Source organism: Delphinapterus leucas, chromosome 4 (genome assembly GCF_059928025.1).
Source record: "Delphinapterus leucas isolate spDelLeu-1000000601 "Yukka" chromosome 4, BTC_Dleu_Yukka2, whole genome shotgun sequence".
NCBI lineage: Eukaryota > Metazoa > Chordata > Mammalia > Artiodactyla > Monodontidae > Delphinapterus > Delphinapterus leucas.
In genome coordinates, this window is record NC_143132.1 from 74,256,520 (window position 1) to 74,327,412 (window position 70,893).

Sequence of the window (70,893 nt, forward strand, 5' to 3'; positions counted from 1 at the left end):
CCATTTTACCTAAGTTGGGCCCCCCAGGTGTTACCCTGAGAAGGGGGCTGTAGCCCATGGCTTTTAAAATAAAAGCCCCAAGTGGAAGCGTCTCCCCGCTCGGCTGGCAAGTTTGTCAGTATGTCCTGCCACTTCTGCCAAGCTAATTCCAGCCCTGCTCTGGCCTCTGCCAGAAGCCCTACCTCCCCTAACCCCAGGGCTGGAAAGGACTTGTTTCCTCGTACTCATTTCCTTTTCTAAACAAATGGACTGAACTTTGACCTTGATGGGCCATGAGAGATGGGGTCAGTGACTGAGGCAGGTGGAGGATGAGGGTGTGGCTGCTCTTCCCTTGGGGCTCCAGGATGTGTTTGGGGTGGAGCCCTGAACCGGGCTGTGTGTTGAGACGATGGGATCACCCGCTTCTGGTTGAACAACCTCTTCTGTTCTTCCATCCACTCCTCCAAGCCACTCAGGTGAAACTGAGCAAACACGAGCATCAGAGCAGCCTTGAGGAAGAACATCTCTCAAACCATGCAGCCTGGGAGTTGGGAGAGGCACTTGACCTTGACTAATCATGCTGGGCAGCTGGAGGGTGGATTGTAGATGAGCCTGATATCACTTTAGAATGGAGGGAGAGAAGCCACCTCTTCCCCGAATCCAGGCACAGCTGGACACGTGGCTGATGAGGTCCTAAAGCCTCATGATAAGGTTCAGGGGGACCACCAAGCTCTATGGTTAGTTAGAGCCCTGATCTGGGTGTCTGGAATCTTCCACTGACTGTGTGAGCCCAGGCAAGTCTCCTCCTTCCTCTGGGCCCCTTAGTTTTCCCATCTACAAAATGACCAGATGGTTTGACCAGATGGGCTCTAAGGGCCTTGGCATCTCTGATGCCCTGGGCTCTAAGTGCTGCTCCTGGGAGCAGCCTCTACTGCTGGGTTCAACTTAGCACAGACCCCAGATTTCTGACAGGGATGGAGAAAGGGCCACTGAAGGAAGTATCGATAGAGGGGGCTGGACCCTGTCTATGGCCCGACCTTCAGCCTCCCCAATCCAGGGTTCAATCTCTCTGTCTTGGCAGTAAATGACATAGGTCAGGAGCATGGGGTCCCAGCTGGTCTAGGCCTCAAGTGGTGCTTCCGAGTGTGGGCTGTGGACCCCTGCATCAGAGTCACTTGGGGAGTCTGTTAAATGTGCAGGGTCCTGGGCCGTTCCCCCTACCTCCCAGACCTAGGGATCAGGAGCTCTGTGGGTGGAGCCTCCAGAGATTCTGATTTTACTCGACAAGATGAACAATAATTGTAAGTAACATTTATCAGGTACTCATTTTGGGCCAAGAACAAGCCTAAGTGCTTCACATGCATTAATTCGTGCAATCCTCATCACCGCAGTGCTGTGAGTTCGGTTCTATTAAGCGAGTTTCCCAGGCACTTCCAGGCGACATTTATGTACTGATCTGGGGAACACAGTGGTTACCCCCTTCAAGCGAGACGTGGAGGTCAGGATACAGTGAGCCTCTCCTTCAGACAGTGGCTTCAGACCCGCTGGACCGTGCAGAGAGGAGCGGCTTGATTGAGGCTGACGCCGGCTGTGTACAGGGGAGACAACACAGCCCCATGCCTGGCACCTCCCTCGGAGGACGGGGCAACGTCTCAACGCTGATGAAGCCATGTTTTGGGAGATCTCTGTGCGGGGAGGGCACAGGCCACGGAGGGAGATTTCCTGTCTGGGCTTCAGTTTCCCCGGGTGTGCTGGGAGGGGTCCTCCCTAAGGCCCCCCTCTCACCTCCCTGATCCATGAAATGGCTCTTGGCCGTGTGAAGATTCGCCAGTTAACAAGTGGGATTGCCCTGCCTGGAAAACTTTGGAAGCAAGGTGGGCCTGAAAAGATGGATGCAATGTCCTCAAGCCTCCATGTGAAGGTGGCACTGCTGGTGGTTCCACGTGACCTATAGGGGGTGGTGGGAATGGCGGGGCTTCAGGCCAAATCTCCTTTCTGTCTCTGGTAAGATATCAGAGCTGCCAAGGGCCCCTGGGAGTCTTTACAATAGGGGAAACTGAGGTCTGGAGAATTTACCTAAACTCACACTCCAACTTAGAGTTAAGACAGAGTAGCACATCCGTCTCCGAGGTTCTTTCCAAAAGCTTTGCTCCATGGCATTGAAATAAGAAGGCGTCTCCTCCGAGGGAACCTCGTGTTTCAGGGATGTGATGATGGTATTAAACCCAAAAGTCCCAACCCACCAACCAACAAAGCTCAGGGCTTCGAGGCTAATTATGTGTTTGCCCATGAGTCATAGAGGCTGTTTTTGCTAAAGAGACCAGAGCCAGAGCGCCTGGTCCAAGCGCTTCCACTCCTGGGGAGGGACCACGTCAGAGTGCCCAGGTGAGCTGTCTGTCTGTCCTTCTGTGTGTCTGTGGGCTCAGTGAATTCCCTGGGCCAGCGACAGATGCCAGGCTGCTCCCCCTCCCAAGACAGGGGCTGGACCAAGTCGCTGCAGTGACTAAGGACGCGTTTGGCTGCCTGGAGGAGGAGGGTGTAATTAGGGCAGCTCTGTGGGTCTTTAACTGTCATGGCTGCCAAGCGGCACAGGGCAGCGTGGACTATTAGTCCACTGTGTGCTGGGCTCCTGAGGGCCTCAGGCTGCCGTGGACGCCGGCCACACTTGCTGGATATCCAAGGGCCCGGCTGGTTATCCAGCCTGCTCCTGCGGCCCCTCCCTCCCCCGAGGGCTCTGCAGCTGGGTTTGGGGTAGGCTCCCTGGAGATCCTTTGCCGTAGTCAGTGCCAGCCGTGGCGGTAACAAGTGCTGGAAAGTAGGAAAGCAGCGCACGTGGTGCTGGAGTGGGCTCTGCAGACACGAGGATTTATAAAAGGGAAAATCTGCAAATTCTTGCAATATTCGTTAAGCTGAGTGTGGTTCGTTTTAAACAGCAGTGGCTCTGTTTCCATAAGGGAGCTGTTCCCATCAGGGAGTTATCTTTTTCCTCCTCTTCCCAAGACGTGAGGCACCACCCCTGGCCGTGGGCCCTTCCTGGGGCTGGCTTGATGCCCCCTCCCCAGCTGGGGAGTGCAAACTCAGAGAGGTCTGAGATGGGTCTTCAGAGGGTTCCTTGGCCCACACCCTCATTTATAGATGGGGAAACTAGACAGAGACTGCCCTGGGCTTTCCAGGTTATGGGCACTTTAATTTAGTCCCTAATACTTGGGCTACAACACCATTTTGAAGCATCCTGGGCATAGGAGTATACATAGAAATTAAGTGTTAGATGGCTCATCACCAGGAGTGATGCTTCACATTTTGTAAGTCAGTCCAGTGGGTAGATCTCTCTCACACATATATCAAGGGGATGGGCAAACACCCACAACTGTCTGCGTGGACCCCCTGGGAGCACAGGCACAATTGTCCTGGTTGATGGCTCTCATATCCTTGCCCTGGGACTCAGCCTTAGAATCCTAAAGTCTTGGTGATGGACAGCTGTCATCTAGTCCAATACTCTACCAGGTGTAGAATCTTCTCTCCAGCTTCCTTACCATGTTTCTGCTTACTTTCTGCTTGAACACTTTCAGGGATGGGGAGCTTACTGCCTTATGAGGTTGTCCATTCCGGTTCAGACAAGCTGTCTTCGGTGAAGAACTAAAATGCGTGTGACCCCATAGCTTCTGTGTACTAGTTTCGACCTCGAGAGCCACACTAAGGCTGTTTGCTTTATCCCAGGGCAGCCCTTCACGCACACTAAGAAAGTGCTTGCAGGCTCATCACATCTTCTCTTCTTTCTGCTATTCATCCACAGTTCCTTCAATGGATGCTCAGATGTTCTGGTTTCTGCATCCCCTCACCATCCTCTTACCCTTCTCTAGAAGGCCTTCAATAGACCAGTTTGTCTTTGGCCTTCTTGAAGTTCAGGGTGAAACTGAGAACAGCATTATAGGTGTGGACTGATGAGGGTGGTGTAAAGCAAGACTATCACCTCCTTTGTTCCATACTTAATACTTCTATTAATGCAGCCTAAGATCACATTAGCTTTTGTGAGCAGTCTTCTTTCTCTGCTACCATCAATAAAACGCCCTCACATCTAAGGGTGGATGTTAAGTCACTTTTTCAGTGCCTCCTTTCTAAGTTGTTCATTTTCTGCTCTCAAGTTCTGGATCCAACATTTATCTATACAAGTTCATTCTTTTAGATGTGTCCATAGCTTAATCTGGCCCCCTTCCTTTGAATCTAGACTCCATTGTCAAGTTGTTATTTTTCTTTCATTTCTCCACTGTTCTACATACTTATTTGAGTCTTGATGGAAAGTACAGCAGATCAGGGCTTGGATGGGCTGTAACTAGGGCAACAATCAAGGCCTGGGTAGGTGGGGGATGAACTTGGGTTCTGTCCTCAGAGTAAGCTTGTTGGGAGCAGGGGAGGGATGCATTGAGTTGAGGCCAGGTTGGGAAGCCTGGATTATTCTGAGTTATGGGCCAGACTCAGGACTCCATGAGTTCAGGGGAACAAAGAAAGGCCAGAGAAGTACCTTCTCCACCCAGCCAGTTTATGCCTTATAGGCCATCATTTGAAATTCCTTCTTCTGACCCAGGACTTTTGCTCATTAAAAGGACAGGCACTGCAGTAACACTCACGGTTCTCATCCAGGAATCTGGAGATGCTGGCTTTAAGCTCTGAGCCTCAGTTTCCCTGCTTCCTGCATTCCCCCAAAATGATGGGCATGCGTGATCAGCAGGTCTTAACCCTTTGGGAGTTAGAGACCCCTTTGAATCTCAGATGGAAGTTACAGATGTCCTACACATACACAGAAATCCACAGTCCCTTGACTAAGAATGCCAAGATTAAAAGCACCTTGAGGCCTTCCTGCCTCCAAGAGTCTACAAGGGCCATTGTAGGGGAGCTTGGCACTTGCTCACACGTTTGCACAGAGCACACTCTCACAGCCTTTCTTCAATTTGCTCCTCACGGCGGCCTCAGGAGGGGGCAGAGGTTATCACTGTCACTTAACAGATGACGAAGCTGAGCCTGGAGGCCTCAAGCTTCATTCGAGTCAAACAGCTAATTTGTGGTCCTTAAACATTCATGTAGGGCCCAGTTCCCATGCCCCCCATCTCCACTTTCTATTTGTATAGACCTGATCTCAAACACCAAACGTTCCATGACTTTGACTCCATTCCCAGATCAGCACCATGTCTGCGGGAGCGTCTGGGCCTACCAGCTTTCAGCTCAAAGTACATCCTAAGTTTTCTGGGACTTACTCAAGCCCACCCAATGTTTCTTCTGGAAACTGGGACTGGTACCCAGAAGGCAGACCCCAGACGTCGGCCGACCCACAGCAGCCCCTTCCGGAGAGACACGAAGTGGTGTGGATAGTTTCCTTTTATTGGGAAGGTGGTTTGGATTAAACCTAGATGAAGCCCCTGTGAAAGGGTTAACACAGGGGCAGGTTGGTGGTGGCGGTGATGGGGCAGTGCTGGCCGGTGTACGGCGGGGCCCAGGGAGACGGAAGGCTGAGCTTGCCCGCGGCCTTTTCCACCAGATCGCAGTGTGGTCCTGCTCTGTTGGCTGCTGCTGCTTCTCCCCGCAGGTGCTCATATCTGTGGCCTCAGCATCTTCCCCCAGGTTCAGGCCCTGCTATTTAATCTCGTGTCCTATCTGTTCCTCCTGAGGAAGCCACGTTCAACTAGCAGGTCCAGGTGCTCTGAGAGGCGCAGAGGTGGATAAGATACGGCTCCTGACTTAAGGAGCTCACAGGGACGGGACACGAACACCCCTGCCCTTGCAAAGCCTATTGACTAGTGGAGGAGACAGACGGGGACACAGTGAATGCCATGTGTGGCTGCTATGGCTTAGGCCATAATGGAAGTTGGGAAAATCACCTGCACGGGAGGGTAACTAAAGCTGACTCATGAAATCCTGGAAAGCTTCCTAGGGGTGACTGCCTGTGAGCTAGACTTAGACGTGTGGGGAAGATCTGGGTGAGGATGAAGAGCCCTCCAAGTGGGGCGAATGGCTTGGGCAAAGGCGTGGAAATAGGAAGGCCTGGGGGAAAACGAAGAGGCTGCAGACCAGATCGCAGGTAGCATGAGGTGGGTATGTGGTGATGGGGTTCAAAGGCAAGCCAGCGTTTGGCACCCAAGGTTGACGATGGCTTAAAAACAGCTGAAGCGTCAGTGAGGCAGTCCTGACTCGTGCCCTTTCTCTCCTTGCAGAGGCCATGCCACTGAAACATTATCTCCTTTTGCTGGTGGGCTGCCAAGCCTGGGCCAACCATGGCTGCCCTAGAGAGTGCACCTGCTCCAGGGCCTCCCAGGTGGAGTGCACGGGGGCGCGCATCGTGGTGGTACCCACCCCGCTGCCCTGGAACGCCATGAGCCTGCAGATCCTCAACACGCACATCACCGAACTCAACGAATCCCCGTTCCTCAACATCTCGGCCCTGATCGCCCTGCGGATTGAGAAGAATGAGCTGTCCCACATCGCGCCCAGTGCCTTCCGTAACCTGGGCTCGTTGCGCTACCTCAGCCTCGCCAACAACAAGCTTCAGGTTCTGCCCGTCAGCCTCTTCCAGGGCCTGGACAACCTAGAGTCGCTCCTCTTGTCCAGCAACCAGCTGGTGCAGATCCAGCCGACTCACTTCACCCACTTCAGCAACCTCAAGGAGCTGCAGCTGCACGGCAACCACCTGGAGTTTATCCCCGACGGGGCCTTCGACCACCTGGTGGGCCTCGTCAAACTGAATCTGGGCAAGAATAGCCTCACCCACCTCTCACCCAGGGTCTTCCAGCACCTGAGCAACCTCCAGGTCCTCCGGCTGTATGAGAACAGGATTTCAGACATCCCCATGGGCTGTTTTGATGGGCTTGGCAACCTCCAGGAGCTGGCCCTGCAGCAGAACCAGATTAGTATGCTGTCTCCTGGCCTCTTCCACAACAACCGTAACCTCCAGAAGCTCTATCTGTCCAACAATCACATCTCCCAGCTGCCCTCCGGCATCTTCATGCAGCTGCCCCAGCTCAACCGGCTCACGCTCTTCGGGAATTCCCTGAAGGAGCTCGCTCCGGGCATCTTTGGACCCATGCACAACCTGCGTGAGCTTTGGCTCTATGACAACCACATCGCCTCCCTCCCGGACAATGTCTTCAGCAGCCTCCGCCAGTTGCAGGTCCTGGTCCTCAGCCACAACCAGATCAGCTACATCTCTCCGGATGCCTTCAATGGGCTGGTGGAGATGCGGGAGCTGTCCCTCCACACCAATGTGCTGCAGGAGCTGGACGGGAATGTCTTCCGCACGTTGGCCAATCTGCAGAACATCTCCCTGCAGAACAACCGCCTCAGACAGCTCCCGGGCAACATCTTCGCCAACGCCAATGAACTCATGACCATCCAGCTGCAGAACAACCAGCTGGAGAACCTGCCCTTGGGCATCTTCGATCACCTGGGGAAGCTGTGTGAGCTGCGGCTCTATGACAACCCCTGGAGGTGTGACTCAGACATCCTTCCGCTCCACAGCTGGCTCCTACTCAACAAGGCCAGGCTGGGGACAGACACCCCCCCGGTGTGTTTCAGCCCAGCCAATGTCCGAGGCCAGTCCCTCATCACCATCGATGTCAATGTTGTTGTCTCCAGTGTCCAGGGTTCAGTGGTCCCCGACGTGTCCACCCACCCAGAGACACCCAGCTACTCCGACACCACCTGCATCTCCTCCACCACTGACTTCACCAGTCTGACCACCACCGAGACCACTGATAGCCGTGACACGGGGGGCATGACCCAGGCCCAGAGTGGGCTGACCGTTGCTGCCATTGTGATTGGCATCATCGCCCTGGCCTGCTCCCTGGCTGCCTGCATCTGCTGTTGCTTCTGCAAGAAGAGGAGCCATGCAGTCCTGATGCAGATGAAGGCACCCAATGAGTGTTAAGAGAGGCAGAGGCTGGAGACAGGGCTGGGGAACCGTGGGACCCCCAGAGGATCCGGGATTTCGTTGTTCCGCCTCCACCCCTGGGTCCACAGAGCCATCCCCTGCTCCCCCTCTCTCTGGTCCCCGAGAGAAAGGTGTCCCCACCTTTTCCTGACCTGCCTGGTTCTCCTATAGAAGAGGTTCTTGCAGAGCCTTCTTACCAACAGGGAGACCTAACCCACTGTGGCAAAAACCCTGCGGTGTTCCCAATTCACATCCCTGGGCTTCTCTCGAGAAAGCCCCTCCTCTAAAGCCTCACCAGCTCTCCTCCAAAAACCACCTTCCCTGCGTCTGTACCCCTGCCAACCTCTATAGACGCAATTATTACACACCTGCCACTTTGTGGCAATGGTTCTCCACCGGGACAGCCCCGCTCCCAAGTATTATGTAAGTTGATTCCCCTTCTTCGCTCCTCTTGTTTGTGACATGGCTCTACCCTGTCCCCTCAATGAAAGGTCTCCCTTCACTTCCTACTCCTGAAGGCAAGGTGACTTATCTCCTCGAAGAAGGCTTCAAACCATTTAGCTGATCTCTTAAGAACTGCCAAGTGCCCTGGCTTTCAGGATGCTATGAAAGAGAGAAGGGAAAAATGAGGCTGTTCAGGTCCTGAAGGCCGGACTACCCTCAGCATCTCTTGTGATTTTTATCTGGAAAAGGAAGAAAGGCACCGGTGCAACAAGTTTAGCCGCTTAGAGAATGATATTTCTGAACTGCGAATTTGCTTTGAAAATTTCAGTCCTTTAAGGAATAAAATCATGTAGAATTTCTCACCGCCCCCCAGAAAAACTTGAAAATCAGCTTATCGGTACTGGATGGAGAAAGCAATTTGGTGCCTGGGGGTCCTTGTGTTCACCCCCAGGATTTTTCTCTTTTAACTTTTTATGGAAGTGTAACATACATACAGAAAAGCATGATAGTGTATAGTTTGATGGATTTTCACAAAATTTACACACCTGTGTGATCAGCACCCAAATTAAGAAACGAGACATCGCCAGGATCCTCCATCCTGAGCTTTTACTGGAGAAGACTGGGGCCTGTGGAGGTGGCATGAACTTACCTGGGAACTGGCTCCCTGTGGGTCAGGATGAGCCCCTCACTGCCCTCCCCCTGCAGCCAGCCCTTGCAAAGGCCCAGCTGCCAGGGTTGGAGGAGAAGATGTAGGTACACCCTGTCCTGGATGGGAAATTGTATTAAATCCCAGACCTTGAAGCACCAGGCTTGGCCAGGTCAGAGACATCTCAACTAGAGAGTCCCATGCAACCACACACCCTACCCTGCCAACAAGCTGTCTGTTGTTCATTGGAGGCTCCTCTGCTTGGGCCTTTTATGGGCATGATATGCCTATATCTGTTTTTAATTTCCACTCTCCGTTTGGGAAAGTGAAATAGCTCAGAGATGAGATCCTTTCATTGGACAGCCAAGTGTAATGGAACCCAGCAATCCCTCTGGTTGTGGTAAAATTCTCCATCGACATTACAGTCAGCTAGACACTGAATTTCAGCATTCTTATACACAGCAGGCAACATGGGTACACAGATAGGTCACACGGGATCAGGGCCCTCTGTGGAGCCTCTCCCTGCCTGTGGTCTGGTTACAAGAGTTGAGTTGTTTGGTCCAGAGTTGCAGTCACATGAATACCTGCCCTCGCCATCCTTCCTGCTACATATATATTCACACTGGTAAAGAAAGTACACTCAGGACAGTGCATGTCTTTCTCTGGACACCTGGTATACCAGTTTAGAAGTAGACACAGTGAATTGGAGAATTTCACGTGTCTGTGTCTGCCCAGGAAAGAGCCGCATCAAACACTACAGGGACTTGGAAATCTGCTATCAATCCTGACTGGCCTTTACTAGTTCCCTCTGCCCCACGAGACAAATAAGAAATTCCCTTGGGCCTTAACAGCGTGATGCTGAAAGGTCCCAACAAAACGAGTGTGTAAGAACTTGTGCGTTTTGTAGCTTTTCACTCTCTGTCACAGGGAATGTGGGAGAGATGGGGCCTGTTAAGGCAAAAGACATAGTATCCCCAAGGTGAATCTGGGTCTCCAAAATGTTTTCAAATTATTTATAGCACCTGGCGGACATGTATCAAGGCTTGCCAGGGTCCAAAAGGACGTGAGTCCAGAACTTGGGGCATGGGCATCATTCCACTGATGGTGGCCTGCCATATTGATCCTGGGGCCCAAAGGGGAAGCTTGGCTTGCTCTCCTCCAGACAGGAAGCATGGTTTGGCACTGCATTCCTCAAGATGCTCCTTGTAACTAGGCTCCAACGTCTCCTTGTGCAAGGGTACAAGTGGGCCAGAGATGGCAGAGAGGTGAGGAAGGAGTCCTCTTCATCCAGTGTGCCCTGCCAAGCTGAACCCAGAACCCCTGGGTATTGATGGCATTGGCCATGACCTTGGAATATCTTCCTCTCTGGCCCAGGATATCACACGTGGCCTGAGGGCAGCTGTCCTCAGATGACTCCCCACAGGAGCACCCTGGGTGGGGGTGGTGGACCCTTTGCCTGACCTTCTGAGCTTGCCTGTTCCTTTCTGCCATCAGCGTGGACTGGAAGGAGCCACTGGGCCTCCTCTTCCTTGGCAGGCGTTTTGGTCTTTCTGAACCACGTTGTCTGGTCAGGGAGCTGCCAGAAAATGTGGGTGGAGTTTCCTTTCCAACAGGATGATGCATTTGCTCACTTCTTGGGGCTGGAGTGAGCTGCTTGGTCCCCCAAAAGTTGAGTTCGCTTTCCCCCTTTGCTCATTGGCTTCTAGTTCCCCTTGCCAGTGCTCCATTTGGAGTGGAGGGTCAATGTTGGAGGAAAGATAATAAAAGCCCATTAGAACCACTGTTTTTCAAAAATGCTTACTGTGCGTGGATGCCCTTCAAAGCACCTAATAGCCATTTTCTTTTTAACCCTCACAGCACCCCTGTGCATGAGTAGTACATGTGAGAGGGTCTAAAACCACTTGTCTTCTGCAACATTATTCAGTAGGCTGTGGCTTTACCTTCTCTCTTTAAGCTTTGCACAACCAAAGAAAACGGGAGTCACTGTCCTGTTGCTCCCCATACCATAGTCTTAGCCATTGGAACCTCACCTGGTACTGTGTGGATCCAACGCTTTGTGAATACAGGAAAAAATTAAACTCATCCACCCGTTAAAAGAAAACTGGCTTCTCTCAAGGGAACTGTTGGGCCGAGTGTATATCGTTCCTCCTCGTTAGAATTTAAAGGCAAAACACCCTTCTCAGAACTCTTCCTGGGAACCAATACAACTGTCACAGATGTCTGTGTAATGCAGTGATGGGAATCGTTTCCAAACTCAGGAAGCTTGTGGCGAGCAGACAGCTAGAGATAACTAGATAACTAGAGTTGCTAAAGAGACACTGGAGGTAGCCCGGCCTTTAGCTATGAATCACTCAAAGAATTCAGCCTACAGATCCCACAGTCGGAACTGAATCGGGGCTGTTGGGGAGCCGGTGGTGGTCTTGGGGATCAGGTCTTCGCTGTGGTTCAGAGAGGCATGAGGCAGACGCTCCTCCAGGCCAAACTCCTCCCAGTGTGAGCTCTCTCCTTGACCTAAGGAGAGATTGTTCTCACAAACCTGTTACCTTCGTGCTACCTTCAAAAGTAGATCAATTTTGCCTCGCTTAAAGAATCATTGCAAATAGTCCCAGGTGCTTGGTGATGCATTTAGAGCTTTCTAGGCCCCCGAGGTTTTATAGAGTGTGAGCCCTGGTGGGCAGGTTTGGGGGTCTGTCTTTCCTGGATGCTGCTTGTAACAGATTTGGTGCACAGAATCAGCAATAAACGGTATACACAAGACACGTGTGATACTGTGGGCGCCTTGGCTAGGGGATCTCACTGTTGATTTACGCTTGTCACACGAATGCAAGGCTGGCCTGGACAGCCCCCCCACAGAGACCAATTCCAGGCTAGGAAAGGTCTTTGGAAAGTGAGCGGGGACCACAATGATGTCTATAGGTCACTGTGGCCAGAAGGGGCCTTAAGAATAGGTTCAACCCATTTTATAGATGAAGAAGGTAATATTGGGACAGGAAATGTCCCAATCTTATTTCCCCTAGTCACCTAGGGAACTAGTGGCTAAGCTCGCAAGACAACCAGGCTTCCAGACTCCCAGGCTGGAGTTTCTTCTATGTCTCAGAAAGGCAGTGACGTTCACTCAGCATTCATTAAAGTGCCTGCATGCGCGCGCGCGCGCACACACACACACACACACACTCTTCACTTTGTTCTGAAGCCCCTGGATGAGCACCTTCAGGGCTGTTCACGCTGTCCTCAAGCAACTGCTTTCATCCTTGGATAATCCCAGCGGTTAAAGCTTCTCTCTCCATGTTGGGCCACAATTCACCTTCCTATACCATTTCCCCCTTTTAACTCAGGAAAGGTTTACAAACTTAAATAAGCACTAAATAAAAAAACAAACACAAAAGGACAGCAAACCCACAGCCCTCTTAGAATTTCTCCTGGCACTGAGAGCCCATGTGTGCGTGTGGCCGGCTGCCCAGCTGCGGTCAGTCTGACCTTGCACTGGAGGGGATGTGAGTGTGGAGCCCTCAGCCCAGAGCAACTTACTAGAAACTTTCTAGGGCCTAGTGGCTGCCCTTAGGGTCCTAAAGTTGCCAAGACCATAACCTTAGCTGGATTTTGGCCCCAACCTGGATCCGTCCATGGGAACAGTTCAGGGTCATTTTGTAATCTGCAGAGGCCTTGCTTAGATTCTCTTCTGCTGTCCTGTGACCCTGGTGACATTCCGGGAACGCTCAGGCCACGTGAGGGGAGGAACCACTGCCTGGAACTTTGACCAGCAGCAGCACTGCTGGGCTCAGGCTGACCACTGACCACACCAGAAGCCCTTCTGCTCCTGAGGATCAGCCAGGGCAGCTGGTCCACAACCGTGAGCCCCTCGCGGTAGGTTTCCTGGGGTCACTACAGGGCTCTGGGGTCTTTGGGATCGTGGGAGGAATCTGGCCTGGGATCCCAGCTTGGGGGCAGGAGATGGGCTGGCCACTTGTCCCAGGTTTCAGAGCATGTCCCCAACTCCATGTAGGCTGCACCTTCTGTGTCCCCTTGCCCGGGCAGGAGAAGCCCCTGAGGTACTCAGCCAGGGTGGTGCTGGGCTGGGGCTGGAGGCAGGTCACGGTGTGGGATTCTGAGATGAAGGTGACCCAGTCCCTGGGCACAGACAGCCCCTAGTGGGTGGTGGGGATAAAGCAGTGTGACCATATGTGTAGGGTTTCCCGGTCCCACCCTTGTTCATGCCTGTCATCCTGGCATAATTATCAAGAGCTCTCCTTTTATTCTCAGAAGTGTCCTGGTTTCGATGATAAAGTAGGAATAAAACATGTATGTGGCTACGTTTTAGCAAACATTTATTATTTGCCAGGCACTGCATTAAGTCCTTTATTATTTACCATCTCATTTAGCATATTTATCATCCAACTGAGTGCTAATTTTAACACTAAGGGATGGGGTAATAACCAGGTATTGGGAAACTGAGGCTTAGAGAGGGAGTGGCCTGCCCAATCCCACACAGCTAGTAGATAGCCGTGTCAGAATTTAAACCCAGGGTACAGCAATGACAGAGCCCTAATCCATGAAGCAGGATGAAGAATAAGACCCTGGATACAGGCTCACGAGAGCCACAGATACATCCTGTTCAATTCGGCACCCAGGGCCTGAGCGCCTCTCTGGCTCAGCCCTGGGCCAGGTGCTGGGGTGCATGGCCAGGTAAGAGACGCTGCGGTCACGGGACCGCCACCTCCCAGGGGCTCCTAGTCAGGTGGTGCAACCGACTAGAAGGCAGAGCAGAAGGACCCACATGTTCAACAGAAGACAAGTCCCTGCAGGGTCCAAAAGAGGTGCAGTCCAGAAAGGCTTCCCAGGGGACGTGGGACTTGTGCTGGCCTGGAGGGTAGGGAGAATGGGGACAGGTAGCAACAGGGAAAGGTCAGCAAGGGCATTCTAGTGGAGGAGGCTGCCTAAGAGAGGGCTAGAGGTGGGGCCCATGGGGAGCATTTGGAGAAAGGACAGTGCCCGCTTCACAACCTCCTATTTCAGAATGTTAGTTCCCTTCAGGAAGCTATGACAGTGGATAAAGTTTCCTTGAGCCTCTGCAATGTAATTGCAAGGAAGGAAAGGAATCAAGGAAGCCCCTATTAGGTACTTGGAACTGTGCTGTGTGTTTTACATGATCTAAAAATTTTTTTTAATTGTTTAATTTTTTTGGCTGCGCTGTGCAGCATGCGGGATCTTAGTTCCCTGACCAGGGATCTAACCTGTGCCCACTGGACTGCCTGGGAATTCCCTACATTATTTTTATAATAACTTTCAACCTTATTACAACAGTGACACCTATTTATTATTTTTAAAAGTTGAAAATACATTATTAAGCCAAAGGAAAAAATTAAAATCACCCGCAATTAATTCTGTTCTTCAGAGATAACCACTGCAAATATTTTGTGTACCGTCTAAAGCTCTCTAGGGGACCATCAAAGTCACTTCAGTGACATAAACTCAGGTGTGGGTTGAAAGGAGCTTATTACGAATAACAAAAGACGTTCCTCTTATCACTCAGGATATTCCAAGGGTTTTTGGAGCTCTGTGCCAGGAAACAGGAAGACCAAATATAAATTTATTATATCAGAGTACCATAAACCCACGGCCAGTTATTTCATTTAATTGCCACGATGACCCTAATGCGCGGTAATGCGGGTGTTATTATTATTATCATGATTATCATGATTGTTCTCAATCTACAAACGCGGAAACTGGGACTCTGAGGGATTACTTCACTGCTTGGGACACCGTGGGCAGCAGGGAGGGTGGGGAGGGCAGGCTGGCTGGGAAGGGAGCCAGCCCAGGTCCCACTGCCTCAGCCACTTGGCTTACTTCCCTGATTGAGAGGAAAGGAGACTGGGGTCCCGGAGACTTGGATGAGGCAGTCAGGGGCTCCAGATAAGCCTTGGAAGCCCCTCTTCCTGCTCGCAGATGTACTAGAGCCCGAGGGGCAAAATCCAGCCACGTTGGTGAGACAGATCCTGTTGTGGATACCCCAGGTCCAGGGACAAGTCCCCTGGGGATGTTGGGCCGGGCTCTGCGCTCCCGTCACCCTCTGGAAGGAGTGAGGGTTGGCTCTGTGGTGGCTGACAGATGGGCTTGTGGTACACACACAAATGTGCCAATCCAAAAGTAATCTGAGAAGAGGAAAGAGTCCATTCGCAGCCAGTCACCCCTCCCACCCTCCTCCACAAAAAGCCAGGCTTCCTCGGCTTGCTGAAGGCATGGAACATTTTTGTGGGCATTTGCTGGTCTCTGTGCAAATGCAGAGGTGGTTTCTTAGATGACGAGTTGGAATCTTCTGGCTGCCGCCCCACTGTCCCCTCTGCTGCCATCCTCCACAGTACCTAGGCGGGGATGCTCCCGGTCTCCAGAGCCTGTGGAGACCTGCTCTTGAGGGTGGCTCGGGGAAGAGGCCCAAGTCCAGGGCATCCTGGCCACATCAGAATCTGAGCTCCACTAAACCAAGGACAAAACAATGACCCGTTTCCCTTGGCCAGAAGAGCCAGAAAGTGCTGTAGCGAGACATCCGGCTGGCCCGTAAATGAGGTGCTTGAATGAGCTCACCAGTCTTTCCTTAGCTGACTCCTGTGACTGCTTTACAACAGAGCTGGGGCTGGCCTGGGCTGACGTAGCTGAGTGCTCTCTGTGTACACGGCTCTGGGTTTGGAGGCTTCAATGCATTTTCTCATTCACCCTTCGGAACCACCCCTTGAGGAAGGTAGTATTGAACCTTGCTGTTTTGAAGGTGAGGAAATTGAAGCATGGAGAGGTTAAGTAATTCAGCCAAAGCCACACAGCTAGTAAGGGATGGAGACAAGGTTTGAACCCAGACTCTCTGACACCACAGCACAAACTCTTAGCCATTCTAGAGTGATGTGAGAGTGAGCCTTGGGCTGGGACCGGAACATTTGGAAATGATCAATGTTCCATACCCTCACTGTGAGTACCATCTATCACTTCCTTTGCCCCAGTGGACTGGGGCAAGAGGGTCTTGCACTGAACTTTAGAGGCCCTGTTCTGGCTCCCCTCCCACCATGACACGCCCAAGGGGTGAGAAGTTTGCATGATCAAAGGGACATGCCCATCTGGAGGCTGTGTCCCCATCTCAAATCCTGATTCAGGTACCCAGGACCCAGGGCTTGTGTGGCATGCCTCCCGAGGTCCATTTCTCTAGGCTGACCCCGTCACAGAAGTGCGTTCCCTTAGGCTTGTGAGGTGCGGGGACACAGCTGTGCGTGGGATCTCTACTCACGGTACCGGAGAGAGGCCGGTGGGAAGAGAAGGGGACAGGCGGTAGACAAGGTCCCTTGTGTATGTTCACCTTGGGTCCTGAAAATGTGAGTATGGGTCTTCCTGTTCCAGAAGCCTTGTGGTGTTGCTGCAAGCACCTTGCTGACAGCTCAGGCCATCAGGACGGATCATAGCCCCACACTTCTTAGTCGTGTGCCCTTAGACCCGTTACTGTAGCTCTGGGTCCCCCAGTTTCCCTGTCCTGGAAATTTCTCGATGTGCTCTGAGAATCAAGATGTAGGTGTGAGAGCTTTGGGAGCTGGCAGGTGGGTCTCGCCCCCCAGCTCAGCCCCCCACACCAGAGAAGCTCCTCCCACCTCTCCCACCAACCACTGCCTGAGCCTAAGCTGATTTCTCTACACTTGATTTTCTGTGCCATTGATGCCATAGTTTTGACTCAAGTCCTGAATTCTCCAGTTACATCCCTTTGTTGGAAAATTCTAAAGTATATTATTTCTTTTTTTTTTCTGTATAACTACAATTTTTTATTAGTTATCTATTTTATACATATTAGTGTATATATGTAAGTCCCAATCTCCCAATTCATCCCATCACCACCCCCTGCCCCCGCTTTCCCACCTTGGTGTCCATATATTTGTTCTTTACATCTGTGTCTCAATTTCTGCCTTGCAAACCAGTTCATCTGTACCATTTTTCTAGATTCCACATATATGCGTTAATATACGATATTTGTTTTCCTCTTTCTGACTTACTTCACTCTGTATGACAGTCTCTAGGTCCATCCACGTCTCTACAAATGACCCAATTTCATTCCTTTTTATGGCTGAGTAGTATTCCATTGTATATATGTACCACATCTTCTTTATCCATTCGTCTGTTGATGGGCACTTAGGTTGCTTCCATGACCTGGCTATTGTAAATAGTGCTGCAGTGAACATTGGGGTGCATGTGTCTTTTTGAATTATGGTTTTCTCTGTGTATATGCTGGGTCATATGGTAGTTCTACTTTTAGTTTGTTTTGGTTTTTTGCGGTACGTGGGCCTCTCACTGTTGTGGCCTCTCCCGTTGCGGAGCACAGGCTCCGGACGCGCAGGTTCAGCGGCCATGGCTCACAGGCTCAGCCGCTCCGCGGCACGTGGGATCTTCCCAGACCAGGGCACGAACCCATGTCCCCTGCATCGGCAGGCGGACTCTCAACCACTGCGCCACCAGGGAAGCCCTACTTTTAGTTTTTTAAGGAACCTCCATGCTGTTGTCCATTGTGGCTGTATCAATTTATATTCCCACCAACAGTGCAAGAAGGTTTCCTTTTCTCCACACCCTCTCCAGCATTTGTTGTTTGTAGATTTTCTGATGATGCCCATTCTAACTGGTGTGAGGTGATACCTCATTGCAGTTTTGATTTGCATTTCTCTAATAATTAGTGATGTTGAGCAGCTTTTCATGTGCTGCTTGGCCATCTGTATGTCTTCTTTGGATAAATGTTTATTTCGGTCTTCTGCCCATTTTTTGATTAGGTTGTTTTTTTACTATTGAGCTGCATGAGCTGTTTATATATTTTGGAGATTAATCCTTTGTCCGTTGATTCATTTGCAAATATTTTCTTCCATTCTGAGGGTTGTCTTTTTGTCTTGTTTATAGTTTCCTTTGCTGTGCAAAAGCTTTTAAGTTTCATTAGGTCCCATTTGTTTATTTTTGTTTTTCTGTCCATTACTCTAGGAGGTGGGTCAAAGAAGATCTTGCTGTGATTTATGTCAAAGAGTGTTCTTCCTATGTTTTCCACCAAGAGTTTTATAGTGTCTGGTCTTACATTTAGGTCTTTAATCCATTTTGAGTTTATTTTTGCGTGTGCCATGTAGCTGCCCAGTTTTCCCAGCACCACTTATTGAAGAGATTGTCTTTTTTTTTTTTCCATTGTATATCCTTGCCTCCTGTGTCATAGATTAGTTGACCGTAGGTGTGTGGGTTTATCTCTGGGCTTTCTATCCTATTCCATTGATCTATATTTCTGTTTTTGTGCCAGTACCATATTGTTTTGATTACTGTAGCTTTGTAGTATAGTCTGCAGTCAGGGAGTCTGATTCCTCCAGCTCCATTTTTTTCCCTAAGGTTGCTTTGGCTATTCGGGGTCTTTTGTGTGTCCATGCAAATTTTAAGATTTTTGTTCTAGTTCTGCAAAAACTGCCATTGGTAATATGATAGGGATTGCATTGAATCTGTAGACTGCTTCTAAAGCATATTATTTCCAAGTGACATTGGGTTAGAAGTTAGAGGTACAGCAGGGGCGGGTGAGGCTCAGTGTCCCCATGAGGCTTTTCCTTTCACCTGCACCTCTTGCTTTGGTCCCAGCTCTCCCAGCAGGAGTGATCAAGGAAACCAGGAGATCTGGGTTCTAACCCAGGCCCCACTGCAGACACCTGGGGGCCTGGCCTCACCCTCTCAATGAGGCTGGCCAGATGGTCCCTAGGGTCCTCATGTCCTTTCTAGTGGGATTTCTTCTGGAAACTGCCTTTGAGAACCAAGGACCAAAGGGGTTAGCAGGAAGGGGACTGGCATGTTGATAATATTATGGCACTTTACAAATAGGATTTGCTCCTCTCTTACTCTAGGTGAGGGAAGGAGGAGGGAGGGCTCAAGGCCGTGCTCACGCCTGGCTACGGTCATTCACTCCGGGCTGGAATCATTCCAGGGAAGGGCAGCTCTGCCTCTCAAGCTGCTCATCTCAGCCATGGGCGGTTCAGTTCAACAGATCCTATCATGAATCAACACGAGCGTAGAGAGGACCACACCCACCTTCTCGCAGAAAGGACAGCTGTGAGAACCCGTCATCTGGAGGACGATGCCAGGTGCTAAGATAGAGAAACATATCAGGAGTCAGAGAAGGCTTCTGTCAGGATGCCCAGGGGTTTCGTGTAGGAGCCTAGGGACAGCCCAGGTAGCAGGTATGGGTGGGACCATGGCTACATCATCCTTCTTCAGCCAGGTCCTCTTCTTCTTATCTGTATTCTGTGCATGCAATCTCAAGAGAATAAAGTCCCACGCTAAAGCTGAACTCTGTAGAGCTGGTCTATGGGATGGCAGGACCAGGAGGCTTGTCCTTTTCCTTAGTGTGTCCTGAGTGGCAGCAAGCACCATCGCTGTTAGAGACCTTCCCAACCATGGTGTTTAATCCACCTCCTGTGGCTTACCTATGTGGCCATCAGAGGAGCCTCAAGGGAGCGGCAGCGCTTTTTCAGGGAGAAATTGTTCCTTCTCTATTGATTAGGCAGAAAAATTCCTGGAAAAACTGAGAGTTATTGAGTGTCTGAATGGGAAGAGGGTACAGGGGGCTTTTTGTAAGCACTGTGCTTGCATGTGGAGCCTTTTGGCTGAAGCTGAATCTTGCGATGGAGGAAGCAGCCAGCAGAGGGCAGCAGAGAGGCAGGCAGCAAAGGGTGCTTGGGGCCAAGATTCCCCAACAGGGAGCCAGCTGAGTTCTTGCTGAGGACAGGTAAATTGAGAACAATTACGATTATATTGCATGAGGATTTTCCCTTTCTTTCTGCCTTTCCTTCTTTCTGTCTGTCTTCTTTCTTTCTTTAAAGGTAAATATATTCTAGCTAAAGGGCATTTTGTTCTTCCTACTTCTTTAATGTTCAAATAATCTTTTCTGTAATGATGGTGGTTTGCAACCTTTAACAATGGTTAGCATAGCTTATTAATTGCTCACACTATGTCAGACACTGTTCTAATAACTTTACCTATATTTACTCATTTAATCCTGCAGTTACGCCAACAAGGTTAGCACTAATATTATCATCATTTTACAGATAAGAAAATTGAAGCACAGCCCAAGGTCACATAGCGAGAACGTGATGGAGCTGGTATTCCAACTCATGGAACTTGAACCACTAGAAGCCATGTAAATGATGACGTGGGTGGGAGCAGTAGAGATGTGGGGGGTACAGACCCCCTAATGGGACAATTAAGGCCCCGTTGATCTCGTTATGTGGGAATGTGAACCCAATGCCCCTAAATCATCCTGAAATCTGGAAACATTTAATGTGCTATTTCTCAGTTTCTACATGCTGGCTAGTGGTTTAGACATAAAAAAGACTGAGTGGTAAGTAAAATGTGCTTGTAAGCTGTGTCACCAGTTCGTGACCTGTGGTAGATGCTGGCATTAAAAAAATTTAATATTTAGTGAACTAAAAACTTGGTCCCCTTCCCTTATTTAAAACAAAAACCTACAGGTCTGTGGAATCCCCTCATCTGGGACCCACCTGTCCACACAGTGTTGGAAAGTTCCATGGGCTCCAGGCTGGTGATAGGGGTGGCGGGCAGGAGGGGAGCATTTTGGTAGCAGCACTGAAGAGAAGGCGGACTCATTTCAAGACAAGAGCCCGTCTTGTCCCTGTGTCTGCCCTCAGCCTCAGCGGTGCAAAGAGCTGAGGGTAAGATCTCCTCATAATTAGGCTCTGCAATGTGCTGAGATTTGAAAACTCAGGAAGAGTTACGGTTAAAAGAATTTCCAACTCAGGAATAATCTGCCCATATTTTACATATTATCTTAAAATTTCCACAGTACCCATGGTCTCCTTTTATACCCCTGTTCCATGCCTTTTGGTCTTGGTCCCACCTCTTTCTCCAATCTGGAAAGAACACGTCAAGTCCATGAGACCAGGGTCTTTGTCCTGCCACTAACCTGCAGGGTGGGATTATGGACTGGCCACGAGACACCCTTGCTGTCAGAAGGTTAGAACTCTGGTCCTATTGACCTGGCAAGGCTGCTGTGAGGTGGTATGAAAACAACTATTAGAAACATAAACTAGCTTCCCATCTCCTGGCTCTCTGACCAGTGTGCTGGTCACCGGGCTGCCTGCCCTTGACGAAGGTGCCACTTCTGTTTTCGCTTCCCACTCAGATCTAGGAGATGCTGCCCAGAGCCTGGCTGCGCTGGGCCTGCCTCTTGCTCCTGGCCGTGCCTACCCAGCCCTGCCCCAAGGGGTGTGACTGCTTCATCCGGGAGGTCTTTTGCTCCGATGAGGAGCTGGCCACCATCCCGCTGGACATCCCACCACACGCCACAGACATCATCTTCGTGGAGACCTCGTTCACCGTGGTGGGAGCCAGGACCTTCAGTGGCAGCCCCAACCTGACCAAGGTGGTCTTCCTCAACACCCAGGTGTGCCACTTCGGGCCAGATGCCTTCGGGGGGCTGCCGGGGCTCCAGGACCTGGAGATCACTGGCGGTGCCTTCTCCGACCTCAGCACTGACATCTTCTCCAACCTGACCTCGCTGGGCAAGTTCACCCTCAACTTCAACATGCTGGAGGCTCTGCCTGAGGGCCTCTTCCAGCACATGGATGTCCTGGAGTCCCTCCAGCTGCAGGGCAATCAGCTCCAGACGCTGCCCGGGAGGCTCTTCCAGCCTCTGAGACGTCTGAAGACCCTCAACCTCGCTCAGAACCTCCTGGCCCAGCTGCCCGAGGAACTGTTTGCCCCCCTCTGCAGCCTGCAGACCCTGAGGCTGAGCAACAACGCACTGACCGGCCTGCCCCAAGGGCTGTTCAGCCACCTGGGCGGCCTGCAGGAACTCTTCCTGGACGGCAACTCCATCTCCGAGCTGCCCTCGCAAGCGTTCGCGGGGCTGTCCCGCCTGGAGAAGCTATGGCTGCAGCGCAACACCATCAGCCACCTGCCCCGGTCCATCTTCTCCTCCCTGGGCAATCTGACCTTCCTGAGCTTGCAGGGCAACGCACTGCGGACGCTGCCCGCCAGCCTCTTCGCCCATTCCCCGGGCCTGGTCAGCCTGTCCCTGTCCCACAACCAGCTGGAGACCATCCCCGAGGGAGCCTTTGCCAACCTGTCCAGCCTCGGGTCCCTCACGCTCTCGCACAACACCCTCACCCATCTGCCGGCTGGCGTCTTCAGGGGCCTTGAGGGGCTGGTCAAGCTCTATCTGGGCAGCAACAACCTGACGGCCCTGCACCCAGCCCTCTTCCAGAACCTGTCCATGCTTGAGCTGCTCAGCCTTTCCAGGAACCTCCTGACCACGCTCCCCCAGGGCATCTTTGACACCAATTACAACCTGTTCAACCTGGCCCTGCACGGCAACCCCTGGCAGTGCGACTGCCACCTGGCCTATCTCTTCGGGTGGCTGCACCAGTATAGCGACCAGCTCTTCAACAGCCAGACCTACTGTGCCGGCCCCGCCTACCTGAAGGGTCAGGTGGTGCCCGCCCTGAGGGAGGAGCAGCTGGTGTGCCCGGTCACCCAGGACCACCTGGGCTTCCAGGCCCCGGGGCCGGAGGACAGGGAGCCAGGGGGCGGCTGGGATCTGGCCATGGAGGAGAAGGCGACCCGGGGCCGGTGCATCTACAGCAACCCCGAGGGCACCGTGGTGCTGGCTTGTGACGAGGCCCGGTGTCGCTGGCTGAACGTCCAGCTGTCTCCCAGGCAGGGCTCGGCCTCCCCGGGACTGACGTTCAATGGCAGTCAGGAGTGGGACTTGAAGTCCAGCTGTGGCTCTGTGAGGGTCACTGTGTCGATTGAGGCTCTGGCAGGGGAGCCCTAGATGCAGAGCAGATGGGCTGGGAGCCTGGGCAGACAGCCTCCAGGCCCAGCCAGGCAAGAGCCGGCGAGGGGAGCTGAAGCTTTGGTTCTTCAGATGCAAGGGATGGAGCTGCATCTCCCCGGGTGGAGTGTGTGGGGGCTCACCCCCCGAGTCTCCGCCGCCCCCTCCTCCTTCATCCTCCCAGTCTCTGAGTCTGAGACCTAACAGGGCCTTCCTCAAGCTTTGCAAAGCATCCGTTAAATCTGCATCGTGGTCCAGAGAATAAACTGATGGCGTTGCCCTGGTGTTTTTCTGTTATTGAATACCCACCCTAATCTCATCCCCACCCTGAGATACCCTCTTACCACTGCTCCATTTCCACAAAGTGGAGGCCACCCGCTCTTGACATCCAGTTCAAGAGCCAGTGTCTGTTTCTATTTCTCTGCCTGGAACTGTGGTTTTAATTGATAAAGACAAATAGGGGAGAGGATAAAAGCAGAGGTGACCAGAAAGATGAGGGGCGGGGCTCTGACTCCACGTTCAGGGGGCTCATGCCGTTCGTGCCCCACTCCAGCGCTTGCAGGAGAAGCCAGGTGACCGGGGCTCCGGAGGGGAGATGCTTTGCCTGTGCAGCCGAGATGCTTTGCCTGTGCAGCCGATGGGACGGCTGCTCCCTGAGGGGAGGGGGAGGAGGGAGCTGGGTGGCTGGGACCGGCGCCCTTCAGTTGTAAGTGTCGGCCTCTGTGAACTGCCCACTCACTGAAATGGCCCTCTCTTGGTTCTGGGGACACCACCCTCTCACCCAAGCCCAGCTGCTCTCCCAGTTTTACCCAGTCACCTCTTGCGCGCTGGTGTCCTCGGAGCTGGCTGTCATTCAGGATCCCTGGGTAATCCCTGTGCAGGCCCTTGGGGTCAGATGCCGCCTCTACGCTGATGACCTCAAATCTCCAAAGACCTGAGCCAAATCTCGGACTCGGGTTTCTGGCTCCATGATGAGACATCTGCCTGCTCTGCCTGCAGCCCCGTGTTTTATCATGACAGCCACAAACACGTCCAAACCAGACTCCGACCCCAGCTCCTCCTGGGTCCCAGCAAATCGCCAAGCCCAGGAGCTGGGAGTGGTCTTCAATCTCTCCTCCCCTTATTCCTCTTGGCCAACCAGTCACTGAATGCTTCTGAGTGCCACTCTGTCCATTTCTCCTTTCCCGTTCCCAGCCCAGGGAAGCTCTTTGTCTCCCTGGATTGAACCGTGACCCAGCCCCCTTCCTGGTTTCCCAGCCTGCGGTGCGGACTGGCTTGGGCGAAGTGCTGGGGTAGGGGAGGGAGAAATAAATCAGATGTACAGCAGGCCCTCCAGGGGCTCATAGTCTGGTGGAGAGATCAGAAAAGGATTCATGGGATGAAAACATAAGTAAGACGGGGTGGGCACCAAGAAGGTGCTGGGGAGTTCAGGGGAGGTGGAGGTCTGGATGAGCACAGACCTCGGGAAGCTGCATTTGATCCCTGGGCCTTGAGATTGTGCAAGAAGCATGTGAGTCAAGGGATGGAGACAGGCAAGTGGGTGAGGACAGGGCCATGGCCTCTGGAACAGGCTACAGGTGGGAGAGGAGATGGGGAGATAAGTAAGGCTGAAAGGAAGCTGGAGCCTCGACAGGCCCAGGGAGGAGTTCACGTGTTCATTAAGAATGCCCAGCTGTTACTGAAGGACTTTATGCAGAGGAGGGTCATGCTCCTGCCTGTGAAGTTTGAGGAGATCAAGAGACAGGGAAAACAGTAAGGATTCTTGCTTGGCTTGAGCTAAGAGCTGACCTAACAGCTCAAGGATGCCAAGGAAATAGAATGAAAAGTTTTCAGCATCCGAACAGCACATACACAGATGGATTAAAAGACTGAAATAATTACAGAAATGCAAATTCAAACAATATAGGTATCACTTCATACCTATTAATCCCATGGAAATTAGAAAGCTGGATTATGGGCACAGGGGAGCCTCCAGGTACCACTGGCTGGTGCAGCCACTCCTTCAAGGACACGAGCAAGCCTGAGGCAAAGAAAGGGTTTGGTGAGGGAGTCAGGGTTCCAGTGGGTGGGGCTGGAAGATGGGGGGAGGGAGAAACCTGGGGTGACTCTCAATTTTCTCTCCTGGGAGACAGGGGGGACAGTGAAGCCATCGACCAAGGGCAGGGGCAGTTTTGGGGAAAGGGAGGAGAAAGATGCCAGCTTTAGACAAGGAAGTACAACTTCACCCTCATGTCCAGTGACGCCCTTTTAAAAAGACATGCTTCCTGAGCGTCAAACCAGTTAAATTCTAAGGTGATGGAAGGTAGTTTGGCAGCTGTGCCAAAGGAACAGACTGTCTCCCAGATTCATTTGGTTCAGTTCCCAAAAGCCTCTGGTTTAAGAATAATCCTGACCAGGTCCTCCAAGGTTGGGGAACGTTGCTTCCCCAGAAAGGAGGAGGCCCGTGGTGCCAGTCCCCAAGGCTTGTGCTTTCACTGCCCAGGCCCAAGGCTGGGCTGCAGTGGCTGCTAGCTTCCAGCTCGTTGTGATATCCACTGTCTGGGGAAAGGGTCACCAGCACACAGGAGGCGCTTCCCAAATCTCCATCAAATGGATGCCCGTCTGAACTACAGCTGCTGGTCCAAATAGTCCTTGGGTCTACCGCCAGGGATAAAGGAACAAGATAATCCCGCAGACATTTCTCTTAATTATATTTCCTCCCAATAGAACTCTTTGTTAGGTTAAGATATAATAATTTTTCTCTGTGCTGAATGGTGCTGTGGAAAGGGCACCGGCTGACGGGGCAAGCTGCTTGCTGGCCCTTTCAAGTTGGTTGGATGAGATCAGAGTCACTGTGCTCTTTGGGTAGGATTGCCAGATTTACAAATAAGCACATACATACTGCTAGGGACATATTTATATACTAAAAAAGCGATTCGTAGTTTATTTAATTGGGTATATTATTTGGTGACCCAACCATCTGATGAAAGTAGGGAAACAATGAGGGCAGAGGTGAGGGTTCAGGGGTTCTCTTCAGGGCCAGGGAGGCCAGGCCTGAGCCTGCAGTGGTGCAGGTCCTGACTACTGGGGGCTGCTAGGGTCTTCAGGTTGGAGCTGACAGGAAGCAGGGGGCGCTGAGCATCCCCCCAGACCGAGGTACGCAGACAAAGAGGCAGCTCTGAGTGTGCTGTGCACCCAGGGCCCTCGGTCCTGCTGCCTGTTTCCTTGTGAGGTGGTCCCAGTCTGGGGCAGCAGTAGAGCTTTTGATGGGTTCTGGAAAGAAATCAGGACACTTGGCTCCCCCTTCCTTAACATTTGGCTTTTGGCAAATCATGGCTCCTCTCTGGGCCAGAGGAGGTTGGTTCTCAATGCTGACTGAATCCTAGAATCACCTGTGGGAAGTTATAAACGACAACAGGGTCCCACTTCCAGAGATGATGATTCAACTGGCCTAGGGAGACCCAGATATCAGTTTAAACACACACACACACACACACACACACACACACACCATCCCCAGTGATTCTAATGCTCAGCCAGGCTTGAAAACTCAGGGCTCGATTTTGTCCACTATCTGTAGCTGCCCCAGGGCTGTGGATACTGCCAAATGCTCACCTTATCAGACCCACCTGGCGTAATGCTTGGGATGAATTCATGAACACAATAAGCCACAACACTGTGTCCCAAAATATCTCGTAGGTTTTTTTGTTTGTTGGTTGGTTGGTTTTATTTTATCATCCTCAGTGTTCTCAGATTTTGGAGAAACAATAAGCTGAGTGCATGCTGGCTTGTTTTCTTGCAGTACGAGGACGAGGGTGGCTAAGTTCCTCCAAAGCACCTCCTTACAGCAGATGGGAGTCCTTGCGCTGATGCCTGGAATGTTCCACAGTTCTTCAGTGACTTCCCCGCCACTTGCTAGCAAGGTAACCTTGGGCAAGTTACTGAAACCCTCTGCACCTCAGTTTTCTCATCCGTGCTGTTTATCATGGGGATAATACTACCCACCTCACAGCGCTACTGGTGAAGATAAAATATTCATTCATGGAAAGAACCGAAAACAATGAGACGTGGTAAGTTCTCAAAAATGTTATCTCTTATCATTATTATTTCTAGAGAAGTGTGTGTGTGTGTGTGTGTGTGTGTGTGTGCGCGCGCGCGCGCGGGGGAGGCAAGAACTGGCCAATCTCTTGGCCATTGCACTAGTTTCACCCGTATTCATTGGTGTTTCTGGGAGGATGTTAACATTGCTGTTTATGTATCAAGATTATATTATTGGGAGGATTGGAAACGCCATTTACAAAATTATTCAGTGCTAACAGTGGATACTGGAAAAGTGGATGTGCTGCCACAGATAGACAATTTCGCACAATACTAGTGCAGTAAGGAATTCTTTCTCACACTGTTTTCGGCCTGCGTCCATCTCTTGCATCCGTAGACAGTTCAACATCTCACAAACCTGCAAAGGTTCCGATTCTGGGTCTCAGGGCGCCCCCGCGTGGCCAACTGGGAGAACGGCTTTCCGGGAAGTCACAACCAGGGAGCTCCAGAGGGGACAACATGACCACATGGATGCTTCCCGGCTGGCAGCTCCGGCCGAGCTTCTGTTTCCTGCGATTCTGGAACGTGCCCGCGCCCAGGGAGCGGGTTGGAGCGGAGGCTGAGGTCCCGGGTGCACTTCCACCTCGTGGCGTTTAGACATGCCGGGCGTTCAGATTTGTCCCAGTGATGTTCTGCATGGGGAGGGTGGGGGGACAATCCTGCACGACTGTGGGTTGTCTTGCGTCTCCCATGGCTTCCAAACAGACCTCCAGACACTGCTGTGGGTGAAATCCTGCCAGTGATGATCTCTGTTCATATACACTCAAAACTGTGGTCTCTGCCTTGTTGTCTGCACACTTTTTCCAGGACTGTCCCTTAGTATATACATATTCTGGGAAGACTGTGCTTTATTTTCTTTGGAATTTTATTCAGAGTTTTTCAGGATTTTGGAAAAAAATCCCCCTTGGCAATGCTTAACTCTTATTTCAAGAAGTCGCGTATAGACGAAAAGCAACTTCTCTTAAATTCATCCTTTACTCAGTATCTAGTAGGTGAAAGCCTCTAACTACTTCATCAAGTCTCTGGTGAGGTCTTATCTAAGCATTTACACGCAAAAATGAATATTATTTTATTATAAACTGCCCTTTCTTTCTAGCTTATGACAGTCAGAACATTTAATTTTTAAATTCTCTTTGAGATCTGATGATATCTGTGAAATTTATTTCGGGAGACTGAAGGGGGTGTTAAGATTTATTTGCTTTAAAAGCGGTGTTGGGTCTGTTGGTGATGAGCTCCACTGTTCCAAAGTAACAGAAGGAGCAAAAGCTAGATGTCAAGGTCTCCAGAGAAACAGAAGCAGGAGGATATATATATATACAGAGAGAGAGAGAGAGAGAGAGAGAGAGAGAGAAGGGAGATTTATTACAGGAATTAACTTATGCAATTATGGAGGCTGAGAGATCCCACGATTTGCTGTCTGTAAGCTTCAGATTCCGAAGGCCGGAGAACCAGGAGCTCTGATGTCCAAAGGCAGGAGAAGACAGATGTCCCAACTCAAGCGAAAGGGCAAATTGGCCCCCCCTCCACCGTTATGTTCCGCTCAGGCCCTCAGTGGATTGGATGGTGCCCACCTGCATTGGTGAGGGCCATCTTTACCCAGTCTATGGATTCAAATGCTAATCTCTTCTGGAAACATCCTCATAGACACACCCAGAAACAGTGTTTCACCAGCTATCTGGGCATCCCTTAGTCAAGTTGACACATAAAATGAACCATCACAGTCTCTGTCAGTGGAGGTCTTTAAGTTATTTCCTGGCTCCTTTTCCCCACAGGCAGAGACTGTGGCCGCCTTTCCCACACCGTGTGATGGTACCCCTCATTTCCCCATTGCAGAGAAGCTTTGTAAAAGGGAGTAGAGATTCAAGCTGCCTTTGGAGAGAGAGAAAAGATTAGGAAGCCTCATTTGTGGCATCCGCTCTGTCTCAACCTTGCTCTGCGATTGTGAGCAAGTTACTTGCCCTCCCTGGGCCCCTGAATCTTCATCTGGTAACCAGGGGCTGAAAGTTTTGAGCACTGACGTCCTCTTCAGGTGGGTGTGTGGAAGGTCTCACCTCCTGCCCCGGCCCTCCAAGGTAGGCTCACCTGGTCTTGGGGATGCTGGGCACCTGCAGCAGGGCCCAGCCAGAGTCTGAGCTCTCAGAGCTCTGGGCCCTTGGGCCTTCGACATGCAGAGTGCCATCGGGGCCTTCCAGGCTGGCCCCTCAGGAGCTGCCTACTGGCTGTGACCAGTGACGGTCAGCTCACTGTCTCCTGACACAGCCCACCTTCCCTGGGCAGCTCCAACTGTCCAAATGGGCCTCCCCGCTGGCCTGGCCAAGTGGACACTCCTGTCCCTACAGTGACCTTCAGAAATGGAAGCAGCTTTCCCATCTCCTCAATCATCCCAGTCCTTCAGTCATCCCAGTTCCAGTGTAACCCTCCCCAGTCACAAGTTCTCATAAGCAGCTGCTTCCCGCAGGGTGTGGTCTTCATAGAAACCATGGTTGGGAGCCCTCATGAAGGATGTACCCTCCTCCCGCTGTGGATGGATCACAAGTGTGGAGCGTAGACCTGACCGCCTTCCCGCAGGGCTGGGCTCTGGGCCAGAGGCCCCCTTGGTAGATAGAGAAGCCATTTTCCTGATGCCGTCATCTGATAGGTTCCCTCCATGGCTGACACCTGGGGTCGTTTTATTTCTTCCTCAAACTATGTGGCTGGCCTGCCTGTGTGCTTTGGTTCCACTCCTGTAGGATGGATTACCCCAACAGCAGCCTTGCCAGGCTTTCCTCGTCAAGCTGGATTTCATAGAAATTCCAGAGACTCTGGGTTCAGCCTTCATAGAGAGATCCTTCATCGTCAAAGACATTCCTTTTGTGGAGTGGGGAGCACTGATGACCCTGCGAGGCTGAAAAAGGTGGCATTTGCCTATAAGGCCTTTGAAGCAGGTGTGCTGATGGTCTGGAAGGCTGGTGTGCTCAGGCTGCTACAGCTTCATGGGGCCTCATCTTGTCAGCTGCAGAAGCAGAAACTCGGTCCTGAGAACGACAAAGGAATGAGGAGAAGAGACTGTTTGATGACCTTGCTAATTAGAGAAACGGTTCTGGAATAATACTGACATTTTCTTCCTGCTCAAGGGACCAGGCTCCAGCTGACTTTTGTGTCCATGGTTGAGAGAGATCTTTGCCCTTCCCAGGAAAGCCTTTCAGAGACTGTCCCAATGAAGCCCTTCTGCTAGCAGAGACCAGGATTGGATACCACCCCTCAGGATTCGGGACAATCTTGTGTCCCACGTTGAACTGAACATTCAGCACAGTGGGACTGAATTTTTTTTCTGGAAACTCCTTGAGCTGGAAGTGATGAATTTGGAGAGCAACCTTCCTGGGGGGCTCCCATGTTCTGTCTTCTTTGGACCAGTCCAGCACACAGGAGGAAACTCAGCTTTGTTTTTCATGGTCTGTATAATTTATACAAGCAACAGGGACCCAGCCTGCATCCCCTACTAATATAGAGTTCTCTCTACAAAACATAGATAATTTTGTCCCCTATGGCAGCCGGAGGGGGAGGGGAGGGAGGGTACGAGGAGGAAGGTTAAGATCCATCCTCTGGGGCAGCAGAGGGCAGGGGCAGGGGCAGGGCCAGGCCAGGGCAGGAAGGCACCATCAGCATTGACAGGGAGGGGTCTGGGGAGGGGCTACAGGAAAGCAGCCAGGGGCTGGGGGCCCAGGAGATGGGGGTGCCAGCGTGGGGGTCAGTATTTGTGGTGGGCGGGGGTTCACTAGTGTCTTTGGTAGGGGCTGAAGGTACCACCAGTGGGGGACAGGGGTTGCACAGGAGTCTCATCAATAGAAATAGGGTAAAGGTGAGAGGGTCGGGGTTGGGGTGACCTCAGGTCCTAGGAACCCAGGAGCCGAGTGGCTGCCGGGACACTCCCGGTCCATTTACGCAGTGCCCCTCCCCCAGGAGCAGGGGTCCGGGTCTGAACTTCTGCCAGTTCCGTTGGTTCAGCCAAATCGCTCTTAACCAAGAAGTTGATCGTTTCTCATGATCAGATTTCACCTCTGCCTTGGGGAATCATGGATTTGGGAAATTCACAGATTTCAGCGTGGGAGCCAATTCAATCACCTCTTTAGAGGTGGCGTGTTTTCTTCTCTTGCCAAATGTGAGGAGTCTCTCCCTGCAGTCATTGCGGTGGTGAGCTTGCCTCAAGGGACTTCTGTATCCCCACCGAAGCTCTAATCCATGAGGTTCCCTCCCACATGGCCCCAGAGGATTCCCAGGTGGGTGCAGCTGTCAGCATCTCAGAGGGACAGCGGGTCTCGCTGAGGCTGCGCCATCCTCAGGCACACCAAGCGCCAGCCCTGCTGACCACCCGACAACCACCTGGCCTCCTGCCTGCCTGCAGCCGCATCCTTGGCAGCCCCCGCTGTGCGAATTCCAGCCCTCAAACCACACGTAGTGACCACCCCTGTGAAGGCACTTAATCAACCCTGATGTCCTCTGAGCAGCCGTGACCCTCAAACTTCAGCCCTCCTGTCACTGCTGCCTTGCCCAGAACACCAGTCTTTGCGGTCTTCAAAACCATGGCTTGTTCGGGGACGGAGGCCCCGTGGGATATGCTTCCCTCTGCCTAGATTTAGTCCCTCTCCAGCAGGGAGCACACTGCCACGCTGTGGGGCTGAGCCCATCCAAGAAGGAAGCTCCCATTCACCATTCACTGCATGTCCCAGGAGGTTCTACAGCCAAGGCCTCCCTCTCTCCCGATCAACCTTTCCCCTAAAAACACCCACATGCTTTTGCCACCCCTGTTCTCAACAGCACAGAAAACACTCAGCTCACTGACCCCTTGTTTCTCCCGTGCCCCTCCCAGGGCTGCAGTGGGTTACCATCGACGCACCTGCGGCAGTGTGTTCTCGGCCTGCCCCTGAAGTGTGGCTCTTTTGTGGCTTTTCCCCAGCTGTGCCATCAGCCTTGGTACCCACAGGTTGTCCCTGGTGCCTTTGAGGCTGAGAAAGTTGCGGGGGAGAGAGGCGAGCCCAGAACAGAACTCTTCCCATGGGAGGAATCCCATGGAGTTACCTGAAGCCAGTGTGGGCACACACCTCCTCCTGCCCGCAGGAGGGGACATACGACTTCTTGGGAGAGGAAAGGGGTTAGACTGAACCCTAGGAGGCTGAACAAGGAGATTTTTATTCAATCCCTGGTTGGATTCTATTTTTGCTCCAAAATCTGTGTGTCAGACATCATACTTTTGGCATCTGTGAAGCTGGCAAACTTGTGAACACCCTCAGAGTCCTAAAACTTGCATTTGTGGAGTTAGCACATCCTAATAAACAGCAGGCCGAAGCCTTAGGGCACGGGTCCCCAACCCCCAGGTCGGGGACAGTCCGCAGCCTGTTAGGAACCAGGCCACACAGCAGGAAGCGAGCGTGAGGCGGGAGCGAAGCTTCGTCTGCAGCTCCCCATGGCTCCCCATCGCTCACATTACTGCCTCAGCCACCTCCCACCCCCCAACCCCTCCCTAACGCCCCCCGCTCCCGCCCCCCACGTAAAAATTGTCTTCCCACGAAACTGGTCCCTGGTGCCAAAAGGTTGGGGACCGCTGCCTTAGGGCGTTTGCAATACGTATTATTAGATCCACTGCCTTTGCCCACAAACACATCGCCTATTTAAATTGAAATAGAAGAACTCGTTCATACAAAATTTCACTATCCAACCTCTACACTCTCCAAATTAGAGCTCTAACCAGGAAAAAGAAAAATGTCCCACGAGCAGCCAAAGTAAGTTTCCAGTGCCTTGGATGAAAGCTCGTGCATTTGTTCAAAGAAATATTCCTGCACTCAGGGTCTGTTCACTTTTATGTTAGACACAAGTCCATCACGTTTCGTCATATGGTTTCCAGGCTGTAGAAGATTAAAGGCAAAAAATGTAAACTGGGAGGAGGGTGGCAGTCCTGCTGGAGACTTGCTAGCAACAAACAAAGAGACACAAAAATGGCAGAATCAAACACGAATTCCCGAAGAGGCGCAGCTGGGCCATTGAGTGGCGGGCACTTGGGTAGCTCCCAAGGTAACACGTATTCCAGCGCAGAGCTGGAGGTAAATAATAAGCCCTGGTGGATAACGATGGCCCGAGCTGCCTGGAAAAGTCCACGTTACGTACAACACTGGCTTGATTTGCGGTCCCCAGAAAGCAGAGCTTGGGGCAAGGGCTTGGATGCAGTCTAATTGGGAGGTGATCCCAGGAGGCAGGCGCATGCGACAGGGAAGGAGGAAAAAGCAACATACAGATGACTGCCGAAGCTGCTCTGGGTAACGGGGCTGACTCCAGAAGGACTGCCTGAGGAGCATCCAGAACGACTCTAGGAGGCAGAGCATTTACCCAGCAGCTCCCACCCCCACCTCCCATCCGCCCCCACTTCCGGAAGTGGGCTCGAGGATGGCGGAGGATGGAAAGCCCGCCGCACCCGGAAGCTGCTGATGGGAAACGGCCCGGATGAAGGCGGCTGCTTCGAGCACCCTGAGTACAGCAGCGGCTGCGAACTCTAAGGGGTGTAAGTGTTATCAATTAACAGGGCGTGTGCTCAGTTATCCAGAAGATGAGTCAATCCAGAATGGCCCTTCCTGAGGGCTCTGGGCTCACAGTGCCCCTGGGGATGTTGAAAGAGCTCCTGTGCTGGCGGATGTGCTCCTGTCAGGGCCAGAGCCTATGGTAGCTGTTTTCAGCGGAGGCTCCTGGCGACTCTTCGTTAATCCCGGCGTCAGCCCACCGGACACTTCAGTGCCACTCCTACTGCCGCCTCCTTCAGCCGCTTCTCTGGAGGCGCGATGCCTTCACTCGTCCCCAGATGTTGCCTGCTGTCTTTGGTCAGGCTTCCCAGAAGACCTTGAGGTGAGGGTCCAGATGCGGGTGATTTCTCATCAGGAAGTGATCCTGGGAGAGGCTGGTAAGAGAGTGGGAGAAGATGACAGGGACGTGGTGGGAAGTCTAGCAGTATGCGACCTCAGACAGAGAACCAGCCCCAGCCCGGGCCTGCAAGAAAGCTCTGGAGTGTAAATTATTTCCCAGTTTGCCCTAGCCGGCCCCAGTGGTGGGAGGACAGCTCTGCAAAGAGTCACAGATGCCTTGGTCAGGGGTGAAAGCACACAGAGGCTGGGGAAGGGTGCACGGGACCAGTGAAGGTGGCCCTGGGGATCTGGGAGCATTGCCATTGTCCACTACAGTTGGGTCCTACTGTGAGCCCGGCGCTGGGCTAAGGTGTGGTTTTGCTGTGTTTACTGTCTATCCACTGGGAGAAGGAGCTGGTTCTGGTTACCTCTGCCCTCAAGTGCACAAGACCCTAGGAGACCTGAGTCCTCCACTGGGTCCTGTGACCACAGGGCCTCAGTTTCCCATGTATTAATGAGGGGGGTTGACTTCTAAGACAGCCTCCCGCGGTGGTCACTGAAGCCTGATGTGGTGGCGTGTGCATACGGAGAGAACGCACTTTTTAGTTGTCATTTGTCGTTTCTTATCTAGAGATATATGATTAAAATTCTATTATAAGGGCTTCCCTGGTGGCGCAGTGGTTGGGAGTCCGCCTGCCGATGCAGGGGACGTGGGTTCGTGCCCCGGTCCGGGAAGATCCCACATGCCGCGGAGCGGCTGGGCCCATGAGCCATGGCCGCTGGGCCTGTGCGTCCGGGGCCTGTGCTCCACGGTGGGAGAGACCACAACAGTGAGAGGCCCGCATACCGCAAAAAAAAAAAAAAAAAAATTCTATTATAAGGCTGCTGGTGAGACACACAGAATGTTTAATGAGATGGTAGGGTGGAATCCTAGGAGCATTTTACTTCTGTAAATTCAATCCTAAGATCTAAGGAGAAAGGTTGAGGGTCGTGCCAGCGAGAAAGAGAGAGGAGGTGGGGCAGGTAGGTAATTTTAGGTGGATTTTTTTTTAACCGAAGTATAGTTGATTTACAATGTTTCCGGTGTACAGCAAAGTGATTCAGTTATACATACATACATATATAGGTATATATATATTCTTTTTCAGATTCTTTTCCATTATGATTATTACAAGATATTGAATATAGTTCTCTATGCTATACAGTAGGACACTGTTGTTTATGTATTTTATATATAGTAGTGTGTATCTGTTCATCTCAAACTCCTCATTTATCCCTCCCCCACCCTCTTTCCCTTTTGGTAACCCTAAGTTTGTTTTCTGTCTGTGAGTCTGTTTCTGTTTTGTAAATAAGTTCATTTGTATCACTTTTTTAGATTCCACATATAAATGATATCATATGTATTTGTCTTTCTCTGACTTACTTCACTTTGTATGCTAAACTCTAGGTCCATCCACGTTGCTGCAAATGGCGTTATTTCATTCTTTTTTATGGCTGAGTAAAATTCCATTGTATATACGCACCACATCTTCTTTATCCGTTCAGCTGTCGATGGACACTTAGGTTGTTTCCATGTCTTGGCTGTTGTGAATAGTGCTGCTGTGAACATAGGGGCACATGTATCTTTTTGAATTCAAGTTTTTGTCTCTTCTGGATATATGCCCTAGGTTGATGTTTTTAGGGTGGTGAGATAGTTGAGGCAAATCAGGCTTAAGAACAAGAGGCAAGAATAAAAGATAATTACCACTTGAGGACAGGACAAAAGAAGTGTAAACGGTTGAGCCGCAGTGTCCTCTGGCTGTTGCCCACCCACATTGCGAAGAGCACAAAGGCCAGCTCTTCCCGTAGAGTTACTGTTCCACGGTGAGGGAAGCTGTAGCTGTGTGAGCTCACTTGCACTTTAGAATCTACCATGACCCAATCGACCGCGTGGATGGTGGCTGTAGCTCTGCTCTTCGGAGCCCATCTTGGAAGGAGAGGCTTTTTGAGTGATGAGAGTTTTCCTGCCTGTCTCTAGCATCCATAAAGTATATTGGCAGGATGCGGGGACCTCTCAAAGCTGTGTGCTCCCGGCTGACCTATTCTATGCCTGGGAAGGATGCTGCACCCCAAAGAATGCTTGGGGCCGGGGTCGGGTCACGGGCGGAAGCCTGAATGCCAAGCAGTCATTAGGGGAGATTGATGGAGGGGAGCGCCTTGAGGGGGCCCCAGAGGCCTGCCGCAGTTTCATTGCGGTTATTTATGGTCTAGCTAGGGCGTCAGAAACGGGATGACAGCTCGCCGTAAGCTGACCTGGCTGGCGCACAGCCTGCAGCCTTCTGCCTGCCCATTCCTCAACTTGAGGAATGTCAGCCTCAAAGACAGTGACCAGACGTGGGAGGTGTGGAAGGAGAGATTCCAGAATGCATCCTAACCCTGAGACCTCTTTATCCAGAGAGAGGTGTGTGTGTGCGTGCACGGGACACATGCTTGTGCCCCCTAAATATTTATATAAGCAGACATTTGTGAAATAGACATAGCACAGCTAACTGGATTCATTTTTGGGGGGGGTACAGGGCAAGGGAACATATATAATCCCAAAGAGCAAGTAATCCAAAAATGGTTCTTTGTAATTGGCTTGGGGAATATACGCTAAAGGTTTTTTGTTTATCTTCTTGGTTTGTTTGTGCTGTGTGTGTGTCTTTCGGCAACAGAAGTACCAGTCTAATCCTATTTAATTTATCTGAGCTTTGTTTTCTTAACGGACACTGTGGGTCAAGGAGGTCCAAAAATGTCCTGGGTGCTAGGGGCTAACTGACATGGTTACTGAGAAGCTCGGACGTCTGTGGATGGTTCAGTCCACGCCAGGGACAGACAGCAGGACCTGCCACGGTGATTAGCAGCAGCCTGGCTGACAGTGGCCCAAGCAGGGTGAGGGGCCTGTGGTGTGCAGCCAGAAGCCCAGGTGAGAGTCCTGGTGAGGCCACTTCCTTGTATCCCATGGGCCTTGTCACCCCTGCCGGGTCTGCCTCAGTGACCCTGTGGAGATCGAGGACACGAGGCAGGAGGAAATGCTCTGAAAACTGGAAAACACTCCTGGTGAGGTCTGTATCATGGCATCTCTGCCTGGAGGGCCCTCCGGGGAAGGAAATGCCCACCCAGAGGCAGAGGCCAGATGTCTGGTCTGGGCAACAGAGCAGCAATTCTGTGTTTGGGGCCCTGGGGAGGCGGCCCCAGGGATTCAGCCTGGGGTGGGGGGCCTCGCCCCGCAGAGCCCCAGGAGGGAGTGGGGAGGGAGGATGTGATGCTCCCTGAGAAGGAGGCTGCCTTTTGTTGGAGGACAAGCTGAAGTCACGGTGTGAGAAGTAGAAATGAGTATCACTTGGCAGTTCCATGAGGCCGCTGAGCTGAAGAGCTGAAAGGGGATCATTGCCGTTGGGTCCCTTTATGTCTTTTCATCTGTTTACTCCACAGCAAGTGCCGTAATAAGAGACCATGGTCTAAGGTGACCAATTCATAAAACCTCGAAGCTTTAAATGGACACATTCTCACCAACACTTCGTTTATTTTAAAAACATATTTTACATCTTCAGAGCTGTAGCTCAAATATTTCTTTCACTTGGGAATTCACTTCTGATGCCCCCAAACATCTCTCTCTTACTTGGGTTTCGTTGGGTGCACATTTGCGAGGTGCTCCGTGAGTGGCAAGCCGTGTGCCTGCTCCCCACCCCGGGTACTCAGCCTCTGGAGGGAAGGCAGGGCTGTCAGCCAGCAGTTCCAACTCTGGCAGAAAGTACCTGACCGAGAGAAGCGCAGGGGTCGCAGGACTCCAGACAAGAATTTTTGTCAGTTGCTGCACAGCAAATTACCCTGAAATGTAGTGGCTTAAAGCAGCAGTAATCATTTATTATCTCTGTGGGGGTCTGCGGGCCAGCACGCAGACAGAGCGTGGTGGGGACAGTTTGCATCCACACCATCAAGTGGGGCCTGCTGGGCATGACCTGAAGGCCCACACTTGCCGCGGGCACTGGCTGCAGGCACATGGCTCTCCCTGTGGCCCCACTTCCTCCGAGTGTGGCGGCTGGGGCCCAAGGACAGGTGTTGAGGGGGAGAGAGAGAATATGAATGAGAACCAGGCAGAGGGCTGTCCTTTTTCTGACCTGGACCCCGAAGGCACAGAGCATCACTGTGCTCCATTGGTCAGGGCAGTCACAAGGCCCCCCCGCCCAGATCCAAGGGAGGGGACACACACTCACTGCTCTGTGGGAGGGGTGTCTGTCCATCATACTGCCAGGAGATCCTGCGGGATGGCATAAGTACATGCGAGTGGCTGTCTTTGGAGAATACGAATGCCATGTCCATCTAGGACGGGACGGGGGCTGGGGAGGTCAGGGGAGGCTTTCTGGAGGGAGTGATGCTTGAACTGAGTCTTAAAGATTGGAGAAAATAAGATGTGTGAAAGGAGAGGGAAGGAGAGAGATTCCAGGTAGAGAGGCAGCGTCTGCCCAGGGCTGAGGACTTGAAGAAGCATGGAGAGTCGGTGGCAACTGCAAGAAGTTCCGTGATGCTGGGGCCGCTGGTGAGGGGCCGGGCAGGTGGGAGGTGGGGCTGCAGCGTGGAGGGGCTTAACCTGCAGTTCATGATCCCCTGCGGCTGTCAATTCCTCCAAGAATCAGACCCTCTCCCAGGAAAAAGTACTTACGGGGACCATTTCAGAGACCCACGTCAAGGGCCCTAACCGCAGGGGACCTCAAAGGATCCCTTCCTGTCCTGTGTTCTGTGGAGCCAGCTTGGGTCCTGCACTTGCCAGTGATCTCACAGGTGTGTGTGATCTTGGGGGTCCCCAGGAGCACATCAGACTCAACCCAAATGCCTTGCCCAGCCACTGGCATCACTGAGCCCCAGCTGTTGCTGGCATCTCCTGGGCATCCTGGCTTTCCTGGCATAGATAGAGCCTCACTGTTCACTAAGTGCTTCTGTATGGTTTCTATTCTCCCAATGGGGGAGGCATGCTCTCCACTCTACAGATGGGAAACCAAGGCTCAGAGACCATTGTTCACTTGCCCAAAGTCACACAGCTAGTCGCCATCAGAATGGGCATGATGAGGTGGGTCTAACAGCCTCTCCAGGAGAGCCCATTTCCACCTTGGCATCCTTTCTCCTGATGCGGGGCTGGCATATCACTGAGCCACCTGATACCACCTTGCCCTGCCCCACCCACGAGGCTCAGCGCCGGGACAGTGTGACCCAGGCATGGGTTTGCCTCCGCTGGAAAACCTCCAGCAGAGCCATGCTGATCCTTCCACACCTGCCTCTCCAGCACTCCAAGTCTGTGTTTCCAGTGCATGCCAGATACCCTTCCAGGGAGGCCCCTTACTCTTCCCATGTTAAAATCTGCACTCGTCATCTTTGCTCACCCTGGATGCCTCTAGTGGTCCTGCCCTAGGCATTTCCTGTATCTGGGCTTTCAAGTAGGCTTGGCCAATAGCAGGTGGGTGGAGAGACACCAGGGTATTTCTTCCCCTCTCTCTGCTCTAGGAAGCGTCTCCGTCAGGGCCTGGGTCTCCTCTGTGCCCCAGCTCCCACTGCACAGGGCTGCTCTGGTTTCTGCTGGGCTGGGTTGCTCCTGGCCTTCTGGTTCTAGTTATACTGCCTCCTCTTTTCATCCCTCCTTCTCTAGACGGTGCCAGTGGTTTTTTTCCCATTGCTGACCTCTGTGCTGCCTCAACATCGTATGCAGCTTCTCAGCTTCACATCACTATACAACCAATCCCTGTATTAAATTCCCTGTTTGAGATACCAGTGTGCTTCCTGCTGCCCAGCTGGACCCCTGACTGAGACCATTCCTTTACCCGAGGATGGCACCAAGTCAGAGCGTTCAGTCACCAAACTCACCTACCCCTCACCCAACTAGTCACCGAGCCAGAAGACTATGCCTCTGGAATCCTCTCGAGACCAGCCCCGCCCCCCCCCCCCAAAAAAAAGCCTCTCCTCCCATCTGCTGCAGCCCTGGGCAAGTGCTTGTCATCTCTGGCTAGGATAGCCCCAGCAGCCTTCCACCAGGGCACGCTGCCAGCCCACCTTCCCCACAGTGGCCTGGGGGCTTTAGACAAGGTCCCCAGAACGTTCCCAATCAAGCCTGACTTCAGAGCTAGCCTTTCCAATCTGGTCCAACGCTACCTTCCAGCCCTGGCCATCCTCCACATCCCCTCCTCCCACCGTGCACCCTATGGCCCTCCACCTGTGTTCACCTGTTCCTTCTGCCTGGACCACCCTGTCTTTTCTCCTGGTGAATGTCTACTGATTTTTTAAGACCTACAGCAGATACTGCCTCCTCTAGGATGAAACACATCACTCCCCTCTCTGCCTTCCATGGCACTGGGTCTGCCTCCTTAAGAGTCCTCACATGAGACGTGAGTTTCTCAGGGCTGGGACCCTGTCTGAGCCCTCCTTCTACCGAGGCACCTAGCCCTTACTCAGGAGGTCAGTCAGTCTTCTATTGGCTGGAAGGGAAAGTGCTATTGGAATCAGCTGGCCTCCCAAGCCCTTGGCGATGGGGCCTGCCCAGGTCCCTTTCCTGTTTGAACAATCGGCCAGACTCAGGGGCCTCTCCTCCCCTAACACCAGGGCTGTTCATTTCAGTGACCTTCTCAATGATCCTGGTTAATGTTTAATTTCAGTTTTTTTGTTTTCTGTAAAGCAGAAAATAGGGTGGTGTAGCTGGGAATGTAATAGACCACAAGAGGAAAACAAATACCCACCCATTTTTACTTAACTACAAATTGTTTATTCCCCCCCAGATTTGAGGGGATGAATGGAAATGAAGGCCGAATGTTAAAATGTAGCCCTTCAAAATTGCTATAACCTTATACAGAACGTTGGTGATTCTCTCACCACAGGCCCTAAAGCTGGACTTTAGGAAGGCTTTGAACATCAGCAATTTGCTGGACTCTAGAAAGACTCAGTCTTCCCGAAACTTCCATCAGTGTCTGTTTCCTGCATCACAACTCAAATGGCTTCCCGTGGGATCCTGGATAGAGCCCAAACTCATCAACCTTAAATTCGAGTGCCCCTTCCCCCCCTCTGTTCAGCCTCAGCTGCCTCTTTTCCAGCCAGACATCCTGTTTACAGATCCCAGACAGGACATGGGGTGGGGTCTCACCTCTGTGCCTTCTGAGGACAGGGTAGAGGAGTGGTTAGGAGTGTGAGGTCCACATTTGCACACGTTCAAGCTCCATCCTACCCTGGCTGTGATGGCCGCGCAGCCTCCAGGAAGCTTGCTCTGATGCCCCTGACCCACACTGTGCATCCCTTTAGTGTCCACCTACTCCAAATGCCATCCCTCCTCAATTCTCATGGACATCAAAACCTCCAATCCTGTGATACCGATTTCATGGCCATTTGTTTGCGTTTCTCTAGTCTCTCCACCCGGACTCTGTGTGCCCCTCAGAGTGCCTGCATGAAAAATGACAAAAAAGGATAGAAATTCACCATGAGCTGCGGTCAGAGCTGGCCATCCAGCCTGCTTTGGGGACAGAGTGCTCAATGTATCACATCTATAAGATGGGTGCCTGTAAGATAGGCCTCTGATCTGTCTCTCTTCCCTGAGAAGTCAGAAAAATAATCATGAACAAAAAACGGGTATGAGTCTCAGTGGGTGGGGTCAGCGGCTGACGCTCAACTCTCAAACCTGGCCCCGCCTGAGTCATCTTGGGCAGGCCCCCTCCCACTGTGTGCTCTGTTGCAGTTTCCCTGTGTTTCCACCCCCTGCCTCAGTGCACTCCCGAGCAGACAGGACAGGAAGGACCCGGGCCTCCACAGGCCCCTTCTTGAGTTCATGAGGTGCCTGACCCGTGGATGAATAAGATCATAAGTCACAAGGGCTGCCCCCTGGGGAGGAGAGGGAATGTTTATGAATATATGAAATTTGAGGTGCCCAGAGTGATTGACCCTAGGCCGGTTCCTTCCCGTCTCTGGGCCTCACTTTCCCCCATCTGTATGCAAGAGAATCGGATCAGGTAATCTGGAACGTTCCATCCAGCTCTCTGATCCAGATATTATGGGGAGGATGTAGAGAGGTTTTCCCAGCACTCAGCACAGCCTGATCCTACGAGGCCTGACCAAATGGCGTTTAGAGCAGCACTTTGCCCTAATGTCAGACGAATCGCCTACATCTAGGTAAACTGTAGATTCTGATTCACTGGACCCGAGGTGGGGCCTCAAATCTTCATTTCTGACAAGTTCCCAGGTGCTATCAGTGCTGTTCCTGGCCCACCCATTGAGTCATGGCTGTTTAGCCCTGTTTCTCAAGGTGGGTCCTGGGAACAGGGGCATCAGCATCACCTGGGAACTTGCTAGAGCTAAGAAGTCAGACCTACTGGGGCAGAAACTCTAGGGTGGCGCCCGGCAATCCGTGTTTTAAAGCCTTCTAGGTGATTTTGATGCACGCTCAAAGCAGTAGAACCACTGTTTTAAGGGAACCGGTTCCGTACTTGGCTGTACATAGGAAACACCTCGAGAGTTTTAAAAAATACTGGCGCCCGGGTCCCGCTCCCAGGGGTTCTAATTTAATTAAGATGGGGTACCTCCTGGGCACTGGGATTTTTTTAAAGCGCCGCAAATGATTGTCATGTGATCCCAATGAGAGAATGTATCCAAGATGTCAGGCCCCACACCTAGGCCTGCGGGGCTCCTGACGCGCTCTCCGGGCTATGGCCACTAGGGTGCGCTGTTGCGGCGCCTGGGAGGCCGGCCGGAGGGCGGCTCAGACTCCTGCCAGCCCGCGGCTGGAGCGGCTCCGGGGCGGGGGGAGGAGCGGGGGCGCCTGCGGGAGCGGCTCCTGGCCGAGGCGGCCAGCCCCCGTGCATCTGTACCTAGTTAGTGCTGGCCGCGGCCCCACCGCGCTTGACGTCAGTGCTGTGCTCCGTGCTGGGGAGAGGCGGCCGTTGCAGCCGCTGCGTACAAATTGCTTCACCCGGCCAGCCCTGCTGCCCCCCTCCTCCAGGCAGGACGCCAGGCTCACCCTGGGCACCGAGCCTTTGTTCACGCTCCTCGGATGACGAGGAAGCCCCTCCCGGATTCCACCCTACTGGGGCACCAATGTCCTTTCCCATCTTCCCTGGCAGCTCCCTGCCCCTCCCCTGCCTTGTCAGGACCCTGAGGGTCCCAGGAAATCCCCCCGACCCGGGTCCCCCAGGCCAGATCCTCGGATCTGCCAGGTCAACTGCAAGAACCAAGTCTTAGCTTTCTTTCTCCTTCTGAGTTTCTCTTCTCCCTGGCTCTCCTCTGCTCCTGCCCTGCTGCCTGCTCCTTTTCTCTCTTATCTGATGTGTGTGGATCAGATATTTCAAGCTGATATGTTCTCATAGCAGGAGTGGAAGAGATGAGGCCAGAGATTGCCTTGGTTTAATATGACAGATAAGGCAGTGCTCTTTGTAAGGAACGTTGTTTGCGTTGGTGGGGAGGAGTAAGGTGAGTTCTGGTTGTTGATGAAACTTCAGTTTCAAAAAAATACTTTCCTTTAAGCAGGGGTGGGAGTTTATTCTGGAGGAGAGAGTGCCTTCAGGTACAGTGATGCTCTCCTGTCTAGCTTCCCCTGCTGGCTGAGGACATCCCTGGAGTTGCTTTTCCCAGTGAGGATACCAGAGCTGCCTTTATCATAAACGCTCCATCACAGTTGTCTTTATTATGAATGCTCCATTTCACCCCTGCTATTGCTCCCCTCCCCCGTGTTTGATCTTCTGGGCCTCTGTGTGAGATTTCATCTGGAGAAAGGCTTTGTGGGTAAAAGCAGCTTGAACGCCTCTGGTCTGGATGATGCTTGATGACCTTCTGGGTTTCAACAGCTCATAATTCTAAGAGGAGGAGAGGGAATTCTGGGAAGCAGGAGGCAGGCTTGATTCCTGCTCGAACCTTGACCTCAAGTGCCTATTCCTGGTTCCTTCCATTTCACACCCCTGCCCGCTCCCAACCATGACAGGGCAGTGAGGTGGGCATTCCCTGCAGCCCCAGAACGGGGAGAGGCTGCTGGGGTGTTGGAGAGGGACACAGACCGGCAGCACTGGGCAGGTAGCACGGAGCCAGGCCAAGTCAGGTGGGGAAACCGAGGCCCAGAGAGGGAAAGGACTTGCTCAGGGTCACACAGCTGGTCTGCAGCAGATCCCTTCACAAGCTAATTCCTCAGAAGCTCCTGGCAGGGCCCCTCAGAGCTCCTACTAGGTGTCGGGTTGAACACTATCAGGAAACCTTGAAGGACTGACGGCTGGGTGCTGGAGGGAGCCGGTTTGGTTTAATCTGAGGAATACTAATCTCTCCTTGAATCCAGATAAGCGACCCCTTGCCAGAGGCAGAGGTCCTTCCAGGGCTCAGCCTGACCCTGGGACAGCAGACCCAGCTGGGGCTCTGGCTGGAGACAACTGCCCCAGGGCTCAGAGGGGATTTCACCTGCCAGGCGCTACCAGGGACAGAAAGCCAGGGAAGAGGTGTGGGAGGTCAGTATGGACCTTGCACCTTCCAGCATAGCCTCTGAAAATAAAGGTCTGAGCCTTGAATTGGATCTCAAAAGGGCCTGGGGCAGCCAGTTTCCCTGCTGCCAGGGTTTGGGCCAGTTTCCCTACCGCCTCAGCAGCGCATCTGCGCAGAGCCCAGCGGGAAGTCAGGGACTCATGAAACAGCAGCTGGAGGAGGACCAAGGAGATTCGTGCTCTTGTCTTGTGGGTAAGGAACGAGGGCAGGGCAGGAGAGGGATGGGCCCAAGGTCCCCAGATAATCAGCAGCAGAGTGGAGCTAGGACGTAGGCTCTGGACTCTGAGTGGTGTGTCCCCGCCACTGTCCAGTTTTCCATGTGGACAGAGGCTCTGCTTTCTCTCTCTTTGGGTTGTGTAATGTGTGTGTGTGTGTGTGTGTGTGTGTGTGTGTGTGTAGATGTTTCCTGTTTTCTGTGTCTCTGCCTCCAATTCCTATCAGCTTCATAAGACCCAGAGCAAAAAATTCTATAACCTCATTCACCTATTCCAGGATCACTGTCAGGAAATCCTCTTTCCACCTCGTTCAGAGCTCCCATGCTCTAGTTTAAGTCCCTCCAGGTGGAGCTGGCAGGGTCCATGGGACTTACTCCAAGGGCCCCAGGGAAACTGGCTGAGCCGTTTTGCGAGGAATGTTTACTTCCACTTCGCAGTCTCCAAGCACGCGCTCTCTCTGCCTGAGGTCTTGAATGTTGCTGCTTTTGGGGGGTGGGGGCGGTGTGATCCCAGCTAGTGATTTATGGTCTGTTTACTCAGAAAGCGCTTGCTCATTCCTGCTGGTGGGAAGGGATGGCTGGACGGAGGGAGGTGAACGCGTGTCCTCTGAGCTGCAGAGGGAGCCGGCAGGGATGACTTACCCACTCCCTCTGACGGTTGGCTTCCATTTACTCATCCTCCGTGCCTCTCTCCACATGATGAGAAGCCGAATGCCCTTCTCCCCTACCTGGGAGGCTTCAGGCATATTTTCTGCTCAGAGGCCACTGAATGCAAAATTCCACCCAGAAGACGAGGAAGGAGCAGCACTGTGTGCGGGATCTGTACTGGATCCTTGTGTGGCAGCCCTAGGATGGAGGTATTGCCTCCATTTCACAGATGGGAAAGCTGATGCTCAGGGGGCCTAAAGTGCCTGAAGCCACACAGAAGTGAATAGAGTTTGGATCCAAGCTCTCGTCTGGCTAGTACCAGCGCTCAGGCTCTTCTTCCACCAGGGTTTCTCGAGTGTACCCTGGGCCACCGACATTAGACACGCACTTCCTCATTCAGTCCATCCTTTTAAACAGGTGTTACCGGCCCAGGCTGTTCCAGGCTCATGGGAGCCGTCAGGAAGCTTCACAGAGCTTCTGTGATCGGGGAGACCAAGACACGTATAAGAACCAAGTCAATTATATAGTTGTCTAAGTCAGCTTGACCATAACAAAATACCATAGTCCGGGTGGCTTAAACAGACATTGATTTCCCACTGTTATGGAGGCTGAGAAGTCCAAGAGCAAAGGGCCAGCACATTTGGTGTCTGGTGAGGACCCTCTTCATGGTTTGCAGATGGCTGCCTTCTTGCTGTGTCCTTACAAGGTGGAGAGAGTGCTGGTCTCTTCCTCTTCTCATAAGGGCACTAAGCTCATCATGAGGGCGCCACCCTCATGACCTCATTGAAACCTAATTACCTCGCAAAGGCCTGGCCTCTGACTTCTATCACACAAGGGGTTAGGGCTTCAAGGTATGAATCTGAGGGTGAGAGGACACAAACATTCAGTCTGTAACAATGGTATAATAGAAGGTGATAATGCTGTGACAAAAAGGAGAGCCGGGATAGGAGGTGAGAAATGGAGAGGTGGTATGTGGGTTATCATTTTAAATATAATGGTCAGGACAGGCGTTAGTGACATTTGAACCAAGACTTCAAAGAGAGAAATGTTTTGCTATTGACCCTGCACTTCCTGTGCCCACTTCATACCTGCTCATTCAGAACCTCTGGGAATATGTATTTTAACAAGTCTTTTATACATAGGTAAATTTGGAAATCTCTGTCTGCACCCTGGTGCTTCTTCTCCATGCAAAAGACTTTTACTTAAGCGGTCAGGAAATATTTGCCCAAATCTAGGTGTGACTTTAGGTGTTCAAGAATGAAGTTGGAATCCAGGGTCCTGATGACACATCCCTTTACAACTTGATAACTGGCTTATACTTAGTAACTAAAATAGGCAAAATGCCCTCATGACCATGACTGGGCCTGGAAGGATCTGTCAGTGCAGGGCAGGATGCTCATGTTGTCCAGTCAAGGTGCAGCCCAGGCTATTGGAGCAACAGGCTGGTGTCATGTGAAGAGCATGGCTCAGAAAACTTGGGTTCTAGATCACACTCAGCTGTGGTGAGCTTGGCCAAGTCATTTGCTTCGACTTCCAGGTTTATGAAATGGAGCTGCTAAAACTTCTCCTACTTATTTCAATGCTGCCTCCACTGCTACCACCAGCCAACCTGTGTATCCATCCATCCGCCTACCCATCCCATCCATTCACCCATTCTGTCTATCCATCCATCAATCCTATCCATCCACCCATCCCTCCATCCCATCTATCCATCCTGTCTATCCATCCATCCACCCACTCATCCCATCCACGCCATCCATCCATTCATTCACCCATCCATCCACTATCACCACAACCTTAGCATCCTCATTTCATTATTATCAACATTTCTGGTTTGACCCATATTCAGATCAACAAAATTCCATGCTAGAACTTATTGTAAAGGAATTAGGCCTGAAAAAAGCAATGAAGAAAAATTGTATGGGTAATGAACTAGGATAGTGAAATCTTTCATCTGGGAAGATTTGTTTAATGAGGTCCAAAGGTGGAGTCCGTGCTGCTTGTCTGAGGGAGCCAGACAAGTGCCTTGTAACTTCAGTTGCAGTGGAAGCCGCATGAAAGGCAGCTTCAGATTTCCCCTGGTGGCTGGGAGTCCTGCCTCAGTGCCCAGCCCTATTAACTGTTGGCTTCCCAGTTGCTGAATCCAGCCAAAAACATCCTCCACTGTTTGAAGTGCTTATTGGAAAAGCAGATTTCGTCTTGGCTGGAGCTCTGAGCAGTTCCTTGTGTGGGGTACTCCCCAGGGCTGTAATTGAACACAAGAAAGCATCAGCCTCCTTTTGGCATTCTTGCTTTCATCTCGAAGTCACATTTTAAAATTTATATTTAAAAAAGTTAGGGCAAGGGGCCAGCACGGCTCACGCGGCCACTGGTGCCAGAACCCCCAACACGGCAGCTCCAGGAACGAAGGCTGTGGAGTATTAGAAGGGGGAATTAGGACCATACAGTGGAGCGATGCTTCACGCCAGCTTCTGGGGGCTCTCAAAGTGCTTTTGAGGCTGGGCTTTGGTGTGATGTGGGCTTTGCAGAGCAGGAGGCCTGCGGGTGCAGACCGGGGCCCCACTTACAATAGTCCGTTCGGAGGAAAATTTTCTAAAAGCCTCAGAGAACAGGAGAATCTGAAGCCTGCTTGGACACCCATTCAGGGGCTGATCAGCCTGCTGAGCAGGAAATGTTCTTTCCTCCCAATCCAAATCCATTGTGCTGCTGGAGAACTTGCTTCCAAAGGCTTCTATGGACACTGGTGACCATGAGTGGGGGAAAACCCCTGAGGGAAATGCTTGTGCTCTGTTCTTTTTCCCCCGGATGCTCCCTTTTCCAGGAGCTGGGGCAGGATTCTGAAAACAGCAGGTGTCTAATGGATGTTTATTAGACAAGCTCTCCCGTGCAAAAAGATTGTAGTTAAGTATGGCACACTGTTTTCCTACAAGCCTTAATAAGACCATTATCTTCTCCAGGGGCCGATGTGAGACAGAAACACCAAGCTTCATGGAGGATTGAAATACAGTAGCGTCCTGGAGAAGGCAATGCCCTCACAGTTCAAACATACACCCAAGTACCCAATCTGTGAGGCCCAGCTGCCCCCTTGCACAGGGCTATTTGTTGCATCATTAGCTTGTGTCCCACTATGACCCCTTAACCGTTTCCAGGAGGTTTTGTTTATGGGAAATCATTATTGTTTATGCAGTTGGAACTTATGTTTATCCCTGTTTGACACTAAGATCATTGATACCTTGTGTTTTGCCAAAAATTAAAAATTAAAAATTTGAGGGCTTACAACAAGGAACATACTTATTCAGTAAGATGATAAAACTCATCATCCTGCTTTCAGGACCACAAGAAGGAGGAGGGAAGTAAACATATAAAACCTAGAACTCTTATTAAATTTAACTCTGAGGGTCCTAGTGGCCAAGAAAAGAAGGGGAGAAGTAGGTATATTCGTTCCTTAGGGGAGATAAAATTTCTCATTTTTGAGTTCTAAAAGAAATTTTTGAGGGACTCCTGTAGAGTGAGACAATAGGCTAGTGTATTGACAACAGTTTTATGGTAAATGCAGAAGTAGTTTTCACAGGGATATTTTCTATTATGGCCTTAACCAGCATTTAGGGTGACGTCTGGGATGTGGAAGGCGACCTTGAGGGTACAGTAGAGTGTAGGAAACTGTAAGAGGACTGATGAGATCATTATGCATTCCCTACTTAAGGGCACGGGGTTGGATCTGGGGCAAAAAAAAAGAAGAGAGGCAAGATAACAATGGTATAGGTCAGAACAGATCTCAGGGGAATCGTTAACTCTGCACATGGCCAACCCCCTTACCCCACCCCCAAGAAGGGAGCAGAAAATGAGCCATCCGGTTAAATCAGCTAATGCCTAAGTTTGGTGTTGGTGCCCATGTGCACGTAGGTGTGTGAATACAAGCCCTTCCCCCGTCCTACTGCCCTCCCACCCTAGAGAAGCCTCCGCACCCTGCAGTCAGCTCCTCTTGTCAGTAGTTGACTTTGATAAACAGCCGAAATATAGGATTTTTTTCAAGGTTTGAAGATCATTAACTCTTTGGAAGAACAAGAGGACAGTTTCTGAAGGCTCAGGGCGGGGTGGGGGGGGGACAGCTTATGGGTGACAGCCTTAATTACCCCAAGTAAATATTCAGGAGCAGGGCCAGGCAAGGCAGCAGAATCAGGGGAAGGAGTCCTTGCTCCATGGCTGCAGGGCTCCTTGTTAGCCTGAATCGAGCTCCTCTGAGCTGAGCATGATTCCTGGGCCCCTACAGCCCTGCCCTTTGATGATATTTCCCCCCCTTTGGGAGGCATCGGCTTTAGAAAATCTAGCGTATTTATTCACATAGCCTTAACTGAGGACCTAGCGTGTTCCCGGCACTGTGCTAGGCCCTGGAAGTGATGACAAACAGACTCACTGCCCTGGAGAAAGTGGAGAAATCCCCACCCCCACATATAATTATGAGACATGTGATCTCATGTGTGATGAGAACATAATAGGAAATAAAAGTAAATTCTAAAATTCTTCTTTACTCAGACTGGCTTTCCTTCTCGGGAATCACAGGCCAGTTTCCTTCCTGTATCATGATCGTGACCATTACTGACACTTGGGGTGATGGCATGACTTTGGTTTACAAGCTGCATGTTTGGTTGTCATGAAGTCCCTTCTGACTTCTGAGAACAGGGCCATCACTACTGTCTGGACAGCTTGGGGTGGGCCCCTCGCGCTCTGCTCTCTCCAGGTGCCTCTGCGGCCTGAGGTTCCATCCCCAACAGGCCAAGCTTCCCTGCGGCCCACACGGGGATGGAGCCCACGCCTATTCTCCTTGTATCCATGCTCCAGCTAAGAGAGCAGCTGGGGATTCCTGGCCTTACTTTGGCCCGACTGAGATGGGGGGAGCCACCGGCACTGGTGGAGGTGGAGTCTTGGTATTTTAGTGTGTAGTCACAGTCAGCATCAGGAAAAGCAGCAGGGAAGTTTGAGCTTCTTCCTTTGCAATAAACAGCACGTGGTTTCTTTTCGAAACCAGTTGTTCTTAACCATTGTCTCCCTTGAAACACATGGAGGGTGTTGAGCGTGGCCCCAGGCTGGCAGCAGCAGCATCACCTCTGAACTTGTTAGAAATGCACATTCTTGACTCCCCCTTCGGAGTTACTGAATCAGAAACTCTGGGGTGGGCCCAGTGGTTTGGGCTTACCAAGCCCTCCAGGTGATTCTGAGGCCACTCGTGTTTGAGGGCCAGTGAGTAACGATAACTCACCGTGACAGTGATTCTTGGTCAGGGAGGCTCCCCTGGGGCGTGTGCCGTAATCTCTGGAACTGGGCTTGACACATGTAGTTTGAAAAAGTCCCTAAAGAGATTATGATCTCTCCCTCCTCCCCTCCCCTATTTGAAAATCATTGATCTAGAAACTAATTTTGCATTGGAAGAATCATCTCATGCAAATGTCTCCGTATTTTGATGATTTTTTTTTTAAGCTTCAGAAATTTCATGATACCACGGAGCATCTTGTGTCTGGCCTGGAACAGCTCCCTCCACAGTTAAACACAAAGACTTAATTTTTACACTCTGAGACTTAAAGAAGGAGAAGAGTTTCCTCACAGTGATTTTGGCAAGTCTGTCCTGTGGAGCTTGCTGATTAGAAGTTGGCTGAGGCGACAGCCCACCCCGTGGGTGGGAGAGACCCACCCTTGAACCTGTACCTGCCTCACCAGCACAGGGAGTACGGCCATGCAAAATGGGATGTCGCTGTGCTTAGCCTCAAATGAGCATGCGCGGCTGCGTGACGTTTTACACAAGCTCCTTAAAGGAAACGGAGGGCGGGAGCCTCTTTTTATCGCCCACGACAGGGAGAAGATAAAGCTGAAGCTGTCCGGTGTTTGCAAACAGTGGTAGACCTGAGGGGTTTTTTTTTTCCTCTGAAAATGTTTTATTTGGGAAGCCTTCCTGGATTTAAAGAGAGGGTGGGTGTTTAAAAAATAAGGAGCGTTTGCTTTAATCCACCCCAGCTCACTGCTATCTGCAGGTGTTCAAGCTGCTTCTACCTGCCAGGAAGACACGGGGAGGAGGGAGACAGCTTCTTAGAAAGTGGGTTTTCCTGTTGAAGTGGGCAGCCTGACAAGGCCTGCTTATCTGGGTGACAGGCTCCACCTCTGCAGGAGGTAGTATTTCCCCTGCGGCTACTGAAGCAGGAAGCAGGTGGCAGGGAGCTGACCCCGCAGGGTCCCCCAGAGCGGGCGGGGCGGGGCTTTGCCATCAACCGTGGCTAGTGCTGATCTCTCTGATTGCTGAGAGGTTCTGAGTCTCTCTGAGGAGATGGGATCGGCTGACGTCCTCAGCAGATCCGGTGGTGCAGGCCTGGGTGGAGACATCCGGGCCTCAGTCAGGCAACAGAGGTCTGAAAGGACCCAAAGCTGCCGCTCGCCCTTTGCGCAGAGCGGGGAGGAAGCCCACCCCCCAGCGTGGACCTGGCTGGAAGGGAAGCTGGTTTTCTCATGTGATGGCCCCACCTGAGCCCTGACCTTCCCCTCTCTAGGATGCAAGCTCCACAGGAGTCAGATCTGGTTGGTCTTGCTCCTCACATACCCTTAGCATCTAGAACAATGCCCGGCACATAGTAGGTTCTTAATAAATATTTGTTGACTAAGTACGTGAATTTCTCCCCCTCCCCACTCCTGCCTGCTCTCAAGCCTGACAGGGAAGGACTGAAAGGTCTTGTCCCTAGGCTGTCAGGTGCCCTGGGGACAAAGAAGGGCTCTTCTGGGGAGACTGTCACCCTTCTGCAGATGTTTCCAAGGGCAGCTCCGAATGAGGGAGAGGAAGTGAGATCCCAGGCCTGGATACCAGGCCAGTGTGTCACGTGTCTATAAGAGTCGATGGGGCCCGACACCACGCCCCTCCTGCCGCCCCCTCCCTAACACTCTGGGCTGGAATCCGGCGTGCAAAGTAAAGATAGACAAGGTGACTGGGCACAGGGGCCTTTGCAGACGTTTGGGGCAAGGCTTCTCTGGCTGTTGGCTCTTAAACCCACAGGTCACCCAGAAGCGGGAGACTACCTGACAGGGGTGCGTAAGAGGCTCCGAGTTGGCGAGCGCTGGGCTGGGCTGTGTGGAGCCCTGGCACTGCCGTGGGTTTGTGGTTCTGGCTGAGTGCAGTGTGGCAGGGAACTCCCTGCCCACGGGCTCCAGGCTGTGTGGTCCTTGGGTGAGGACCCAGACCCTCAGACTCGAAGGACCCTGCAGGATGCCTGTCCTACCCTGTCCCAGGCAGGACCCCCTCCTCCACAGCCCCACAGCTCTGTCTTGGACCAGGAGATTACAAACAGTTTAAACTTAATAGAATATTAGTAATGTTTATAGAAAAATATTCCCTGGGGCTTGACTAAGCAATTGCATTTTAATGATGCCTATAAAAGGCAGTGGGTCGTTGCTGTGGTTTTTGAACTTTCCCTTCTAACTATAGGTTGTGTCACTGATCCGGAGGTGTTCCTCCTGGTGGGCTCCGCAACAAATATGATGACAACAGGAGAGTGATTAGGAAAGAGAAGAAGAGCAAGGAATGGATACAAATGTGATACACTTCTCTAACCTCAAATTACCTAAAATTTTTTTGATTTAACTTACATTTCACAAGGAGACCTAAGCCCAGCCCCTTCTAAGCTTGGCAGCAAGAGAAGAAAGAACAGGGAAGAGATTTGCCTGAAGTCACATCAGGTGGCCAAAGCAGCCTTGGGATTTGACAGCTGTGGCTACAAGTGTGTTAGAATGGCATGGGGCATCTGGCTGGAGACTTTAGGAAAAGACTAACGAGTTTCAGGTCCTTTGATAATTTGCCTGTTCTGAACATTCAATCAATTATTCAGTCATTCATCTTGCAATAAGTGCCTTTTGAAGACCCGGTCTGTGCCCAGCACTGTGCTAGCACCAGGGGAACAATGGTAACAATGGACCAGGTTACTGCCCTCATGAGCTTATGGTCCCACTTTCTAACCCCCTTCTCTCTTTTACTGTAGAGCAGATAAAAGCAGTCAGAAGCAATCTGCACGCCCCTTGTCTCCACATCAACTCTGCCCCGCCCCGAGCCTGTGTCTGTGCCCTTGTCTCTGCCTCTGTCCTGTTACGATGGATGAACTTTCTATATGTGGCCGAGGCCAGCCCCTCCAGCTGCCCGAGCCACCCCACGCCAGCCTGGATTCTCAGGAACGCTGCTCCAGTGTCTCCCTTCTCTCTCTTGCCCTGCCCTTCTTTCCCTCTCTACAGCGTCTCTCCTGTAGAGCCGTGCTGTCAGTTCCCCCGTCTAAGTATACCTTCTCTTGACCCTGCTTCCTCCCCCAGAAAAATGGCCCCCGAGCTCTCCTCTTTACAGCTAGACTCTTCCAACAGTCGTGCGTGCTTGTCATCTCCAAGTCCTCTTCTCCCACTCTCCCTTGAATCCACTCCAGTCAGACTGTCACTCTCGAAACTGTCTTGACAAGATCTTTAATGTCCTCATTTTGCTAAATCCAGTGACCATTTCCTGGTCCGTCCTTGTCTTGCTTGACCCATCAGCGGCATTGGACAATGGCAAGCGCCCTTTGATTCTTCTTTTAGGCTCGCACCTCACACTGATGGTGTCATCAGATCCTGTGAGCTCTACCTTCTCATCACCTTTATTGCTATCATGTCGGTCCAACCTACCATTATCTCTTGGCTAGAGCATTACAAAAGGCTCCTAACTGGTTCTTTCTGCTTCCATCCTTCCCAACAATGCCCCTCCCTGCCTTCGTTCTACTCTGTACACAGCTTCCAGAGGAATCCTTTCAAAAAACAGGCTGGATCATGTCTCTCCCTTCTCATCTCACTTGGAGCCTCAGCCACATTCATCCCAAAGGCCTGTAGAACCCTATGTGGTCAGTCCTTCCATTACCTCTCTATCTCCTTGCTCACTCTCTCCAGCCTCAGGACCTTTGCACTTACTGTGTCTTCTGCTGGGAACTCTTTGCCTTCAAGATCTTTACTCAGACGTCACTTTAGTAAGGTCTTCCCTGATCACCCTACTTAAAGTTGCAACCTATCCCACTCACACTCCCTATCCCCCACCCCTGCTCTGTTTTCTCCAGTGTACTTATCACTCTTCAAATATGTATGTTTTTAAATTGAAGTTGATTTACAATATTGTGATAGTTTCAGGGGCACAGCAAAGTGATTCGGCTATACATATGTATACTTTCTCAGATTATTTTCCATTATAGGTTATTATAAGACATTGAATATAGTTCCCTGTGCTATACCGTAAATACTTGTTTATGCATTTTATGTGTAGTAGCATGTATCTGTTAATCCCAAACTCCTAATTTATCCCTCCCCCCTCCCTTCCCCTTTGGTAACCATAAGTTTGTTTTCTATGTCTGTGAGCACTTATCACTCTTTAATTCGGTGACCTACTAATTCAGTGGTGGAGGTGGGGAACCTGCACTGGGTCCAGGTAATAAGGAGGTGCATCATCTGTAGAAAATTTAAAAATAATCACGAAATGTTGGTCTTTTTTTTTTAGCTCTAGAGAGTCACACAGGTTTTTGTTTTTTGTATTTTTTTAAGCTTTATTTATCAGCTGCATGGGGTCTTAGTTGGGGCACGTGGGATCTTTCGTTGCAGTGCACGGGCTCTTTGTTGCGGTGCGCGGGCTCCTCTCTAGTTGTGACACGTGGGCCTCTAGCTGGTTGTGACACGTGGGCCCCAGAGTGTGCGGGCTCCGTAATTGCAGCATGTGGGCTCTCTAGTTGTGGTGCTCAGGTTCAGTAGTTGCGGCGCGTGGGCTTAGTTGCCCCGCAGCATGTGGGATCTTAGTTCCCCGACCAGGGATTGAACCGGTGTCCCCCGCATTGCAAGATGGATTCTCAACCACTGGGCCACCAGGGAAGTCCCTAAGTTGGCCTGTTTTTTATTAGCACCATGCATTGGCAATTCTAAACATTGTTATATGATACTTCTCCCCACCAGGGTGACAGCTCCTGGTAACTCTCCACTATTTAAAATACTCTATATTTCCCTTATTTATTGTCTTGTCCTTTTCCCTCCCATAGAATGAAAGTTCTTTGGGGGCAGGATGTTTTGTCTGTTCACTGCTGTGTCCCTAATGTTTGCCAGGGTGGTAAATGCTCAGTGTACTTCAGTCAAATAAATGAAGGAAGCAGAGGGCACTCTGTGTGCCCACAGCTGAGGGTCATCAGGAGGGTTTCCTGGATGAATCCATGTTGAAGTGGTCGAGGCAGAAGGAACAGCAGGTGCCAAATCTGGGAGCACCTTCACTCTCAGGGTTACCAGCTAAGGGTAGGAGTCAGAATCCACGGGTGTCATTCAGCAGAAGTCCTTCCTTCATAATGTTGATGTTTGGTGAATGAATGTGTTCCTTTACTGGTAATTGGTTGAGGGTCCTTGTTGACGTCTTACAGAGGGCCGGCTGTCACTTTCAATCAGAATGGCTATTCCCCACTCCTTCTGAAGAATTCCAGGCCTGGGAGGGGAGCACACTCTCCCACACTCCGTCAGAAGCTTCTCTTATCCCTGTGTTAAGTGTGGGAGCTGGGAGACCATGTGCGAGGCTGTGGTAACCATCCCGCAGAGTGATGGATGAGAGATGGGAGCCTTCCTTTGGGAAGATGCCCCTACTTTCTCTTCCCTTTTCTGGGCAGAGCTTGTACCTTCTTCCTTTTGGCTCCTTGTTCATTTCTTTAACACTTACAACATGTTACCATCTTTATTTGCTTCCATGTTTTTATCTTCTACTGAATGTCACTCCAGTAACAGAAATAATGCTGACTCACTTCTGGTCCCTAGCACAGAACCTGGCACATTGGAGGAAATCAATAAACACATTAAATAACAAGGCAGGTGTTGTATCAAGGGCTATACCAATATCAAAAGAATATAATGGTTATTGTGATGATGCTTTTGAATGCCCATCATGAGAGTGAGTGGTCCATGGTGATTATATAGAATATATATAGAATATACTTTTTTTTCTGTAAAGGTGACATTTCACATAACTCTGTTCTTTTAAGTTCCAGAAGCTCAGTATCATCCACAATTATTCAAGCATTATCAATGCAGGTGCCTATTCAAGTGTCAGATACGTTATAGCTTCCAAAAAGTGTGAATCAGACCAAAGATCACCTTTAAAAAAAGATGCTAACCTAAAATACTAGTTTTATATATGTACCAAATCTGAGATGGGGAGACCAGCCCATATGCCAGTGCACTGATTTATCCACAATTGGCAGGTGGGCCCTACCCCACTGGAAATAAATCTTATAGGCTTCAGAAATCAGTCTAATGAAATAAGATTTTTAACTAGCTCAAAATCAGAGTTCAGAAACAGTTCAGTTCATATTTAAATATCAAGTTAAGACAGGAAGTTGAACAAAATTAACTTGGAAGCTTTCACAGAGTTTTAAAAAAGCAACACTTGAGACGTAAAATTGACCATTTCATTATATTCAATGGATTTGAGCATGAAATATATGTTAAAATTTTCATTTAGCAGATTCCTTCTCGGACTTTTAAAACCACCACCAATAAACATTTACATATTTACCCCTCCTCAAAGCACTTCCCCAGGTATACACAAATACCACTCATTCTGAGGTCCTGTTGCTCCAGATTAAACAGGTTCTCCTTCTACGAGGGCCCACAGGATTCTGCTCCAGCCAGAGCAAGGTCTCTGGCCCTTGGATAATTTCACCACCTCTGGTTGACTGAGCAGGGCTGGGAATCTCATTATGGAAGCCATCCGCCTCCTTCCCAGGCCAGCCTGAGAGGGGCTCAGCGTTGCATCATCCGCCCTGGGCCTCAGCCCTCCTTGCTTGAAGCCAGCTCACCAAAAGTATTTTAAGAGCATTCCAACAGCCCAACTGCCATTCCTCCGCCATCCCAGATGGGGAAAAGCTTGTGAGGCGGATCTTCCTCAGGGTGACCACGATCGGCCTCCTTGTGCTTCCAGGAGAGTGCCCTTCACGTCAGACAGACTGGTTGCCAGTCATCAGGTCTGGGAGTCTCAGGGACAAGGGTCGCTCTCAGAAGTGAAGTCATCTCGTCTGAGAGGACACAAGTAGAGATACTGCATAAACCCTGGGGTTGAGGGCTGGACGTGCAACCCTTCCTCACCCACGGCCCACACCCGCTCCTACACAAGTGCCCAAACACCGCAACATATTGGGGCGGTTTTTAAGTCTGTTTTTGTCTCAACTGGGACTTTCATTCACTGGATATCTAAGTTCTCAAACTATCCAGTGGGTTCCTGTTTCTTTTTTAATAATTAAAAGAAATTTCATACTTCATGATCACTGTAGGAAAAATAGGGAGGAAATGTAAATAAAAGGAAAATATAAAAAATCAATACTGAAAGGTTAATATATATATATATATATATATATATATATATATATATATATATATATATATATGTTGGAGAAGGCAGTACATCCAGACTAGTTATTAGGCAGGTCTGCCAGAAATCAATCCAGCAAGAAAAAGGTGGTGTGCTCCAGAAACTCCCACCTATTGTTTCTTCCCTGTTTCCTTTGGGGACCTCGGGACAACAGCTGGGATTGCCACGATAGACGGGCATCACTGGTGCCCCGTATGCACAGCACAGAGGAGTAGGAGTGTACTAACCCGTCTGAAGGGCCACGGATGGCCACTGTCCTACATTTTCCCTCATTGCTCCCAGAGGGTAGCCCTGATCAGGCTGTGGGCTGGGATCTGGGTGAGGTTTACCTATCACCAGCTCCACTTCGCAGCAACTCGCCTTCCTCATCACCAACTCCAAGTGAGCAGCAACTGTCTTCTGCTGGGATGGCGGACAGGATGTGTAGCTGTTCCCAGATGCCTGTGGGTTTGTGCTTCCCACCTGTCCTGCCCAGGCTGATCGTCCAATGTTATCACCAGCCCTCTGGGTAGGCACTAATAGAGGTGCAGCCTTCTAACTAGCCCCAGGACAGCACTGAGGAACTGGAGTGGCTCTTTGGTTCTTTGGGAAGTTCCCCTGGAAGGCTGTGCTCTTATTCTAACGGTGGATGTTCTTTCACCCATGTCCTGTGGGTGCTGGCCAGATGCCCTGTGAGCATGGCGAGGGTTCAATCTGGAATTGTCCTCCCGGCCACCCATGAAGATCTGTCTTTTCCCATTACCCCCTGGCTTCCCACGAAATGGTCCATGTGGCTTGTCTGCACGCCTTATGCATCACGGTGTCTTGGAATGCCTTTGGGCCATTCTCCAAAGACTCTGGATTTGACTGTGGAGTGCCTGCCCAGAGGGCTTGTCACAGGCTCTGTGGGTCCCTCTGAAGAGTGTGGCTTGGTGGGGGAGAGGGGAGCAGCAGCGAAGGAGTCTGGAGCAAGCATTGTCTCAGGGGAAAGCCTGGCCTGCCGTTTGTCCCCCGCACCCCCCAGACCTCATCACTTCAGAGGCACTTTCCAAAGTGGCTGCCCTTGGGTGCAGTTGGTTGCACGCTCTAATGACATTGTAATTAGGATTTCAGCACCACCTACCAGAAGGAGGGTCACATATATTATTGCTCACCCTCAAAACTTCCTCTCTCCATTTTTGCCTAACAAGTGGCCCAGAGAGTATGTTTGAGGTCACACTAATGTCTACTTTGCATCAAAATCCCGGCCCTCGGATGGATGCCCCTCCTCCTGGCTGTGGTCAGCCAAGTCTATTCGGCCGATGGCAGAGGACGGGTGGAGAGCAGTCAGGCAAGAGTCAGGGCCCAGATCTTAAACGTGGCCCCTCAAGCCGGTTTAAGCCGAATCCTTCCCTTGCCCTCAGGCCGAAAGAGCTTCCCCACTGGGAAAGGGACGCGTTGGGGGTGGGAGCATCTCCTGGGGCGGGAGGGTGCGGCGGGCCAGGAGCCCGGGATTGGGGGGCGGGGCGGGGCGGGGCGGGTAGGGGAGGAGAGCCCGGGAAGAAAAGAGAGATGGGGCAGGCTGGGGCCGGGGGTGGGTGCAGAAAGTGAGGGCTGGAGGAGAGGGGGCCCCCCCAATTGGCCGATGGGCCGGGGCGGCGGCCGAGAGCGGGGCGGGGCCGGTGGTGGCTACTGCGGGGAGGGCGAGGGGCGGGCCGGCTGGTGTGGCCGATGAGACCGTTATGAAGCCGGGCTCCTGGGCTCCCTTTGTTCCCGGGAAACCATTTAAAAAGCCCCTTCCTCGAGCGGGGACAAAGGCCGGCGGCGCGGAAGGCTGAGCGGAACGCCCCCTTTAGAGAGGCCTTTCCAGTCGCGGGGCCGGACCGGAGGCTCAGGGCACAGCGAGGGCCGGGGCACCGCACGCGGGGCGCGCGCTGCCCTAAGGGGCTAGGAGGGCCACTTAAAAACAACAAAGGTGAAAACACACAGCTCTCTCTCACTGGAAGGCGCAAATGCTCGGGCTTCTGGGTCCTCCGCAGATGGCCGAAGCGGCTTCCCATCCCCCGCCTGGCACCAGGGGGACGAGGCGCGTGCGCCGCAGTAGGGCGCCTCGCCGCGTGGTCCTCAGTGCCGCTGTGGCACATTCCTGGCCTTTGCAATTATTGGGAAATGAGAGGATCTTTTTTTTTTATCTCCCCTGCTCCCCCTTCGCCCTCCCTTGTTTTTCTTCCAAGCATGGAATTATCTACTTTAGGAGTTCAAAAGACATTCCATTCCCATGACAAAAACAGCAACGGTGATGTTGGCATACCGTAGCCCTCTTTCTTACAGGGAGATTCAGGCAATAAATCATAATGAATGAAAATTTAAAATAGCATTTCTTTAACTTTTAATGGTGTACTTTGCTTATTTTCAAGTGCCGCTAACAGCTCTGTTTCTTGACGTCCCTCAAGGAGAACGCATCTGAGATGCTGAGCTAACAATAGTGAATTTTATTCCTTTACAATATTCCTAAAGAAAGTGGATTGAGGAGATTCGTTTTGAACTCCCTCTCAACTCTAAAATTCCTGAAGTCTATCAGTGAAAAAAGGCTGATGGAAGACTTTAAAACGGAGTGAAAGAAAAACTATCACCATGGCGAACGACCCATCTGTCTATCCCATCCATCCAACCCATTCTGTTTAGTGCTCTCTTTCCCTCCTTTGGCAGACCTGAACCTTACATCTGTTCCAGAAACAATGACATATACACATTGGCTCACCCGAGGCAGACTCACATCAGTGTATGCCAGAGTATCTGGAAATGGTTGATCAAAAACACTCTCAGTAATGGGTAGTCCAACAGGAGACGCTAAACTGGATAAAAATGAAAGATGGGGGATTATTTCCTCAAGAGAACCAAATATTCTAAAAGTTTGAACTCACTTTTAAACAAAACCGTCTCAGACTTTCATCCCTAAATGTGTTGCAATTTACACTCAGGCTGGAGGATGGAAGGGTGTCTCACCAAGTAATTGTTTCCAGTAAAGGTCATTTTCGGCCTCTCAAATCACGACTCTCGTATGTCACATTGCACAGGTATTTTTCACAGCTCACCGAGTCTGATGGTTCTGAGGGTATTTAAGACTGCTGCAGAGAGGAGCCCAGGGCCATGGCGATTAGTGGGCTTCTGTAGGAAGCACTGTGGAAGGGACAATGGGCCAATTACCAGCAAAGCCTGTGGTCTCCCTTGGAGAGGTTAAGGAGAGCACATGGCCTTTGAGCCAGCGTGTCATCTGTCCTGGGGCTTAATCAAGTTATCATATCACCCCGGTGTCTCCAGGCCTCCATCCTTCGATTTGAATGAGGACAAAAATTTGCAGACAAATTTCTAGCAGCAGGAAGTTGGTGCTCTCCTGCGAGGCTGGATGAAAAGCACCTGTAACCTTGTCGGCCTTGTCCAGCTCCTGCTGGGAGCCGCTTCAGGCTACAGCCTGTTGGCTTCTGAGCCTGCCTGTCAGCAGGAGCTGAGGCTGGGGCTGGGGGAGGGGGTGCGGGGAGTGGATGCCATTATGTGTTTCAAAAGAATGCCCTGGAGCTGGCCGGCTGTGGCCAGTACAGCACAATGTGGCTAGCTACCGTGAATGTGTAGGTGGACACTCTCCCCTTCCTTTTGATATTGGCCTGGAGTCATACTTAGGTTAAGACGGGGGCTGACATGCAACAACCCTCATGATGGCATAAAGGGAATACTTGTGTTTCTCCCTCTCTCTAGCGAGAGTGAGAAGCAGGGAGCTCTCCAGAATGCCATCAAGGCCAGCCAGATTTCTGCTCCTCTCTGAGCTGCGGTTTCCCCCTTTGTGAAATTCAGGGATGTTGTAAATTTCATCTAATCTGCAGGGTGGAAGGGAGAGGGGGTTTGGTGTGGTAGGTTGAGCATTGATGGGGGGTTATGAGACCTGTGTTCCAGGCCTAGCTCTACCACGTGTGGGGAGGTGGCTCAGCCTGTTTTTGTTGTAGTTATTTCATTTGTAAGAGGGGGATAATGATCCAGGCCGTTAGCTACTTCACAGCTTATGAGTCAATGCGATGATAGATCAGTGAATGAAAAAACTTTAAAACCACTTTACTGGTGCCTTTACAGCCCTTCCAGCATCGGTGCTCTATGACTCGGTGTCACAAAGAGGGACTGGAGGAGAGGAGTTATTAATTAGCATTAATATAAGAGCAGTCCATCCTGAGAATAAGTTGATCACTGACTGTGAATGTCATAGTCCTTAGCAGGAAAAGCCAGAAGATGGGAACTTTTTTTTTTTTTTTTTTGCGGTACGCGGGCCTCTCACTGTTGTGGCCTCTCCCGTTGCGGAGCACAGGCTCCGGACGCGCAGGTTTAGCGGCCATGGCCCACGGGCCCAGCCGCTCCGCGGCATGTGGGATCCTACCGATCCGGGGCACGAACCCGCGTCCCCTGCACCAGCAGGCGGACTCTCAACCACTGCGCCACCAGGGAAGCCCCAGAAGATGGGAACTTTAACACTCTGTGGGACTGGTTGTTCTGATCAAAATCAACTTTTCTCAAGTCTACAGGAAATTGGACTTCTTGACATTTTGATGAAAGACTTGTACCCTAAAAAAGTGGATGGAGACCTGGCCAATAAATTACTTCTTCCCCTGCTCTTTAGATGGTGTTCACATTCTGTAGCCACTTTGTGACAGGGGACATCAACCTTAACCCATGGTAGCTCCAGCCTGTTTCCTCACCTATGAAGTGGGGTGCGTTTTCTCTGCCCCTCTAACTTATGGGAGCGTTGGGAGACTCCGCTGGTTAACAGGTGAGAAAGTGCTTTGTAAATAAAGAGTCAGGTGCTAGGTAGGTTTGCACTGTACGCGCGGGTGCACACACATGGAAAGGACTATTATTGCCCATTTAACTGGAGCTTAAATGAACACGTTGCAGAAATATCGTGGCCTTGTGGACCTCAGTACATGGATCCAGTATCATGGATGATCTGGCTCAAAAGAGGATTCTTCATTCAGAGCTAACACCCGGCTGCTCTCTCCGAATGAACAGCACTGGGGTGCCCTGCTTGATCTCACCTCCTGAGGGGGTGGCCCTGTGGACATAGGCAGGTCTGGGGTACTGTTGCCCGAGCACAGCGATGAGCAGACAGCCAAAAGGTAAAATACAGACCGAGTGCTCTTCATTCTTTACTTTCTCACTTGCCTCCCCCTAAGCCCCTGGTCCACCAAAATACCCATGACTCCCTCAAACAGCACAGTGAGGTCCTGCCCCACAATTTTGCATCTGCCACTTCCCCTGCCACCATCTCTCACCGTCTCTCCACCTTCTCTGCTTATTAAGTCTGTCTCATCCTTCAAGGTCCTATGCAGTGTCCTCCTTTGAGGACTTTGAGGACACAGTCCTCAAGCTCCTAACCCAGTCAGAACTGACTGCCCGCCCCCATCCCCACCTTGGAACTTTATCCTGCACTTTGCCCCACAATGTGGGTTTTGTATTAGCATTCATTTTGCACACACCTCTCTCCCTGCTTACTCTGTGAGCTTCTCAGGGGCAGAAACTAAGTCTGATTCCTCTTGGTGGCCCAGTCCCTAGTACTGCCACTGGTGCAGAGCAGTAATTTACGCATTAAATGTTGCATTGCATTTATCCTGCCAACAGTGAGAGGCCCGCGTACCGCAAAAACAAACAAAGTTACCCAGAGCTATATTTAATTTCTTTTGCCTCACTGTCGCGGCCTCTCCTGTTGCGGAGCACAGGCTCTGGACGCGCAGGTTCAGCGGCCATGGCTCACGGGCCCAGCCGCTCCGCGGCATGTGGGATCCTCCCGGACTGGGGCACGAACCCGTGTCCCCTGCATCGGCAGGTGGACTCTCAACCACTGCGCCACCAGGGAAGCCCGTAGAATTTTATATAAATGAAATGATACGGTACGTTGTCTTTTGTATTTAACTTTTTTCACTCACTGTCAAGTTTTTGAGATTCATCCATGTCGTTGCATGTATCAATATTTTGTTTCTTTTTATGCCTAGCAGTATATCATAGGATAGCTACAATTCGTTTGTCCGTTCACGCATTGATGAACATTTGCATTGTTTTCAGATTTGGTCTGTTAAGAATACGTGGCTATGAATAATGTTGCTATAAACATGTGCATACAAGTCTTTGTGTGAATACATTTTCATTTCTCTTGGGTAAATACCCCTGCATTGGCAGGCGTACTCTCAACCACTGCATTGGCAGGCGGACTCTCAACGACTGCGCCACCAGGGAAGCCCCCTAAGTATTTTTATACTGTTTGTAAGTAGAATTGTTTTTTTAATTTTTATTTCCCAATTGTTCATTGCTTATATGTAGAAATACAATAGCTATTTTATTAAACTTTTTACTTTGAAATAATGTAGCTTCACAGGAAGTTACAAAGGTAGTACAGAGGACCCATGTACCCTTCACCCAGTTTCCCCCAGTGGTTATAGTACAATATTAAAACCAGGAATTTGACATTGGCACAGTGGGTGTGTATCATTATCATATGTATATATTCATGTAACAACCACCACAATTGAGATACAGAAGTAGTCCATCACCACAAAGATCTCCCTGTCCTACTGCTTTATAATCACACCCATCCCCCTCTCCCACCATCCCTAAACTTCAGCAACCACTAATCTGTTTTCTGTCACAATAATTTTATTATTTCAAGAATGTTGTAAACCTGGAATCATACAGTATGTGGCATTTTGAGCTTGGCTTTTTTCATTCAGCGTATGCCCTTGAGATCAATCCAAATGGTTGCATGTATCAACATGTCATTCATTTTTTTTAAGAACATTGTTTTTATTTATTTATTTATTTATTTATGGCTGCATTGGGTCTTTGTTGCTGTGCACGGGCTTTCTCTAGTTGCAGCCAATGGGGGCTACTCTTTGTTGCGGTGCGCAGGCTTCTCATTGTGGTGGCTTCTCGTTGCAGATCACAGGCCCTAGGCGCGTAGGCTTCAATAGTTGCAGCATGTGAGCTCAGTAGTAGCGGCACTTGGGCCCTAGAGTGCACGGGTTTCAGTAGTTGTGGTGTGCCAGCTCAGTAGTTGTGGCCCACGGGCTTAGTTGCTCCGCAGCATGTGGGATCTTCCAGGACCAGGGATCGAACCCATGTCCCCTGCATTGGCAGGCAGATTCTTAAGCACTGCACCACCAGGGAAGCCCATATCATTCATTTTTATTGCTGAGCAGTATTCTATATTGTGTATACACCACTGTTTGTTTGAACATTCACCTACTGAGAGAGATTTTGGTTGTTTTCAATTTTGGGATGTTACAAATAAAGTGGCTAAGAAAAATCATGTATAGGCTTTTGTGTTGACGTAAGTTTTCATTTCCCTGGGATGTATGCCTATAAGTACAATTGCTATGAGGTATGGTAAGTGTGTGTTTAGGTTTTAAAGAAACTGCCAATCTGTTTTCTAGAGTGGCTCCAACATTTTACATTCCCACCAGACATGTATGAAAGATCCAGTTTCTCTGCATCCTTGCCAGTATTGTGACTATTTTGAAAATTTTAGGTCTAATAGGTACATAGTGATAGTTCATCGTGATCTTATTTTTCATCTCTCTAATGGCTAGTGATGTTTAACATTTTTTCATATGCTTATTTGCATCCCTAAGTCTTCTTTAGTACAATGTCTCTTCATGTCTTTTGCCCATTCCCTAACTGGATTGTTTGGTTTTTTTACTGTGGAGTTTTGAGAGTTTTAAAATATATTCTAGATATAAGTTCTTTTTCCAGATATGTGGTTTGCAAATGTTTTCTCCCAGTCTATGCTTATCTTTTCATACTTTTAAGAGGATCTTCTGCAGAGCAAAAGCTTTTAATTTTGATTAAGTCCAATTTATCAATTTTTTATTTTATGGGTGATGCTTTTGGCCTAAGAACTTTTTACCAAGCCCTAGGTCTTGAAATTTTTCTTCTGTGTTATTATCTAAAAGTTTTATGGTTTTATGTTTTACATTTAAATCTATGGTCCATTTAAAGTTAATTGTAAAAGGTGTGAAGTTTAGGTTCTTTATTATTTTTACCCTCGAATATCCATTTGCTGTAGCACCGTTTGTTAGAAAGACTATTCTTCTCCCATTGAATTGCTTTTGCAACTTTGTTAAAAATCTGTTGGCCCTACTTGTGTGGGCCTATTTCTGGGTTCTGTATTCTGTTCCACTGATCTATGGATCTATCCCTCTTGATTACTGTAGCCATATAATAAGTCTTAAAGATCAGGTAGAATAATTTCTCTCACTTTATTCTTTTTCAAAATTGTTTTAGTTATTCCACTTCCTTTGCTTTTCTATGTAAATTTTAGAATAAGCTTGTCCATGTCTTCAAAAAGCCTTGCTGGGATTTTTTTTTTTTAAATAGCAAGTAAGTTTTTGTTAAATATTTTAAAAATACAGATTTTGTGGCAATTATAAATTAATTTCTAATATGATAATAAATTGATACTTTGAACCAAGAAAACAATATAGCCAAAAATTCATTTCCTAATGCAAAGCAGGTACCCCGTCTTTAGGGATAGTTCATATTAATGCATAATTTTGTTTTTAGAAAAAGATGATTGTTGCAATCAGGTATATAACCACTTAGTTACACCTAAGTTCTGTTGGTTAAAAATATATTCTTTTAGAAAATCCATTTTAAACATATTATACTTTTTTTCAGTGATTTTCTCCAAACTATGGTAGAAGCGTGCCTTGATGGACAGAACTCAGGAACTGGTTTGACCACACCTAGGTTATACTGATATCTACAATATAGGACTCCAAGGGAGAGTCCAGCTCCAACTTTTGAAGTAGGCCCAGTTCCGAATGTTTAACAATGAGGTGCTAACAGACGATAGTACTAATTATCAAAAATTAACAACTTTAGGTATCTTTGTTTTGGGTTTCTGTGGTTTAGGCACATCCAAAATTTCTTCACAGTCCGCACTCATTCCCTTTGCCCAGCGACCAACTGTGACCATTCGATCTGAATTCTGACCATCTTTCTTAAAACGTTCCACAGAGCCACAAGGTCTGCAGCAACCAGCATCAGCATAGAGTCCTTTGGGATTATCAGGACAAGATCTGCACAGATGTCCCATTTCCCCACAAACAAAACATTTTACAAAAGGAAATTCACCAAAAGCTAGGTCTACTTTAGCCTTGCACTTGGTTATTTCATGCTCTGTGCATCCACACCGGTAACATATTCCAGTGCCTGTTTCTTGATTCTCAAGGGCAGCTGGGCAATCTGCAATCCCATGGCCAGGTTTTCTACAATGGAAACATACCATTGCATTTTTCTTTGCTGCTTGTCTTTTTAATCGTCTTCCTTCCTGGCGACTGTCTTTCTTTAAAGCAACTGCAATTTCTTCCCTGACTCCCTGACTGTCTGTTGCTATCATCTCCCCATTGTGAACCATCTGTGAGTTTGTCTTAGATATTCCATGAATCCATTCACATCTTCATTTAAGTACTCCTTTTTCTTTTTATTCTTTTTGTGTTTTGCTTGGGGTGCATCATTTTTAAGGGACAGACTATTGGCTTCAAGTTGTTTACTCTTTGGTAGGTTTTGGCTTTTCCCCTCAAAGGACCCCTTCTTCATGTCCTCCCATGATGTTGCAGGGAAGGGTCTTTTGTTCTGTAGTAACTTGTGCCCACCTGGTCATGGCTTCATCAGATGTTTATCAGTCTGCTAGTGTTGGAGGGTCTCCTGCAGAGGCATGAGGTGGCTGTGGCTCATCGTGGGGACAAGGACACTGGCAGCAGAAGTTCTGGGAAGTACTGCTTGGCATGAGCCCTCCCAGAGTCCACCATTAGCTCCACCAAGGAGCCGGGTAGGCTCCAGTGTTGGGTCGCCCCAGGCCAAACAACCAACTGTCTTGCTGAGATTTTGATAGAAAATTTATTTTACCTGTGTATCGATTTGGGGAGAATTAACATATTTTATGTTGAGTCTTCCTATCCATGAGTGTAGTACGTCTCTCCATTTACTTAGATTTTCTTTGATTTCTTTCATCAGCATTTTGAAATTTTCAGCATGTAAGTGTTGTACATGTTTTGTTAGACGTACACCTAAGGGTTTTTTTTAGTGACTATAAATGGTTTTATATTTTAAATTTCAGTGTCTCTGTCCTCATTGCTAGTATACAGAAATACAATTGATTTTTGAATCTTGTATCCTACAATCTTGCTGAACTCACTTATTACTTCTAAGAATTTGTTTTTGTAGATTTCTTAGACTTTGTAATAATATACAATCATGTCATTTGCAGATAAGGAGACTTCTGTTTTTTCCTTTTCAATCTGTATGCCTTTTATTTCCTTTTCTTGCCTCATTGCCCTGACTAGACCTTCCAGTACTATGCTGAATAGCAGTGGTGAGAGTGGACATTTTTGCATTGTTCCGGGTCTTAGAAGAAAAGTATTCAGTCTCTCAACATTAAGTATCATGTTAGCTGTAGGTTAAAAAAAAAAAAAAAAATCTTTCTTATCAAGTTGAGGAGGTTCACCTCTATTCCTATTTTTTGGAGAGTTTTTTAAATCATGAATTTTGTCAAATTTTCTACATTTATTGACATGATCAAATGTTTTTCTCATTTATTTTAGTAATATGGTACATTACATTGATTGAATTTTTAATTTAAACCAATATTGCACTCTTGTGTTAAATCTACATGGTTGTGAAGTATTATCCTTTAAAATATGTCGTTAGATTTTGTATCTAAAATTTTGGTTTTTGTGCCTGTGTTCACGAGGGATATTGGTCTGCAGTTTTCTTTCTTTCTCTTTCTTCGAAGAGATCACATCTCTTTGCCTGGTTTTGGTGTCAAGGTAATACTGGTCTCCTAAAATAGACTGAAATGTATTCTCTCTTCCTCCATTTCCTGAAGTTTATGTAGGATTGGCATTTTTTCTTTCTTAAATACTTGGAAAATATACCAGTGAAGCTGTCTGGATCTGAAATTTTCTAAGGGAAAAGTTTTTATTTACAAGTTCAATTTCTTTCAGTGATATGAGGCTATTCAAATTTTTTACTTTCTTTTGAGTCAGTTTTGGTAATTTCTGTCTTACAATGAATTTATGCAGTTTAACTTGTCAAATACATTGGCATAAAGTTATTGATAATAAACTCTGTTAGCCTTTTGATGTCTGTACTAATGTTACCTCTTTTTTCTGATACTGACCATTTATATCTTCTCTTTGTTTCTTTTTTATTATTATTATTTATTTTGGCTGCACGGGGTCTCAGTTGCGGCAGGCAGGATCTTTGCTGCGGCATGCTGACTCCTAGTTGCGGCATGCAAACTCTCAGCTGTGGTATACATGTGGGATCTAGTTCCCCGACCAGGGATCAAACCTGCCCTCCCCACCCCCGCGTTGGAGTCCAACCCACTGGACCACCAGGGATGTCCCTCTCTTTGTTTCTTTATCAGCTTAGCTAGGAGTTAATTTTATTGATCTCTTTAGAAAACCAGTTTTCATTTCATTGATTTTTCTCAATTGTTTGTCCATTTTGTATTTTATTGATTTTTGCTCTTATCTTTATTATTTCCTTCCTTATACAGCTGACCTATGAACAGCACAGGTTTGTACTGTGTGGGTCCATTTATATGTGGGTGTTTTTCACGAGTGAATACTGCAGTGCTGCATGAACCTGGATTGGTTGATTCTGTGGTTGCAGAACCACAGATATGGAGGAACTGAATATATATTGGGGGGGCTACTAAAAGGTATGTGTGGATTGTCTACTGCAGGGGGATTGGTACCCCTAGCCCCCACATTGTTCAGGGGTCAACTGTACTTAGTCTGGGTTTCACTGCTCTTCTTTTATAATTTATAAGAAACCTAGGTTACTGATTTTAGGTATTTATTCTTTTCTAATATAAGCATTTAAAACTATTCATTTTCTGTAAGCACTAATTTAGTGCATGCCACTTATTTTAATATAGTCTATTTTAATTTTCATTTCTTTAAAACTTATATTTCCCTTGTGATTTATTTTTTGACCTATGGATTCTTTTAAAATGTGTCATTTAATTTTCAAATATTTGGCCTTTTCCTAGATATCTTGTTGTTATTGATTTCTAATTAAACCCACTGTGGTCGGAAAATACAGTTTGTATAATTTCAGTCTTAAAAATTGCAGAGACTTGTTTGAGTCTCAGCATATCATGATTCCTAATGATCGCCATGTAGACTTGAATATGTATTCTTGCAGTTGTTGGATATAGCATTTTACAGATATCAATTAGGTCAGAGTGGTTGAAATTGTTCAGATTTTCTATGTCTTTGTTGATTATATTTATCTAATTCTATCTCTTGCTGAGAGTGGATGTTAAAACCTCCAACTATGATCATGGAACTATCTGTTTCTCCCTTTGATTCTGTTAATTTTTACCATGCATATTTTGAAGTTTTATTATGAGGTACATGTATACTTAAGATTTTCAAGTCTTCTTGTTGAATTGATCCTTCATCATCATGAAATGTCTCTTTTTACTTCTTTAATTTCTTTGTCTCGATATCTATTTTTTAATTAAATTTTTATTGGACTATAGTTGCTTTGATAGCTGTTTTATCTGATATGAATAGAGCTCCTCACACTTTCTTATGGTTATTGTTTGCATGGCATATATATTCTTTTTAACCATCCATTTACTTTCAGCCTATCTCTGTCTTTATATTTAAAGTATGTATATATTTTTATAAACAGCATATAGTTGGGTCTTGCTTTTATTTTCATCCAATGTGACAAACTATGCCTTTTACTTAGATTGTTTTTTCCATTAATTCTTAATGTAATTATTAATATGGTTAGGGTTGGGCCTATGACTTTGTTTTCTCCTTGCGCCTACTGGGTTGTTTTCCTCCTTGCCTGCCTTTTATTGGATTATTTGGATAACTTTAGAATTCCATTTTAACTTATATATTGACTTTTAGCTGTAATTCTTAAAATTTTTTCCCATGGTCTCTCTAAGAACTGTATGTAATGTATCCTTTTTTTTTTAAAGAGATTTCCCTTTTTTAAAACAATTAATTAATTAATTAATTAATTAATGGCTGCATTGGGTCTTCGTTGCTGTGCGCGGGCTTCTCATTGTGGTGGCTTCTCCTGTTGCAGAGCACGGGCTCCAGGCACGCGGGCCTCAGCAGCCGTGGCTCGAAGGCTCTAGAGCTCAGGCTCAGTAGTTGTGGCGCATGGGCCCAGCTGCTCCGAGGCACGTGGGACCCTCCCAGACCAGGGCTCGAACCCGTGTCCCTTGCATTGGCAGGAGGATTCTTAACCACTGCACCACCAGGGAAGCCCTGTAATGTATCCTTAACTTTTCACTGTCTACTATAGTTAGTGCTTCACACAAAATGGAGAAAATTTGC

General features: G+C 49.9%; 2 protein-coding genes and 1 pseudogene across 2 annotated transcripts; 2 read left to right on the top strand and 1 right to left on the bottom strand.

The window, feature by feature from the left end:
- The first annotated feature begins 5,376 nt into the window (after positions 1-5,376).
- LRRC15 (leucine rich repeat containing 15) lies at positions 5,377-10,749 on the top strand. The gene has a single exon (XM_089910667.1). It carries the CDS (start codon positions 6,188-6,190, stop codon positions 7,889-7,891), a length of 1,704 nt encoding a protein of 567 aa, XP_089766793.1. The 5' UTR covers positions 5,377-6,187; the 3' UTR covers positions 7,892-10,749.
- A 10,198-nt stretch (positions 10,750-20,947) lies between these two features.
- Positions 20,948-22,806, top strand: CPN2 (carboxypeptidase N subunit 2). Its single transcript, XM_022569362.2, has one exon. It carries the CDS (start codon positions 21,163-21,165, stop codon positions 22,804-22,806), a length of 1,644 nt encoding a protein of 547 aa, XP_022425070.2. The 5' UTR covers positions 20,948-21,162.
- Positions 22,807-65,881: 43,075 nt separating this feature from the next.
- Positions 65,882-68,165, bottom strand: LOC111175486 (zinc finger CCHC domain-containing protein 9 pseudogene; annotated as a pseudogene).
- Positions 68,166-70,893: the final 2,728 nt, after the last annotated feature.

Bases quoted from the DNA above. Each gene is read 5' to 3' on its own strand.
- LRRC15 (XM_089910667.1), top strand. From the start codon at position 6,188: ATGCCACTGAAACATTATCTCCTTTTGCTGGTGGGCTGCCAAGCCTGG.
- CPN2 (XM_022569362.2), top strand. From the start codon at position 21,163: ATGCTGCCCAGAGCCTGGCTGCGCTGGGCCTGCCTCTTGCTCCTGGCC.